The sequence below is a fragment of the Cydia strobilella genome, chromosome 7 (assembly GCF_947568885.1).
Source record: "Cydia strobilella chromosome 7, ilCydStro3.1, whole genome shotgun sequence".
NCBI lineage: Eukaryota > Metazoa > Arthropoda > Insecta > Lepidoptera > Tortricidae > Cydia > Cydia strobilella.
In genome coordinates, this window is record NC_086047.1 from 14,521,052 (window position 1) to 14,593,140 (window position 72,089).

General features: G+C 37.1%; 1 pseudogene; it reads right to left on the reverse strand.

Annotated features, from left to right (window-relative positions):
• Positions 1–15,194: 15,194 nt before the first annotated feature.
• LOC134743201 (uncharacterized) lies at positions 15,195–19,743 on the reverse strand (annotated as a pseudogene).
• Between the last annotated feature and the right edge of the window lie 52,346 nt (positions 19,744–72,089).

Consider the following 72,089-nt stretch of genomic DNA (forward strand, 5'->3'; position numbering starts at 1 on the left):
TGTATGTCCGGATGTTCCCCTCTACAGGTCGCAATTCTCAACCGATTCTCGTGAAATTTTGTGACCAAATTCTATGATTAAATATTTTTTTTGTCAATCCGGTTTTTGGAAATTTTTCAAAATGGCGGAGTTATGATAGCTAGCGCCTAAACAAATAGTCGTATCGATGTCATAACAGTATTTTTTTTGAGATATGTTTACAGATTAAATGTCGAAAAATGCAGAAACTTTGTATTGGTGGTTTTGGCGGTATTTAGATATTTAGTTTTTACTCGAGAATGATTAGCTGAATTTCGTCAGCTTAGGTAAACACTATCATAGTTTGTTTTGCAAACATTCGCTTCGCTTCGCTTTTTTTTCGGTGGTCCCTGGTTCGATCCCCAGTAATTGTATGCTGCTACATAACTTTTTGTATTTTTTACACTTAAAATTCGTATTGTTTTTTTTAATTTGTTTTTTATTTTTCTATTTTGAAATTGATTGATCAAGCGCGGGCTAAGCGTATTCGTTTCATTTTTAAACGGTTTTATTTAACTAGTCCTAAAAAATATGTTTTATTATTGTTATTTTAAATTTCAAAAGTGTTCTGAACGGCGGAGCCATACATTTAGTTAGCTTTAAGTGGTTCTCCTTATTCCGAATTTCATACAGTTTAATTTACAGTTTTTCTTTTAAAATACGTAGATTTCTTGCACCATTTGCAACTTGCAACTTTGAAGTTTAAGTAGTATAGGTTCGTATGTCTGAGCGGGTTTATGGAGCGAATTATTCAATAATATTATTGAAAACTTCAATAAAAAATTTAAAAAAAATTTACTCAACGCCTGTTTGTGTGAGTGACCTTTACACTATCCATGTCAAACAAGATGATAAAGTTGTTTAATAATAACTAACAAAGATGTCACTTTAACACAGGTGACCTAACTAAGTAGTGCCTAATTTGATTGATAGGTGGTGACATCGTGAGGTTGGCTGTAATGATGACGAACAACTATTGGAAATATATCCTGAAGAACGGTACGGTCGACATTTGTCGGGCATGCCGCCGTCGCGGAGAGTCACTCAAGCATATCATCGCTTTTTCTCATGTTGCTAACGGCGAGTAATGCACAGACATAATCTCGTAGCCAGGATTATTCTCCAGCAACTTGCTCTTAGACGAACTGCCGGTAGGCCTCCAACGAGGTGGAGCGACGACCTGGTGAAGGTCGCGGGAATTCGGTGGATGCGAGCGGCACAGGATCGGTCGGAGTGGCGAGCCCTGGGGGAGGCCTATGTCCAGCAGTGGACGTCTATCGGCTGACATGATGATGATGATGATGAACTTGCTCTTCTATACGGCTTTGTGGACCGCGAAGTACCGTACTACAAGTACTTACCTGCTCCAGTACTCGAGAATGGTCGTGCCACGCTCTATTTGGATTGATATATCATTACTGACAGAACTATTGTAGCCAATAAGCCTGACATAACATTGTGATAATAGACCGATCGCAACGCCGGACCGTGCTCGTTGACATCACCATTCCCCATGATGAGAATCTCGTGAAACCCGAGAAGGACAAGTCCAGTAAGTACATACTTGACTCACGAGATAACCGCCATGACGGATGTTGATCGACGATCATTGTCCCAATAGTTTTTTCAGCAAACGGTCTAATAGCGAAGAGTCTCGACTAACATCAGGATCAGGGGTCAGATGTAGAAGGCGGTGATCTTGGACAAGGCACGGATAGTCCGCCGTTTCCTCTCTCTGCGGCTCTGACCACCGACAGCTTGGGCCTTGTCCCGCTGCTGGCGGCACTCTAGGTTAGGGTTTTTATAATATGTGTATATGTATTTTGTATAAATTTTGTATTTTACTTTTATATCCATATTATAAAAACCTAGCCTAAGATGAAAGATAAATAAAGATTGTAAATATAAATAATAAATAAAACATATTTATTAAAAATCATGATTTACATAGGTAAGTACAATAGTGGGCAGGGTTATAAGCTTGTTTATATTTAAATTTTTAATTAATCAATTCTCTAAAGTCACAGATTTAATTTCTTTTACTTTGTTAGTTTGTTTAACGAATAGATATCTGAACTTCAATATAACAAAGCCGAGTTATAACAGTAATTTCAAAGGTTAGAAAGGTTTTATTATTCACTAAAACTGTCCAATAAGTATAAAATATCCAAACAATGACAATTTATACTGCTGGAACGTAAAGTGTAAAAAGCGGAATGAAAACGATTAGAAAAAAGTCAATTTAGAGCACGAGGGAGGGCTTGAATTGGGTACCGGGCCATTTGTTAAATTACTGAATGTAAAAATTAATGTTCATTGATGCATTGCTGGCCCGCGCCTCGTCAGCCCCGTGGCGTGGCCACTGAAATGGCTATGACGGCGTTCTAGCTTGGAATAGCTTTTATGTTTGGTGGTTCTGTTTCTGAAAGTAAAAGACCTTTTAACCTGTACAAAAAATATTCTGTAGATTCAAGTTGGTAAATTACCCACGCACCGCACATGTAATAGTTAATGTAATAGCAACAATACAATCTATCCTATACTAGTGGCTCTGTGAGCTGTAGACCTCGCGAGCATAGCTCAAGATGGATGGGTCTAGGGCTGTCCTGCCGACTAACCACAAAAAGTGATTGTGCACAATTTGTGAATTATCACTATCGTTTCCAAAACTCAAACATTTTCTAAGACGTGTTGATATTTACGCATGCATCAAAAATATGACGTCTAAATCGAAATATATTTACACTTAACAGTAGAGACAGTCACACTTCATCAAAAGTGTGTAAAGACTGCAAAATACGCCACAAAATGTTGGAATAACGTGCCGCCGCCAATGAGGAACCTGCAAAGTATTTATAGTTTTAAAACGAAGCTTAAACAGTACATGCTTAACCACCAACTTAGCCAAGAAACCTGCTTACACGATACGAGCTGCCTGTAGTTTTTTTGCTTTTACTTACCACGTAGATTACGTTCCCTCTGCATTGCCATGGCACATTACTTTAAAAAACTTTGTTCTCGCCCTCTTGCGACTGTCTGTAAGCACTTAAGCAGTCAAATTTAGATGTTCTGATAAAATCGACCTGTCTTGGCTGTCATTTTAGTTTAGTTTGCGTATCTGCCGCATGGCGCTAGTTATAATCTTAGGCATAATGTACGGCCAAGCTGAGTTCGGCCGGATATAACAGCTGTACGTAATAATAGTGTCTATTGTAATAAGTATTTTTAACTTGTCTCTGTCTTTTGTATGTTATATTATATATTAATTTTGTTGTTTTTCTTGTTACCTGTCGTGATTGTTTCACCGGATGGTCTCACCGGAAGATCAGCGCTGGAAGTCGCCAGCAACATGAAATGAAATGAAATGAAATTTATTATTCATAACACACAGTTATAGGTCAATACATAATTAGATTATTAGATTATTTCACATTTGGTATATTTGAGTACTTATTTTTAAGTATTAATTAATTAATTTATTACAATACATTATATATATTTAATTACAAAAAATTATATTATTTATACTGCAAGAGGCAGATTGAAAAAATCTTGATAATTATAAAAATTATTCTCCTCGAGCCACGTCTTCAGTCTACTTTTAAAGCTTTGGGCGGATGCTGCATTTCGTACTGTGCTTGGCAACCGATTATACACGGAAGGTCCTAGGTAGTATACTGATCTTTCCGTTTTGGCGAGTTTGTGCGAGATTGTACTTAGCCTATATTCATATTTATTGCTACGCAAGCTGTATCTCGGATTCATGCTGAGGTGAGACCATTTCGTGGCACTTTTTCTTTTATTTATGTTTCTCTGTTCTGTATAACTTTCTATTTGTGTGTGCTAACGAATAAATTATTTCTATTCTATTCTAAATATAGGAATAATTGTATCGAAATCGGTTAATGGACTTATGAGTAATTATTAAATAAACACTGCATGTAGGGGTCATTTTAGCTCCGAATGCGTCGTTTCTAGCGCAGAATCAGCGCCATCTATGTCAGCAGCACGTAATGGCTACTTTCGTTGATACACTAATATCGAAACCATTCATATATACCGCCACCGCGCCATAACACTTTTTCGTTAATATCGGTTTTCGATCCGAGCCCCTTTACGGATTTTTAAAGACGTGCACCTTACGTTTCACGTCAAAAAAAGTTTGTCAAAAATAACCTTTTTCTCGCATCCTGTAGGTACCTATGTATTTTCCAAAATCTGTAAGCCCCAATCTTCATAAATTTGAAATTGAGGGAAGGTTTTCTAAGACCAATATCGCGTAGCAGCACGGGATCTGGTAGCTGCCCTCACTGACCCAAACCAACCTGTATACCTGGCTGATTTTTGAATTTCTTAAAGTATTGAAATGCTTAGTAGTAAAGATATGTTGAAGGGAGCCACAAACGCTCGAAACTCTAAAAACCGCACAAGTGCGGGTTGGACTCGCCAACCAAGGGTTCCGTACATTTTAGTATTTGTTGTAATAGCGGCAACAGAAATACATCATTTGTGAAAATTTCAACTGTATAGCTATCACGGTTCATTAGATACAGCCTGGTGACAGACATACGGTCAGACGGACAGAGGAGTCTTAGTAATACGGTCCCGTTTTTACCCTTTGAGTACGGAACCCTAAAAATCGACCCGTTTTGACCTCACGATGTCACCACCTATCAATCAAATTAGGCACTACTTAGTTAGGTCACCTGTGTTAAAGTGACATCTTTGTTAGTTATTATTAAACATCTTCATCATCTTGTTTGACATGGATAGTGTAAAGGTCACTCACACAAACAGGCGTTGAGTAAAATTTTTTTCAATTTTTTATTGAAGTTTTCAATAATATTATTGAATAATTGGCTCCATAAACCCGCTCAGACATACGAATCTATACTACTTAAACTTCAAAGTTTATGGTGCAAGAAATCTACGTATTTTAAAAGAAAAACTGTAAATCAAACTGTATGAAATTCGGAATAAGGAGAACCACTTAAAGCTAACTAAACACTTTAGAAAATTAAAATAACAAAAATAAAACATATTTTTAGGGCTAGTTAAATAAAACCGTTTAAAAATGAAACGAATACGCTTAAGCCGCGCTTGATCAATCAATTTCAAAATAGAAAAATAAAAAACAAATAAAAAAAAACAATACGAATTTTAAGTGTAAAAAAATACAAAAAGTTATGTAGCAGCATACAATTACTGGGGATCGAACCAGGGACCACCGAAAAAAAAGCGAAGCGAAGCGAATGTTTGCAAAACACACTATGTTAGTGTTTACCTAAGCTGACGAAATTCAGCTAATCATTCTCGAGTAAAAACTAAATATCTAAATACCGCCAAAACCAGCAATACAAAGTTTCTGCATTTTTCGACATTTAATCTGTAGACATATCTCAAAAAGAAAATACTGTTGTGACATCGATACGACTATTTGTTTAGGCGCTAGCTATCACAACTCCGCCATTTTGAAAAATTTCCAAAAACCGGATTGACAAAAAAAATCAATTTAATCATAGAATTTGGTCACAAAATTTCACGAGAATCGGTTGAGAATTGCGACCTGTATACAAAAGCAAAATGCCCGAGTGAAACCGTACCTTCGCTACGCTTCGGTCAATTACCTCATATTCCACGGTTTTGTCTTCTAATATTGGTAGGTACCTTAATATCCCTTAATTAGGGTTCTGTACCCAAAGGGTAAAACCGGGACCCTATTACTAAGACTCCGCTGTCTATCTGTCTGTCTGTCCTTCTGTCACCAGGCTGTATCTCATGAACCGTGATAACTAGATAATTGGAATTTTCGCAGACGATGTATTTCTGTTGCCGCTATAACAACAAATACTAAAAACAGAATAAAATAAATATTTGAGTTGGGCTCCCAGCATACAACAAACGTATTTTTTTTGGCCGTTTTTTTGCGTAATGGTACGGAACCCTTCGTGCGCGAGTCCGACTCGCACTTGGCCGGTTTCTATATCAAAAAGTTGTCCTGTCCAGTCTTGTATCTACGACTAAGTACTAGGTACTATTATAAAAACGCACCCTCGGTTTATCACTAACATGTTATGATATAAGAGATTTCCAGCGTCGTAAACTCTGACGTAAAGTTAGCATTTTCTTCACCAGACCCGACAATGACAATACGCTACTTTGCGCCTTTGTTATAGTAAGTTTATGAACGCGGGATAACACTTTAGATTTCGGAAGGTCGACCGAGGCCATTTTAGAAACCTCGCCAATAGAGGTGAGTCATTATACCACATCGTCATACAATCTACTAATAATTACAAAAAAAATCTTTATTAAAGAAAAAAGTTAAATAGATATACTCATGGACAAATTTAGAGGAACGAAAAAAAACCGGCCAAGTGCGAGTCGGACTCGCGCACGAAGGGTTCCGTACCATTACGCAGAAAACAGCAAAAAAAATCACGTTTGTCGTATGGGAGGCCCACTGAAATACTTATATTCTGTTTTTATTATTTGTTGTTATAGCGGCAACAGAAATACATCATCTGTGAAAATTTCAACTGTCTAGCTATCACGGTTCATGAGATACAGCCTGGTGAGAGACGGACGGAAGGACAGCGGAGTCTTAGTAATAGGGTCCGGTTTTTACCCTTTAGGTACGGAAATCTAAAAAGGGGTTTAGTTACTGGATTACAGCACCGAAGTAATTTCAAAATTAGTAATTAAACTTTTTTTTGGCGTCCAGCACTAAATTTGTCGATGAGTGTATAAATGACTAAAATGATAAACTGTCAGTTTCAAAGTTCTGATACTATAACGGCTCCTCTACACCTTTGGCCATGATGGGAAATTGCAGGTGATCTTGATCGTGTGGAGGGCTGACAGTGGCCCATGAGCGTCATCGCCATTCTGTCGGTTTTTAGGCAAACTTCAAAGGAAGTGGCGGCCATGATTGTGCGCGTGCCCACACGATTGAATCGTCGCCAATTCTGTAATGGACTATCATTGCCGATGGTGTAGAGTAGCCATAAGATAGGAACTGATAATTATAAAATAAATAAAACTTTATTTCAGGCAACAAGACCCATATTAAGTAGGTAAGTAACCTTAACCCGGGTCAGCCGCATTCGAGGGAAGCTAGTGCTGTCAAACTGGTTTAACTTGGCAGATATTCTGAATCTTGTAAATTTAAGTACATATTAAACTACTAATTCTAGCTTTTATTCGCGCATAAGGATACAAAATTACATGTCTATATTTACATCTCTCTTACTAAAAATTCCCTTCCTTTCTCTATTTTTACCACAGACCTAAAATTTATGCTTGTGATTTTTACCCCTAAAACGGCTAGGTTTAAATGAAATATGGTGTCGACTTTCTCATTCCATATATTATATAGATAACCACTCTAAATACCAAAACATCACAAAGGTTAATATGGCGTGATATCCACAAAATATAACAGTAAAATATATTGGTATTGGTCCTAAGTCCTAAGCTATGTTTAAACATTATTTTTTCGGGACGAGGATCGTACAAAGGGTGCTGACGGTCAAGCCGTCAAGCACATGAGCGATGCGTGCCGATGACAGCACACTATCCCTAGTCGGTCAAGTGTGAGCTGAATCCCCGGGACGCTACCTGCTCTGTTATTACTAGTGCGTTGTCTATAAGCGAGCGTTCGATTCAGACAAACCAGTATAGGCTTGGTATGTCAATGAACACGAAAATATATCAGACGGAATCTTACGGGTTTCGTAGAACTCATGAAAAGATATCCGTCGGATAAGACTACATTTACAGAAACTGAGAAATAAATTAACTGCTACACAATGTAACAGGCATTTATGGTTAAAACTTTTGGTTTGGGGATGTCGAAGGTCACCGCAATTGAATATAAGTAATAATGATTTGAGGTCCAAGAGCTCTCCAAACTAATTAAAATCTCGTTGAATGAAAACATCCTAAGGAAATCGGAACTTAACGTATGCGGAGTGAAATCTGGACAAAGTTTTGAACATGTAAAAAGTAAACAAAAAATTAAACTGAAATTATATCAAACTGCCAGTTTAAAGTCTATATACATATTTGTCAATTAATCCGGTAAGTTTCTAGAAGAACACCATCGCGAAACTGTATGTAATTTCTCTAGTACTATTTCCCTATGGCCGAAAGCGAAGATAGTGGAACATTTTGTGGAAGCGAGTTAGAGGTAACGATATGTATATAATATTTTTACATCCTGATTCTTTAAAAAAACTACGGCTATTAAGTCTGGTTCAGGTAAACCTTCCAGCATTAGCCAGTTTCCTGGGAGAGATCGATTGAAGAAAATGACGGCCCATTGAGTCACAAAATCTTACAGAGAAGTCATGATATTATTCAAATGTGGCAGTAAAACTATTAAATCTTGAAGATATGGGCATCGGCAAACATCCAAGAAAAGTTAAGGTCACCGTATCCCAAAAATAAAAATAAATAACTGAAAATGTGGGTACGTCATACCGACCAAAATGTGTAAAATGTGTGTGTGTGTGTGTGTGTGTGTGTGTGTGTGTGTGTGTGTGTGTGTTTTTACGTAATGGAATTTTTGGGGGACTAATCATATGTCACTTAAAATGGAAATTTATGGCAAGGTAACTATTATTTTGAGAACATCAATGGTACAACGGACGAGAATGTGAAATATGTCGACCATACGAAGTTTCCTAAAAAAGTTTACCTAAAAAAAAATGCCAACATGTTTGTTTTCGACACCGATGACTTCTGACTTTATCTTGCATTTAACGTTTTTATTTAATACGTCATTGAATTTTGTCCAGATTTCACTCCGCATACGTTATATAAGAAAGCCCCAACAACGTATACCTATTTTTCTCGCTGGGAGATCATATGTCTATCGCTTTCATTTAAAATAATATTAACCTTGAAATAAAATAATACATATATAATATTATACTGATATTTGCTAAAAATCCTATGCTAAATACATTCTGGATTATTTGAGGTGAAGCGCCAAGTGATGAAAACAACACTTTTCCTACGCATCCGAGCGCAAGTTTCACGGAACTCCCTAATCATGAGTTTGAATAAGGTTCAGGATAAATAAAGGTGTAGAAATATGAAAGGATAAAATATGTATATCGTTATGGGTCGGATTTGTACCAGTAGACGGGTGACAGGATATTTTCTGGGCACATTTTTGTAAGGATTGTAGATTTGCATGCGGAAAAGGAACATGTTTGTGCACGGAGGTGATATGAACCTCATCGTAATCTGACAATGCCAATAAATGATTTGGCTTTATGATGTTAAAAGTATCCACTCAATGTTTTAAATATTTTCTTATAACTAAATTATGTTATTGATATCTGTTTATCTAGCTCGCATCTGATTCTGATGGGCTTGTTGATTCATTGGGAAAACGTAGACCATCTTTATCACATTTTGTTATTTCGGATCATGAATCGGAATAGTCCAGTATAAGCCCAAGCACTATAAACACAAATATCAATAATAAAAAGATGAGATTGTCAAAGTTGGAATTAACCTCCTAAAATTAAATCGATCTAAGTCTAATTTTGATAAAATGATTTCTATAAGTAGTGTCTAATTGAGCTGAACTAGGTCATCGAGGTAATATCTCTGAAATGATACAGTGGGAGTTAATTACGCTTTATGATTATTAGGTACGTTACGTTATAAATAACCTAAATTGTCATCTAGAGCTATTTAATGTAGGTATGGTTCAGTATATGAACGTAACTTTACAATTTAATAGTTATAAATTCAATGTCGTCGGGATGTATTATAAATTCAATATACGCGATATAATCCGTTTTCATAGTTTTATTTCATGAGTAACTATCGCGGTAACCGAAGACAATATTAATTTAATAGTTATTTTATTTATTTATTTATACTTTATTGCACATAAAATAAGTACAAATGGTGGACTTAATGCCTTAAGGCATTCTCTACCAGCCAACCACTGGGCCAAAAAGAGACGTTTGTTGGTGCAGGCTTTGTACTGTATTTGAAAATAATTAAACGATATCACTACCTACTATTTACAAATTAAATACTAATTATAGTTATGTGTACTACTTCCCTGGAAAATGGGTCGTGCGTTGGTATGGGACGCCACTTGCGCTGACACGCTAGCGGCGTCCTACGTCCCATCGACCAGCAGGCATGCTGGCGTGGCGGCGGACACTCGGGAGCGTCAAAAGGTAGCCAAATACACCTATCTCGGCGCTCAATACGAATTCGTCGATTTTCTATTTGTGTGTGCTAACGAATAATTTTTTTCTAGTAAAAAAAAAATAGTATGTACTTATTAAAAGTTCAAGTTCATGTTAAAATTTTGATCAAAAATACTTAGGTATTATAATTATATCTACTTATAAAATAATGGAAAATGTGTAAAACAACCATTGTATTTACGGTCAGACCTTCTTGTTGGCCGAACAGGACTACAAAATTCACCACTGATTTCATTGATTTTATAATGCAAAACTTCTCATTTATTACCTCCTAAATTCACAAATTTATTTACATACAAGATATATACAGTGGTACTACGTAAACGAAATTAATTACTAGCTTAAATCTAAAATAGGCCCTTGGGGCATTGTACCAAGGATGCTAGCGGCATTTCCCCGCTGTATCGCAATGCTGATACGTTGTGCGAGAAAGCCGCCAGCTCTTCGGTCACCAGTTACGTCAACCAGACGCTTCGCGATTTCTGCAAACAACTTATGCGCGCTGGGACCCCATGGACCTAGAGTTTCAACTCCAAATGGAACGAAATGATACTCTCTACCGAGGCTCTTATATTTATTACGTTTTAAAATTTCGGCGCTTTCCGCCGCTCCGCCCGCTTTTACATTAGTCCGTTGGAGGTGGGACGGTGCCAGTGTGTCTACGCAGGTAGCATCCCACACCAACATCCGTCCCAAGCTCCAAGGAACCAAGGACATCCCATCGGGCCTCTTGCCATCATCTCTGATAATGCCAGTCGGCTCAAGAAGAGCGGGTACATTGATGGTGGCAAGATTATTATATATACCTATATATATATATTAAGTCATTAAGCGACGCATGTCTTGAAAAACGGCCGGCACTTTTTTGACAAGATAATTCATGGTGTCCCAGTCAGTCCACGTCCGTGCCACAAGAGCATATGTGTGGCGTACACACCGAAACCCCGAGTCGCAAACCAGTCGCCAGTCTAAGGGAGGCCGGATCCAAGAAAATACCAGTATTAGGCGAAGGATGGGCATGTAGCCAGTAACCCGCTTCCCGGGCTCCGACCGCCAAAAGCCTCGCGCGGTCTGGACCTGTACAGTTGTTTAGGAGAATATTGTAAGTTAAATCACAGTAAAGATTATCCCAACTCCTTTGTGAATTTGGGTTGTCTGGAAATTGTTTTCCCGGGCAAGCAATTTTAAAAGCATTTTTGGCGTCCTCAAAGCCCGCAATCTCACAGTTTGTGGGCAAAGCCCTTTAAATATTTCCTATGAGACCAGACGTGCTATGAGTGGACGCCAAAAAGGCTGGGGAAGCCACACTGGAAATTTTGCGAATTCCTAAACCTCCAAACCGAATAGGGAGGGACGCTTGAGACCAGGAAGGCTCACTTAGCTGAATGTTTAGAATCGTCTCTAAACTAATTTTGATCAAATCATCTAAAGGCGACAATAAATTTTGATGTTTCCAAAAAAGACAGCAGCGGAGCACATATGTAAATTTAGGGACAAAAAGACAAAATTTAAGAATCACAAGAGCATAATGAGGGCTAATTTCGAGTAAGCGATTCGTGTGACTTTTGAATTTAGTTATAGAGTTAGAAATATAACCGGGAAAAGATTCTTCGAATATAGGAGATCCCAGGAGGCAAAGAGAATACTTGTCTACTGATTTGATATCAGGAGCCAGATCGTCAAATTTGGGTTGTAAGTCTGCCAAAGAACAAGAAGATTTTTGAATAAAGAGTTCACATTTGCTGAAATTCAGTTCTAAACCAATATTTTCGAAACTACTCTTAATAAAAGACAAATCAGAGAGCACAGTATTCACGTCGCCTCCTAGGGTTCCGTCATCTAAATACCAGACATTGAATTTTGATTTTAAATTTTTAATAATTGGATTTATAGCCAAACTAAAAATTGCTGGCCCGAGAGGGTCACCCTGCTGACAGCCAACCTCAGAAGATAATTCATGTGACTTGTACATTAATTTAGATGAGTTTGAATAGCAAAAGAAAAGGTAATTGTATAGCTCTGGAATTTTGTCCTTTACTTCTGTCAGCAAAGTGTCCCTACTAACCATATTAAAAGCATTTTTAACGTCAATTTTGACTACAATTTCGCAATCATTGAGTGAAAGGTAGGTCCTTAGGGCATGGACGGCTGCCTCGCACCCACCTTTTGTGCCGAAACCTAGCTGTATTGGTTCAAAAAGGGACTGCAATTTTGATCTAACGTGTCTAACCGCATTTTTTGATGCCAGACGTCGTAAAGTAGACCCCACGGCAATGGGTCTCACCCCTCCGTCCTTTTTGGTTAGGGCGATCAGGTTTGCACCGTATAGAATAGGGATAAAATAAATAAATAAATAAATTATGCAAAATAGGTATATTCCAATAAGCAATAATAACTCCCAGTACGAGTACATTTCCTTGTGATGTGTGTGTGTGTGTAATTTGTGATGATGAGTAGGAATGTAATGTTATATTGGTACACTATAGTCGTGTCCCGTTTATAATATATCATAAGGAACAAGTCACTGACACTTCTGTGCCGTCGAAACTTATCGTCTTACTGCATCGTCCTAAGGTCTACTTAATGTTCAGTAGATAAGGTGTTATTATGTACACAGGAAACAAGATTGTTTAGCGCCAGTCATTGTAAGGCGGTTGAATTCACGTTGAACTAGTGTACGACATTAGATATTTAGCTTATTTCCCCGCGGGCCGCGCTCATATTTTGCTTGCACATGCATATGCAAATACTTTGTTATAAAGCAAGCTTATATTAAATTAGACACGAATTCCTCGTGGACACTGACTGCTTGTGAGGGAGAGATTGGAAGCACTTTGAATGTGTATTGTGTACTTTCCATTTTCCAAAGAACAAAAAGTAGAATTCACAGACAATAAGTATGTAGATTGCAGGTAGGGTATCAGGACTTGAAACTACTATGAAGTACACTTTTGGATTTACATTTGCTTTTATCAACGGAGGCGGACAGGTAATTTAAGTGGCTATACTGACATAGTATATAAACAATTTCAGGCCTGGACATGAAGTAATTAGTATTTCATGTGTGTTCTTTTTGTAGCAAAAACGAGGGATTACCAAAATGAAATATGGACGTAACTGTCATCGATACGTAGGTAGACTCGTGCCTCAACTCTATAGAAATAGTTCAAGATGATAGCTGCCGCGAAATACACGACACGTAGCCTACATTCTCTATTACTTACATTGGTCTTTTTTATGACTTTAGGGTACCTACATACAATAGCTTTCGTCATCCTATAGTGAGGAAAGATATATGTAGAGTTGCATTTGATTTGTATTCTTATAACGTTTCTTTCAGTTACTGCACATTATAATTTTATTTTATATATTTTTCATTGACTGCTTATTGATACAGGGTTTTTGAGGTAAAATTTTGCCAATATGTTGTTTTTGCTTGTATAGTTTAGTTTATTTATTTCATAATGATAAATTACAAATATATATTAATCATACACTAATCTATATGAATTTATATTATGATCGTCAATTATTTGGCCTGCAAACATATAATTATAAAATGTCAACAATGATAATCAAAAACAAGACTAATTATGAAAAACCGGCCAAGTGCGAGTCGGACTCCCGTTCCAAGAGTTCCGTACATGACATAATTTAAACAATGTATTTTTAATGTGAAACGTGAGTGAAATGTCTTTAAAAAACCCGTAGGGGCCGGATCAAAAACTAAGTAATTAAATCCGACTTACGCTTGACTGCACATTTCTAATAGGTTTTCCTGTAATCTATAGGTAAAGGTCTATTTTGTGTATTATTTTCAAAATTTTAGACCCAGTATTTTCGGAGATAAAGGGGGGAATGGTCATTTTTTGCCTTTTTTCTTGAATAACTTTTTGAGATTCTCACAATGAGCTCTTTCATTTGATATGTAACACGATATAGTTTGAAAAACTCAATTCTTTAATTTTCTCATTTACCCCCCAAAAGTGGCCCCCGTATTTAAAATTCATTTGTTTACGTTACATGTCCGTCTTTGGGTCACAAACGTACATATGTATACCAAATTTCAACTTAATAGGTCCAGTAGTTTCGGAGCAAATAGGCTGTGACGGACGGACAGACAGACAGACAGACAGACGCACGAGTGATCCTATAAGGGTTCCGTTTTTTCCTTTTGAGGTACGGAACCCTAAAAACTAACAATTAAAGGTTAAAAAAGATATTGAAAATTACCGTAAAATTAAAAACTAAATAAATAACGGAATACATGTCAAACAAAAAAGGTATCTCGTAATGATCGTCATTAAAAACTAAGAGCAGTAATAATAACAGTTCAGAACTATTTAATGTCAAATAAAATCCATTAATTCCATATATTCGTCTACTGAATATAAAGGGTTATTCAATAAAAACTTCCTCAGTCGTCGTTCAAATGCTTCGTCAGATATTTCATATCTAAATTCAGCGGGTAGACGTTCACAATAAGTTGGGCCCATTACTTGCGGATTCTTACATGAAAGTGCCATGCGACGCGGCACTGTTCGCAGTCTTCCCGTCGATCTGATTTGTTTGCACATGACTTCGACACGTTTTTCTCACGAACATCAGAACTTGAAACATGTATACCGAGTAATGCGTCATTATACCATTATTTTTAAAAAGTTCCTTACAGTGATGCATTGGTTTAACTCCAGCCAGTAAACGGATCGCACGGATCGCACAATTAGTGGCTCTTTTGGCATCTGTGGAATTTCCCCAAATCAGTGTACCGTATGACATCAATGAGCGAAAGTTCGAAAAATATACGGCTTTAAGTGATTTCTTTGATATCAGAGGTTGTAGTTTATTTAAAGCATATATAGAACGGCTCAACCTGTTATAGCTGATGGCTATGTGAGGTGTTTACAAGTACTTAAGTGAAACAACCGGCTCTGATAGATGCTCGTTTATTACTAGTATTCGTACAGTACAAGTAGCCGCGCCTGTGAGCGTGCGGACGCACACATGCAAAACACCACATTTCTCCACCGTTAATTGTAAGACCTGCCAATAGAAATAACAATACATCAGTATTTAATACTACTTAATAAATATAATAACTAACAGAAACATAACAATAACTACATAATAACATTAACTCTTATAATTAATCTTTTTTATTCCTAGGCCTTAAGTTCGGTCTAGTAAATGTCGGAGACGGCGGCGGCAACCGCGCGTCGGCGGTGACCGCGGGCGCGGGCGCCTCCTCCGCGACAGGTGCGACCGCTGCCTCCGCGACCTCCGGAACCTCCGCGGCCGGCGCGGGCGACCCCTCACGCTCCTCTACTTCCCCCTCCTCCCCGGAGAGCCCTGTATCGTACTCATCGGCCTCATCGCTTACTACGTCACGCGGCTGTACATCCGCCTGTAAGGGACTGTCGGCCCGGGGTGAGAAAGGCGGAGGAAGCACGCACGCCGCCGGGGGCGCGGGGGCAGCCGGAGCTGGCGGCGGCTCGACCGGTGGTGACCACGAGTCCTCGTCAGCCCCGGCATCCTCGTTTACATTAATAACGTCAAATTCACCACCTGTATACCTAAGCATTTGATCTACGTGGCGTCTACATACAGTATTTTTAGTATGCACATAAATCAAAAACATTCGGTTACCAATTTTATTCTGAATAGTGCCTAGAACCCAAATCTCTTTTCTTTCAGTAAACCATTTAACCCATACTTGATCACCGACATTAAATTTTCTACAATTGTCTATAACACTTTTATCAATATTATCTCCTTTAGTTTCCTTAACATCTGGTATGACAAGATCTAACCGTGATCTTAAATTACGGCCCATCATCAAACTCGCTGGAGTTTGACCCGTAGAACAATGGGGAGTATTACGGTACTCGAATAATAAACCCATCAGTTTATCCTCAACTTGAGACTTATCTGTTGTATCTATACATTTAATCATCTTTTTACACGTTTTCACCGAATTCTCGGCCTGTCCATTGCTAGGGGCGTGATAAACTGGAGAAGTGACGTAACGAATGCCGTTCATTGCACAAAAAGAATTAAATTCGGCTGAATTAATTTTTATATCATTGTCGGATACAATGACATTCGGTACGCCATATCTGGAAAATATTTCTTTAAGTTTACATATCAGCGCTCGAGTAGTAGTGCCTTTGTCCATCAATAGACACTCTAACCATTTACTATATGCGTCTATGACAATTAAGTAAACTTTCTGATGAATAGACATGTAATCGATATGCACCCGGTACCAGGCAGAGGGAGGACGCGGCCAGGGAGCGGGAGCGGCGCGGGGCGGGGCGGCGCGCACGGCCACGCACGCGGCGCATGAGCCGATCCAGCGCTCGATATCGCCGTCAATGTTAGGCCACCACATCTTACCGCGCGCGACGCTTTTCGTCTTGACAATACCTAAATGTCCGGTGTGCAATTCGCGTAACAGCTGATCTCGAAATACTGTCGGAATAACCACCCGGTGACCGCGGAAAAGAATACCATCATCTATTTGTAAGTCGGCTTTGCATCTAAAATAAGGTAATATAGATGCACAGCTTATCTTTCGCGGCCAACCTAGACTCATATACTTAAAAACTTTTTTTAATGTGAGGTCATTTCCGGTAGCCTGTCTTATTTTATCAGCTGTTACGGGAGTCACACTTTCATCTAAAAAGTTTAAATAAGACACGTCATCGTTATCCTCGTTATGCTCATTATTGTCCATGTTAGGCAACGGCGCGCGCGAAAAATAATCTGCTACGAGATTATTCGCACTACTTATGTACTGGACCTTATAATTATACGCTGATAAAATTATTGCATATCGCTGTAGCCGGGAAGCGGTCATTACAGGGATACCGTTATTTTTGCCGAAAATAGACAACAAAGGCCTATGGTCGGTTTTTAAAACGAACGGATCTTGCCTTCCATACAGATACTGGTGGAACTTTTTAACACCAAAAATGATTGCCGCTGCTTCTTTCTGAAGTTGACTGTAGTTCCTTTCGCTAGCATTGAGCGAGCGCGATGCGAACGCGAGTGGGCGCTCGGCGCCGGTTGCCGGGTCGCGTTGTGCCAATAGGGCACCTAACCCCCCAGGTCCCGCATCCACACTGAGCACTGGCTGAGCCTCCGGGTCAAAATGAGCCAGTACGCGCTCGGAGCCTAGCTCCTTTTTTACTGCCTGAAACGCCCCTTCTTGTGAACGCCCCCACTCCCACTTTGCCTCCGCGCGCAGTAGTTCGTGTAAAGGACTTAACATGTTCGATGCGTTCGGTATGAAACTACGGTAATAATTTACGAGCCCTAAAAAACTCTTTACCTCCGTTACATTAGTCGGCCTTGGTGCTTTATGAATAGCTTCCACCTTTTTTTTTGACGTTTGTAAGCCATTCTTATTAATAACGTAGCCTAAATAAGTTACACTACTACCTAAGAAAACACATTTTTCTTTCTGTAACTTTAAACCTGCATCGTTAAACCTAGTCAAAACTTCTCGCAATCGCGCCAAATGGATTTCGTTCGTCGGTCCCGTTACACACACGTCGTCCAACCAACAGCTGACTCCGTCAATACCTACCAACAGCGACTCCATAGCGCGTTGAAAAATAGCAGGGCCGTTGGCGAGACCATAAACCAGCCTAGTATATTTATAAAGACCTTTCGTGGTGCTAATGGTCGTAAGCGCCTGAGAGCTATCAGACAAAACGAACTGATTGTACGCGTTACTAAGGTCTAATTTCGTGTAACTTTCACCACCGCCTATTTTAGCAAACACCTCCTCTATACGCGGCATCGGGTACTTATCGATAACCATGTCTTTATTTAACGTGACCGAGAAATCTCCTGCAATTTTGACCTTGCCATTTTCCTTCAAAACAGGCACGATAGGTGTTGCGTATTCAGAAAAATTTACCGGTACGAGTATACCTAAATCTACCAGCCGATCGATTTCTTCCTCTACCCGCTTTTTTAGGGCAAACGGAACTGACCGTGGCTTGAAAAACTTAGGTTTAACGTTCTCTTTCAATTGCAAATGGACTTTGAACTTATTAAATTTGCCCAACCCTTCTTCGAATAAACTCCTAAATTGATTTAACAACCTTGTTACCTCACTCGAGCTCTGATTAATGTTTACATCTGTAACAAATTTGTTATCTACAGTGAATGACAAATTAAACTTTGCCATAAAATCACGGCCCAATATTGGCGGACCGCCGTTTTTTATAATGTAAATTTTTTAAAAATCGTTCTTTTAACATAAATTTTACCTTTGCAACGAAAAACCCTATTGGCGTTATTTTATGATAATTGTATAAACACATTTTTAAATCACTTTTATATAATGAAACATTAGGGAACATTTCCTTGTATAATTTGTCATTAATAATAGTAGCACCGGAGCCCGAGTCCAGTTCCATGTTCACTTCAAGGTCATTAATAGATACATTAAGTAATATTGGCTTATAATTAACGTACCTTAAACTTAGAAGTTTACACTCCTTGCAATTATCGCAGTCTACATCTTCTGCCGAGAACTCTGTCGCTTCAACATTGTTCATACGACACTTGGACTGCTTTTTGGAAGTACACACTTTCTTGAGGTGTCCTTTTTCACCACACAGCTGGCACCGGTAGGACTTGTATCGGCACCTACTCTCGTCGTGGCTCCTCATACCGCACACCGAGCAGGTCCTCGCCTCGGGGTCCCGACGGCCGGCGGACGGCTGCGCGCCCGCTCGATACACCGGCTCCTGCTTCACGGCCACGGCCACCACGTCTGCGCGCGCCTTCTGCGCGCACTCCGTCTGCTGTGCCAGCTCCATCGCCTTCGCCAGCGTGAGCGTGGTGGCGTCCTGCTCGAAGAGTCGCTCGCGCTCCTTACCGGCACGTAGCCCCCAGCACGAACTTGTCCCGCAGCAGCATGTCCAGCGAGCTTCCAAACTCGCAGTGTACGGCGAGTCCTCGGATCCTAGCCGCCCACTTCTCGACACTTTCCCCCACGTCACGCGTTGCCTCGTAGAATTTGGTCTTATCAGCGAAGGTACACCTCTTCGGAGTAAAATGACCGTCGAGCACCTTCAACAAGTCGTCGTACCCGACCTCTTCTACCATTTTCGGGTTAACCAGGTTCTTCAATAGCCGGTATGTATCGTCATGCAGATGTGTAAGTAGCACTGCCCGTTTCATGTCATCTTTTATCTGGTTTAAAACGATGAACTGCTTCAAACGACTACTGAAAATTTCCCATTCTTGGGTATTGTGGTCAAAATGACTTAAATTTCCGATAAAGGTAGTAGTAGCCATTATAATTGTTTATTTTAATTGCACACGCGGGTAATACGCGGATCGTCGCCACTGAGGTGTTTACAAGTACTTAAGTGAAACAACCGGCTCTGATAGATGCTCGTTTATTACTAGTATTCGTACAGTACAAGTAGCCGCGCCTGTGAGCGTGCGGACGCACACATGCAAAACACCACACTATGACTTCAGACAAATTGTTTAAAAAAGTCGTCGACAAACTTAAGTGGTCTTCTGCCAGGGCGGTATTCCGATTTTACAATTTGTTAAAGTTTTTATATTGTTATGATGCGATTTTCACATGAAGGAGAGTGCACTAATCAGTACGAGGGATCATATCATGTTATATCAAAACCATAAAAGATATTAAAATCAAAATACCGCTCGTGAACTACCTATGCGAAACACACAGCTACTTTATCTCGCTTAGCTCTGATTGACATACACCCTAAATAAGCATCCCTTCAGCCAAGTAAAGGTTAATAACAATTAAAATTCTCATTTGCCTTGTATTTTCACAGGACAGTAAATACTACAATATTATGCAGCTAATTTTGTTCTTATTTAAAATATTTCGCAAACTTAATTGCTATTTAATTTTCTCTTTTAATGAGGTCCTCGCTAATTGATAAAGATTTCTGACGATTCTAATGTTGTTATAAATTAAACAACTCTATCTAATAAAGTAATTAACAGTGTTTCTTTTATTATAATTTAGTTTTAGTCAATCTATATAGCTAGTATAATTGGTGTAGGTAGGTATAGTTAGCTAGACTAGACCGTGTTGAAGACTTCAATGTAGACATTTAACATCTTAGGTTTTTTAACAACCTTTGAAAGTTAGTACTTATATAATAATACATACGTTTCTATTTCGGAACCTGCACGATTATTGCGGACATCTTTGAAGGAGACCATTGTCCAGCAGAGGTCGCGTGTAATGGCTGGTATTATGATGGCGTTAAAAGTTAGTTTTCAATTTATCAGTCACTGTTAATCAATGGAGGCCGATTCTCTTTTATCATTTGATTGGTGCGCGTGAGATTTTGTATCAAAACAAGATGTAAACTATATCAAATTGTTTTATCAGAATCGACCTCACGGTTAATGCACGCTCTTCTACATAATATTGCTACTTGAATTACGTACCACATTCTCGTGGTTACTTTATTGAGAACCCAGAACCGCCAATACGAAATTCATAAGAATTGAAAACAGCAAACATTATGGTGAACATGTACGTGCAAATGCCTGCATAGAGTTCCACGTTCCACAACGATTATTTAAATCAGGCAGCACATTATAGGGTTATTCTTACCGCTTACTGAGTACGTGCTTCAGGTGCAAAGCGATATAAGTGGGATTCTCGATGACGCATCTAGAGGACACACTTAAGTCCCTTCCAGACTACGTGATTGGTACCGATGAGGGAGTACGCCCACTCCCGCGAGTCAACATTCACCTATGCGAGATTATGAACGCTGTGCGAGAATGCTTATTAGCGAAGCTTTGAAACTGTGGATGAATGGTGCGTGGATCTGTAGAGAAATGCGGTGTGTGTGTGTGGAGATGGCGCTCATCTTTCGCTCGCTTTACGAGTACACGCATTCCTCGCTCACATTTCTTGCACACTTATTTGTTTGATATACGAAACTGCACAAGGTCATATCTAAACTGGAATTTTAAACACACACACACATTTTTAAACAAAAGTCTAGCCGGTGACAAAAAACTTTTGCAGCATTCAAGGTACTTAAACTGTCCATATTACCCATATTTATTAGAAATCTTTTTTATATACTACTACAGAAATATATATAGACTTTGTTAAAAGGAAACTAAATTTTAATATAAAACATTTTGGTATTAATATACCAAAATGTTTTATATTAAAATTTAGTTTCCTTTTGGAAAATAAAAAAGCTGCTTTTGTCGGGTAGTTTATTTATTGCACTAATACTAGTATCACTATGGAGATTCACCCGCGCGACCAAGTTGAGGGCCGCTAAACATTATTTTTCACTAACTTTCGAGATTGAGTGCTCCCATAATCGCTAATGGCTTTAATTTAAACCGACTTTTAAAAAAGGTAGAGGTTATCAATTTCATCGTTTGTTTTGTAAGTATGTAGGTATGCTGCCGCAAAACTCCGTCATTTCTGAATCGATTTAGAAAAGTATGTTTTTTTTATATGAAATCATATAGTTTCATTCGAATCCATCCACCTAGGAAATTTTACATTTTCCTCAACAAATAAAGTATTTGAAATAAAAAAGTGCCATTTGATGAAATGAGTCTGCTGATGGAGACCAGAACGAACGGTACTCTTCAGTGACCATATTTGTCTTTAAGGTAAGTTTTGCTAAGCAAGTAAGGTACAACGATACATTTTTGTCGAGCTCCAGTTGTGATGATAAGTTCCATGAGGAATTGAGGGAAATTCTCTAATCTTGATGGGCTCATGGATAATAATGATGATGATAAAACATATTCTCTGTCCTATCTCATGCTTCAAACTCTCTCCATAATAGAATTTCATCTAAATAGTTTCAGCTGTTTAATCGTGAAGAGGTAACAGACAAACAGAGTTACTTTAGAATTTATAATATTAGTAGGGAAATCCCTTCCCTATAAGATTTAAGGTTTTTATAGCTACATGTAAATTTTTTATATTGTACCTACCCAGGTTACTAATGTCAATGCTTTTAGTTGTTGTGTTTTTTTTTCTATTTCCCCATTTAGTTCATCGTGAATATTACAAATATGTGATAGTGTGTCATTAATAAATAGTTTTACAGTTAATACATTTCTTTCCTACATTTATTTTTAAGTTTTTCTGCGAGCCCTTACTTTGAGAACCCCTGACTTGGCTGCAAGTTTCACTTTGACAGTGACAGTAGTTTTACATTAATTCCGTATGTTAAAAAAAAATCCAGCCAGTTCACCTCCTCAGGTGCGCTGAGCGAAGCTAGAAAAATGAAGTATTCCTATAGAAAAATGAAGTAGGTACTTCTCGCATACCGTTTTGCTACTTATCAGAGGTTGGATATGGATGTTCACCTTTAAACTACTTTACATATACCTATTTGAACGAAGTGTTCGTTAAGCAGTGGAAATAACACTGCTAAATTGAAGTACACAAGTTACATGTTACATTGCTCGCTTTGCCACTCTTTGTATTATATATTCTACGATAAAATTCGCTATTATTTCAATAGATTAAGTATAAAGTTAATATTTTTTTAATTAGAACAAAAGATAAATATAATTAGTAATTAGAGTGGAGGAAACGAGGGGAGGCCTTTGCCCAGCCGTGGGACACTAAATTAGGCTAGTAAAAAAAAAAAAGTATAATGCTATTGAATTGTGCTGAACGTACTGCTTCGGTATTCTAAATTCAACAGCGTTACATCGATCATATAAAACCCAGAGAGCCTAGCCAAGATGCCAATCGTTTGCACCGTAGCGAACGAAACGCTAATGTCTCTCTATCACTCTTCGATAGGTACAGTCGCCATCAGATATATCGGAGCGCCCAAGGTGCTCACAAATATCTGAACACGCCTCTATTGTCAAGGTGTTAGAGTGCGTGTTCAGATATTTTGAGCACCTCGAGCGCTCTGATATATCTGATGGCGACTGTACATACATAAGTGTGACATAGAGACATTAGCGTTTCGATTGCTATGGCGCCCAGCTGTTATCTTTTGTCAAAATGTATAGGCAGTGGACACGCGTCAATTGGTTGTTTTGTTTTAGGACAATGGATAAAATTCTATAACCAAAAATAGCTTAAAACGTTTTTTTCGCAACAAAACTTTTATATATTTTTTTTATTTTGTGGCTGCAGATAAGTTTGACATGTCTCTATTTCTAACTTAACACAAACAGCATAACATCGATGTTTAAAACATACCGCCCAATTAAGGATGACTCACGTTAGACCGGGCCGTGTCCGGGCCGGAGCTTCCGGCGCTTCGTTTTCTATGGAAAGCATCACGTGATCACCTGTCATGTCATAGAAAAGTAAAGGCCGAAAGCTCAGGTCCGGACACGGCCCGGTCTAACGTGAGTCATCCTTTAGTTGTTTAATAGATTATTAAGAATGTATTCAAACCCGCCAATCACAAACTAAATGAAACAAAGGCATCTTAGGTACCTACAGTCCTACATATCATACTTTGGTAAAAGTTGAAATACTTACCTAAGTTTTCCTATACTCACGTTGCAATCTATTGTGCTGTCTATGCAATGGCTGCATGTTTAACATACAAGTAGTTCTCTTCATGCTTGGTTTATAACTTGTTGAGAAATTACATGGAAGTTCTGGCGGCTAACGGAACAAGCAGGGAAGGAAATTTCTAATAATATTAAACGAGTTCCTGTAAATACTTATTATTCGATCGAAATGAGAATGGGGTTTGAAAGTAAGTTTAGCACAACTGTAAGTACTTACAATTATTATTATATTCATACTTAGGTAAATGAATGCTATCTTGTCTAATTAATGTGTACATACTGCAACGAACTTAGTCTAATAATCCACAGCAGTAACGCTTTTCAATAAACGCAAACACAATAAGTTTATGGCAAAAAAAACATTCATTTTTGGTATAAGCTTTTATCGCTGACTGTACTTTTCTTTCCACAGGCAACTAACTCATCGAAACAATTCTAACAACTCCAAACACAATTAAGTTGCGTTGTTTCATCACGGAATTTATACAGGTTGACCTTAGCCATTGGACAAACACTGAAATCCCACGTAGGGTTACTTCTCAGGAATGCCCAAACGTTAATATTTTTTTAATTAGAACAAAAGATAAAATAATAAATTTTCAAACAAAAATTAATTCCAGTGATCGACAACAAAAAAAAAACATGCTGTATTAATCAGTCAGGCAGTGTTTTTGACAACTTGTTCAAAAATGTGCGGCAATGATGACATTTGTCGAAAGTCAGTATCTTATTAATGTCATAATAAAAAAGATAATCAATAAGGTCGAAGAAGGTTTCATACTACTACTACACTACACTATTACTATACTATTTATTACCCCAGGAGCTATTAACACATACAGGCTGCTCGAAAGTAAAAAATCGTAATTTGTTAATTTCTTCGTAACCGCTACACCGGTTGTTATGATACTTGGTATACTGATTCTAAATACCCTAATGCATATGTACATTACGGCTTTGTCCAATGTCTAAGGACAACCTGTATAGCCACCTCCTATCTCCATCATCAAAACAGCTCCATGGTACCATAATATTGCATTGTCACCAGACTTACATATGTATTACCTATTATGTATGCCAATTTTCAGCTTCATCGGAAACCAGAAAGTGGGTCAAATTTAACTTGCAAGATTTTATTAGTGACAGTCACACAGACAGACAACGGTGAAACTAAATAAAAGATTGTAAAAAGGCATTCACACGTCACCAAGTGAAGTTTTAGTATTAGGTAATCAATTAGGAGAAATTATAGAATACAATAACAAAATCACAAAAATTTAATACTTAAGTCAAAATTTTTAAGGGCAACTACGAGTAGGATACAATCATTCCGGCATTCCGGGCAGACAGGTTACACTACTTTACATTTTCATTTGACTATTGAGCATTGATTAGTCCTAGCCTAGCAGAGATCACCGAACGTCAAGTATTTAAATGAAGCCTTTCCATCCCTTTAATACCTACGCCGACCAAAGGCTACTTCGTTAGGCGGTCGCGCCTCGCGCCTGACATCCCTTATTCCTCTTGCGTACCAAACGCAAGCGAGTCGTACGCTCAAGCGTCGTCGGTCACAAAGAAAACGCTAGGCATCGAACGTGTAAGTTTTTGATGAAAATTACAGGTTCGTGGCCTTCATTGTGTGGACTTCATGACGTACATTTCTTTTTCACGCTCGACGCTGCATGCGCCAGCGTCAAGTGAAGTCACTGGGTCCGATTTTTTGTGGCCTTCGGGCTAGTTTATCAAAGTCTAGCATATTCAAAGGCAGCTCAGGATTTGGTCGGCTACCTTTGGGATTAATGAGGTAACCGAGGTGATTTGGAATAATACAATTAGTATATAGTTTATCAAGGTCCGTAACCCCTTTCTCCTTAACTTAGCATGTCCAAGGGCAGCCGAGATTCGCTCGGCTACCTTTGGGGTTAGTTAGGTAACCGAGGTGATTTGGCAGCATACAATAAAATGATTTATAAAGAACTAGCTTCTGCCGCGACTTCGTCTGCGTGGGATGATGACGATGATTGATAAAAACTTCCTCGGGCTTAAAACTACCTCCATACCAAATTTCATCTAAATGGGTGCAACAGACAAAGTTACTTTCGCATTTATAATATTTACTAGCTGTTGCCCGCGACTTCGTACTCGTGGATTTGTATGTTGGTGGTTATATATTCTACATGAGCATAATATAGAACATTATGCAGCAAAAGATATCAGTAGGGACGGTTAATCATTTGTTAATAATTATACAACGCATGAAATTTGTCTTTCACAAACTACGAAGTTTCAAGACCCTAACTGAAAAAAATTGTTCCCGATATAATCCCTCTCGACCCACTTAAAAGATTTACAAGTCCACTATTTAAAAAAAATAGCTCCCGAAACTATTAATACAAACTTTTCAAAAACGGTGTAAGTAATCAATCAATTTTCGTCTATTCTAATATAATGCCCTTTTTACCAAGTTTCAAGTTTCTAGCTTAAAAGACAATTTGTACCACATATAAACTTACATCCCCTTTTTAACCCCTTTAGGGGTTGAATTTTTAAGAACGTTGGAATAACTTTTTTGGAATCTTATACAATGCCTTTCTAAGAAGTTTCAAAGCATTTGTAATAGATACACTTTGAACCTTTGATTTTTAGGGTATGAATATTTAAAAGCGCTTAAATTACTTTTCTTGTAGTCTAATAATATATGCCTTTATACAAAGATTCAATTCCCGCACTCAAAAAAATATTTGATCTATATACAAACTTTCAACCCCATTTTTACCACCTTGGGGGATGAATTTTCAATAATGCTGAAACAAGTTTTTTTCTCTTTTAATTGTATATCTTTATATGAAGTTTCAAGTACGTAGCTTAAAATAAAATTGGGACCACGACAAACTTTCAACCCCTTTTTAACCCCTTTAGGGGATGAGTTTTATGCAAAGATTCAAGTCGCGCACTTAAAAAAATGCTTGACCTCCATACAAACTTTCTACCCCTTTTTCACCACCTTAAGGGATGAATTTTCAAAAACGCTGAAATTACTTTTCTAGTATTTTAATAATATGCCTTTATACAAAGTTTCAAGTCCCGCACTCAAAAAAATTTATGATCTCCATACAAACTTTCAACCCCTTTTTCACCACCTTAGGGGATGAATTTTGGAAAACCCCTTCTTAGTGGATATTAACGTCATAAAAGCTATCTATTGTGAAAAATTCAGCTCTCTAAGTCCAACGGTTTGGGCTGGGCGTTGATTTAAGTGAGTCAGTCAGTCAGTCAGTTAGTCAGGACTATTACGTTTATATATATAGATTAAGATGATTGAAATGGGGGCAGAATTTTGTATGGGATACCATAAACGAGTTTTACGCAGATGACGTTGCGGACAGATCCTAGTACTGACAAATTTTTACGAAAGCTCATGCCATCTAACCTTGAATCCCTTTTCATGTGACTTTGTAACCCATGGGGAAATTAGGCCGGTTTAGGTAATAGGTACACATGACTGGGCACAGGTCGAAAGGCTCATCGGAGAGTTAATTGGCGAGAGGCTTATTAGGCTGTAGTCTCAACGCTGGTGAAGGCAAAAACATAACTAAAGCCCTTCTTGCATGTGTATATAGTTCACAAAAAAACATTGAAAACTATTTATGGATAATCTTCAAGACAACAAAATGAATGAAATGAAATTACAAGTGGGCGGGATCAATCAAATTTATTACTTAAGTAGGTACATAATGTGACTGCAAACCTTACGTTATATTACAAAATTCAAATCTATCCCAATATTTAGTTCACTATTAATGTATACAAGAAGGGCTTTAGTTAACTTGGGTCTCGCACCAGGCTTGAAAATTTAAATTTTTCTTAACTAAAACTTAACTACTACTGACCCACACACTTGCTTTTGGTAGCCGTTGAGTGATTGTTTCGCCTGCGCTTGTTAAGCGATTGCAACAATATCTCAGATCGCACCTTTAAATTCAAGCCATGATCTCGGGAGTGTCGGACGAAAACGGATCTCGTATGGGAGCGGAAGCGAGCGCTAGTTTCCGTTCTTGAGGCATTTACTCACCTGAATATTTCACTCACACCGTACCCTTTGTTTTGTTATCTGACGTCGCTTCTACAAAATTATGCGTTTTACCTTAAGCCTTTGATATTTTGGTCTCTCGATGGGAGCCGTAAAGCCTAAGCTTTGACGTTTAAGGCTTGGTCATACTAATGCGCTTTCATGTTTAATTTGCGTCTTCCTCAAAAGATCGAATCCGGAGAGCGGCCCAAATAGGAAAGTGCCTCCTTAGAGCCTTGATAACCCACTGTGAAAAAACTACAATGTGCAAAACTACCCACATACCAATGAACCATCATGAACTATAAACTAAGACTGGTTATACATGAAAATCAACTCATAAGGCTAGTTATACATTACAACTATTTTGAAGTAAAGATATAGGTAATCCGTTTTTATAGTTTTATTTTATGTATTTACCTATTATACTTACACACCATAAAAACGTTTCATATTTTGTATTTTCGTATGTTGTAAATAGGTAGCGTCATCTTCATTATATTATTACAGCATATATAATTATATTTTAAAATAAGTGCCAGTTTGATCATCTTTTGAAGGTATCTATTGAGTAAATGCGTAAAAATATATATTTCCAATTAATTTGATTTTATTATTACCCTGTTATCGTATTTCCGGTTGCCTCCTGTTAATGGAAACAGAAACTCAAAAATAACGATAATGTTATTACTTAAATTATAGGGAAACAGATATAAGGAAATATAAAAAACCGGCTAAGTGCGAGTCGGACTCGCGCACGATGGGTTCCGTACCATTGCGCAAAAAAACGGCAAAAAAATCCCGTTTGTTGTATGGGAGCCCAACTTAAATATTTATTATATTCTGTTTTTAGTATTTGTTTTTAAAGCGGCATTTGTTTTAACAGAAATTCATCATCTGTGAAAATTTCAACTGTCTAGCTATCACGGTTCATGAGATACAGCCTAGTGACAGACAGACGGACAGACAGATAGTGGTGTCTTAGTAATAGGGTCCCGATTTTACCCGAAAAACGAACGAACGTTACTACGTTAGCCCCCTCTTAATAATTAGTTGTATGTATGTAGTAATAATATAAATTACAAAAAAAGTTATTTAAACGTTCTTGATAATTCAACTCCTAAGGTGGTTAAAATGGGGATAGAAGTTGAAACTTGGTAAAAGGGCATTATATTAAAATAGACGAAAACTGATATCGCCGTTTTTGAAAATTCATTTCCTAAGTTGGTGAAAAATGTCGATTGTTGGTGTAAATAATAAGTAAATAAATATTATAGGGATATTCTTACACAAATTTACCAAGTCCCACGGTAAGCTCAAGAAGGCTTATATTTGACCACGGAACCCTAAATAATTAAGGAAGCACGAGACAATTTTGTGTAGGTAGTCCGTTTATGTTTATTTAACTGCAAATATGCTTCACTGTATTGAGACCACTGAATATCTGGCATTTAAAAGTCTTCGATTGAAATGTGCCAAAAAACCTATCGCATTTTAAGTCTTTCAAACGATGATTTTATTTTGGTAGCTGTATTTTTATACGCAAAATAAGAATATGTTTGTGTAGGTATATCTTGACATTATTTTTCCGTCTTTTATCAAACGAGCGAGCGGAACGAAGCCCTACCTATGCTCTAAATATCTACAATTATTATAACAAGTTTTAGAATAAAAAAAATACTTTAGAGCCATAACACATTATATAATGGGTAAGTGTAAATAGTTTAAAGATACATACATTTACCTCATTCTTACCGACACTTTAATCTTCAACAGTGCTTATTCAAACTCTCGTTTTATTCCTTTTGGTTGCACTCAAAACAAAGCAAATACGAACTAAAACTTACCGGCAGCGCTTTATGCTGCAATCGCAGTTGATTTCCCATTGTTAAAATATGGATGAGACAGGAAGGGGCTAAGAATATCTGAACAAAGCGTAGAATGAATTATGTGGAGAACTGTTTACAAGGTATACCGAGTGATTGGCAGATCTGATCAATTATAGTTAAATTTGATACATTTTGTTTCTAATATGTTTAACTTGCTTATTTTTTTTGTAACATAAGTTTGCAAGCTGCCATTAGCGTAGTTACCTTTAATTATTTTTATTGCTATAGTTATTTGTGATTGGTATCTGTGATTGCTATTACTTATTCCAAGAGCTAGAATCACTAGTCCCATTTGTGAAATAGTTGTGTTTTCGATGGCGAATGTATGAGACTTGTAAGGGGGAAATTCAAGGGGATAGCAGTACCGCTTTTCTTGAAGCCCAGGGATACCACTACGAGGATCAGAACAAACTGCGGTTTAATAACTACCTATGCATATAGTTTGTCAAAGGATTGTCTCATTTCAAACATAGACGAGAGAATCATATTATCTTTGTCTTACACTAGTACTAGGACCCAAAAGAAAAGAATGAGTATAGTTTTTTTTGTTCTTATTTACTGACAATTTGGTTTGACCAACTATAGTTATGACCCAGTTCTAGTTAAGAGTCCCCGGCAAGCTCGGCCGAATTTCACCTTCCCATACTATACAAACGAATTTTCGTTGGATTGTAATGAAACTGCACATACAATGACATGAGGTATATCTAGGTCTGTAATTAGTTTAGATAGCTCCAGTTTATAAAAGAAACGAAATAGAGCAAAAACAAGTTTTGTATGAAAAACTTAAATTCGCTGTATGTTTTTAACTATGGTATCTGAAGCTACATAAACTAATTACAGACATAGATATACCTTATCCTATTGTACGTTGCCAGGGACCCTTAAGATCCTGGTCTAGACAGCAAACAAGACAACAAAAAGTCTAGGTAACTTTTAAATATGTGACACGTGTCAAACTAAATATCCGTAGGTATTCTAAGTAATTTTAATGTTTTAGGGTATTATAACTTGTACACGTATTCCACATTCCATTATCTATCTAAACCACTCACATACATTTGAAATTACATTTGAAATACATTATAGATATGAAATGCTGTAAGACGCGGGCTTTAGTTATTGTTGATCACGGTGAGACGGCCCTCGCCGAATAGGATTATGGTTTGTCGACACGGACGCTTCCCCATTGTTCGCCGGCGGCTTAGACCTGAACAATCTGTGCGCTACGTGCACTGTTTGCTAATTATAAACTAGCAGAGTATTGCAAGCTGCGCGTGACGTTCTGTTGCAGTATTCTGCACGTATTTTAGGGGAAATGGGGGCGCGGCGGTGGATATTTTTTAATAATGACAACAGATTTTTTTATAAACGTCCTAATATTATGAAGGTTATGCCATCGCAATTACCATAGGCTACGGTGACTGCTTACCATCAGGCGGGCCGTATGCCTGTTTGCCACCGACGTAGTATAAAAAAATTAGTGTTAAAACTCGAGTCCTTGCATTCCCTAAATATACTAATACCTACTCAGGTTTTTAGACTAGTCATTAAGTTGAAGTTACTGTTATTTGGTGGTGGAGCATCCAAAAGTTACACGTTTGGCCCGATGCTCGACTGATAAAGATAGTACGTACCTTAAAAGTAAAAACATATTTTTATATATTTTTGCGCTGTTTTAAGACACGATTGATTGAAATTCACATCTCAAGAGTCTTAAATAACTTAAGGGGCCCACTATCAGTCCGCCGGACGATATCGGCGTGTCAGTTAGAACAAAAATTTGAAGGTTCCGAAAATCTTAGCATTAGCATTAAAATTTGTTCAATAAGTTTTTTAAATAAAGCTTATGGTTCATCTAGTTGCCAATATTTTCATGTACACCAGGCGCAAAATTGCATGGCCAAGTTATGAATGACTTTATTCCATATAATTTAGCAGCCCACTGTACCTACGCCAATGCTACTACTATATACTATATCGTAATAGGAATTCGAATGTAACAGATAGGAACTTTCCACCTGCATGATACTCGGCCATGTGAGCAAGCTTTGATTTGGTAAATTCATTAGGCATGCAAACTAATACAATTAACAAGATGTGCAATGTACGCGGCCTAACACCGCCGCAGTTCAACGCTCGGATAACATGTCTCATTGCGAAATGCTCCTGCATCTTGTGATAGTTGATCGACAGCTTAATTATCAGTAGTAGGTATTAAGAGATGGATATACCTACCTTTGACAAATCAAAAAGTCAACTTTGAAAATACTAACGTTTACTTTTAGCATGTCCTTTCTTTTATTAGGTATTTACCTACCCTAAAAATCAAAGAGGTTAAAAAGTAGCCGAAAAAGAAAACCTCGCGTGATTTGTGCACAAGCCCATATCAGTAATGGAATTAACTTATGCTTGTTTTACAGATTACAGGTTCGACATCTGGATTTTTATATGTACTAATACTTATATTAATACTAATACAAGATTGTAGTAGAATTGATGTATATAAATATAATGTACGTCTATAGAATTTAGTTATTTAAGTAAAATTAACGTTTACAATTCCTGCCTATTAGATAGTTGTCTATCTAATAGGCAGGAAAGCCGTATTTGCTTCTGGGTAAGGATATTATTCAATCGCGCTATTCAGAATGGTAACTGGGTCGTGCTATAATTACTCTTAATCTTACGTACAAAGTACTAATTCAGCTAGCGAATTGTAAATAAAATCTTTGAGAAAACTGAAGAATGTTTAGGAGCCATTCGCTTGAAAAGTGTTTAGCAGAACTATTTTGGACGCGTCGTAGACTTAATTTAATTTTTGTTTCGACGAAATTTTATTTGATTACACTTTCCTTGTTATGGAAATGCTGATTTTTATTATTCCGTCATATTAAAGATTGTTTGTTGACATTCTTGTGTTGTGAGTAGATACGGTGATTTCTAAGTGCAGAAAGATTGCTAATATTATACTTAAAAAAACCGGCCAAGTGCGAGTCGGACTCGCGCACGAAGGGTTCCGTACCATTACGGAAAAAAACAGCAAAAAAAAAACACGTTTGTTGTATGGGAGCCCCATTTAAATATTTATATTATTCTGTTTTTAGTATTTGTTGTTATAGCGGCAACAGAAATACATCATCTGTGAAAATTTCAGCTGTCTAGCTATCACGGTTCATGAGATACAGCCTGGTGAGAGACAGACAGACGGACAGACGGACAGACGGACGGACAGACGAACGGCGGAGTCTTAGTAATAGGGTCCCGTTTTTACCCTTTGGGTACGGAACCCTAAAAATGCTTCGAAAGTTGTGTAACAACCTATTTTTTTAACTGACTTCAAGATTTCAAAAGGAGGAGGTTCCCAATTCGATTGTATGGTTTTTTTAATGTTTGTTACTTCATAACTTCGTCATTTCTGGACCGATTTTGAAAATTCTTTTTTGTTTGTAAGTATATACATACAGATTGGTCCCGTTTTTGTTAAAACGCAGTTCTGATGATGGGATCCATGAGGAATCGAGGGAGCTTCCAAATGTTTAAGGCATACATATAGTGATTTTAGTATTTTCATCAAGAAATCAAGCATTTACATTAAAAAAGTGACATTTGATGAAGTGGAACTGCTGATGATGATCAGAACGGAACTCTCCAATAACGCATAGTTGACGTTTGGCGATTTGTCCTCTTCGTTATGTTTAGAAAGTTAGGTTTTCAAGACACATTTTTGTCAAGCTCGAGTTCTGATGATGGGATCCATGAGGAACCGAGGGAACTCCTCAAATGTCAAAGGCATACATATAGTGATTTTTGTATTTTCAGCTACAAATCCAGCATTTACATCTAAGTGTGTGACGTTGTGACAAAAGTGACATTTGATGAAGTGGACTGCTGATGATGATCAAAATGGAACTCTTTAACGATACATAGTTCACGTTTGGCGATTTATTCTCTTCGTTATGGACCCAGATCTAAACTTGGACCCGGTCTCGGACCTGGGTCTGGACATGGACCCCAACTCGGACCGGACATGGACCCGGATTCGTATCTGGTCATGGTCTTGAACCTAAACCTGAACCTGGACCCGAACTTTTTTTTCTTCCATAAAGATTTTTGTCGAATTTGACCAAAACTCATATAACTCACATAAAATTGACCTCAAGAATGCATGGTTCAAATTTGTCGGGTTTTACCAGCCCACGGCGTATATTAATGTCTAAAATAAATGCAAAATATGTTCAATCTATCAGTTTCGCTATAGTTTACTTTCAATGCAAAAGTGTCAATTCAGTTGCTCGCTCGGTATTTCACTAATTCGAGTGAAATGGTTTGTTGAATCCAGTAACCAGTAATAAATTGCAAATAGTTTGAGCATTTTGTTTCGGTTTGTATGGCACGGGGGAGCCAGAGGGCGGGCGGTGGGGTGGGAGCCGCCATATATCGCGAGCTTTCTGTTATGGACCATTACCGGCGCATTACTGCGCTTATATGAAAATTACCTACTATACAATTTCAACAAAGGGATGTGAAATTACCATCTAATACGTACTGTCTTCGTACCAGTATTCGAAAACAAAATATGCGGCTACACAAGGAAAATACCAGGATTTGTAACGAATCCATTTAAGATTCAATTCATTTGTTACGGATATACTCACGAAAACGTCTTATGTTTCGAACAAATTACTTAATTTGCAGACCGAAAACATCACAACGTAGCTATAGTAAAACAATTTAGTAAGAGAGCTCGTACAAAGTTAGAGGCACATAGCATATACGATAAGGTAATCCTGCCGGGTAAATTTTAAATTAGGTGGGCACATGGTGCGTAAATAATGCGAGCACAAAACTTGTTGGGTTCTATTAGGGCTTTATTTATGGATACGTTTGATATGTACTAAAGCACGTAAATTGTTATGTTGAGTGAAAATACTCACTCTCCAAAGTTAATAAACTATATATAGTATGGAAGTAAAATTAATCGTAATACATATGTAAGAGTAAGGTACACATATACTGACGACATTCTATGTTTACTAATCAAATACTTCAAATTACATGCTTGATTATTTTAAGTATTGTACGAGTAAACTAAGTACACTACACTATACAATAAGTAATTGCCAAGACCATTCTTCATCAGTTGTTAGAAACACTAAGTGGTGTTGACGCGCGTCACGAAACAATATTATATGATTGTTGTTAAGTTATTATTTCAGTTTGCGCGTAGCTCTCGAGGCGGCTCGTATAATTAATACTAAATTTTGTACAATCCTTTCCAGTGGTGCTTAATTGCAGACAACAATGAACTAATTTGTGCACGAGACGGGGAAGTACTTTATTACTTTTCTTACCCACCTTTCGTTGTTGCAGATATTTGTAAAGTTTTATTCGTCATTTTTCTGCGCACGAAGTAGAAAACAAGGCAATCACAACTTTGTGACGGGACTGGGAAACTTGGAGCGGGTCTGTAGCAAATTGACTACATTGTGTTACGTCGGAAAGGAATTCATGTCATTGCAAAGTGGAAATACTCACACTGACACTGTTGACGCAGAAAGCCGCATTACCATAAGATTGCGGCATGAATAGATAGACAAAATGACCGTAGAAAAGTTCCCCCGAGGCAATCACTAGTTAGATTGCTCAAAGGTGACTCGAAATATATATTTTGCTTTTTCATTTGAATTGAATTTAGAATATTGAAAAGGGAGCTAACGTGATGGAATGCGTAATAAGTGTTCTTAATCAAACTGAATGAAATAAAAATGGTGAATTGATATTAAGGCAAGATATTCTGGCTTCAGGCGTAAAACGCGATGTTACAGAATCTACGGTTCTACAAAGGACAGAGAGCCTTTTTGAGCAGTCTAAGTACCAGTTGTTAATATGTACTTAGCAATTCAGCCAAATACGCCATTTCGATTTTTTTCCACGCATAGAAATTGGGGCGTATTAATAATGAATTAAAATAAGATTTATAAAGTACGAGCTCATATTCCATATCTTCACGTCTTAGAATATTTTAATTTTTATTAGCTTTTTATGAACTTGTAATGTACCTATGTAAGTAAGTATGTATGTAATATGTAACTATGATTGTACGGGTCAAATTTTGCAAGTTAAATTTGAACCACTTCCCGGTTTCCGATGAAGCTCAAAATTTGTATACATGTGTAAGTCGGGTGACAATGCAATATTATGGTACCAACGAGCTGATCTGATGATGGAGACAGGAGGTGGTCATAGGAACTCTGCGATAAAACAACGCAACCTAATTGTGTTTGGGGTTTTTAGAATTGTCTCGATTAGTATTAGTTGCCTGTGGGAATAAAAGTACAGTCAGCGATAAAAGCTTGTACCACAAATGAAATTTTTGCCAAAAACTTATTTAGCAGCCACTAGCCACGTTGCACGTGTCTTTTTGACGACTTGAACTTATTTTAAGGTGACAGCTAGATAAGGTCGGATAAAGTCACGCCGCGTCTCGGTTGTGTTCAACAGAAAGATCCAAGGGTCAATGTAAAAATATTGAGCACGTCAACTCCATTGCGCTACATTGATTACTCAAAACAATTGCGCGCGATATGCCCAAGTCAGATCGCTTTCTGGGCCTAGGCCTATCCTAATGGGCTACAGTGGGTATAACTGGATAAATTTACACCAGTAAGTGTAGACACGTACATATACCGTTACGAGCCAAGGGCCACAGTAATGACTGTCACAAATCCGTCCGTCTTTAATCGCCAGACGATTATTATCTCTCATTTATATAATATTAGTTGTAGAATGTAGGTCGGTAATTTTGTTTTATATTTTTAGGCTTCACTACATACAGCATGTTACATGAGTTAAGTACTAACCCATAAAATATCCATTAATACCTACCTACCAAGCAAAATGCGGGCTTACTCAGATAGTAATTTATTGTTACCAATTTGTTACATGTTTATGTGTGTTGTTGAAGAAATGTCACAAGCTGACAGATCCAGATATCCTTAACAAATTGATTTAATATCTGACTAAGCATCACGATACTTAATAACCTACTTAAATCGAAATGAATATTTCAAAGCCCACATGTAGCTACACTTACAGTATGATTAAGTAGATTTGTAGTTTAATCGCAAAGATTGCAAAAGTTGCGAGTATTAGCAATCTCTTATTAGAGAAATTGATTTCTAATAAGTGTACTTACTCACCTGACGTAATTAGTTATTTATGCCTTAATGTGGGTTCTAAAACTTTCGATGCACCAAAGGCTTTCTAACCTTCGAAGCGCTGACATAGGAGCCGCACGACTGCATCCATAAATTCCTTGCCTGAGATGTAATTTTCGGAATGGCTCTTTGATTAAGTTCTGCAAGACGTAAGGTCAACGAAATCCGACAGAGCCAGGGTTTAGCCGAGAGATATATATGGCCGTCTTTAGCTCGAGGGTTTCGGCCCTCAGCCGAACTACCGTGACAGACACCCATCGATAAACTTGAGTGTCCCTATCCCATCTAATTGAATAACTATGTTTAGGATTGTCGTGTTTGTGATGTTAAAGATTCAGAACTGAGGTTCGAAGTGATTGCTTTTTGGAGTGTGTAATCGGGTAAGTACTTGTAGCTTTATTCATATGCGCAAATGTAGTATCGAAATTAATTGCAAACAGGCGTCGTATTCAGTTTTTATGATATGACATTAATATTGGTGCATCTCGGTCGCATTCATAAATTGGTGCGAGACACACATTTTATTAACATCTTGTTACTCTATGCGATTAGAATTAGATTTCAAATCGTATCAAATTAAGTGTGTAATCCAAGTCTTGGTCAGCAAACTTCACTATATTATTGCCCGTTTCAGACTTAACTGGGGCGTAAATAGGTAAGTAACAGAATAAAAAGCTTTTATTAATAACGGAATACTTCAACAAGTTTTCTTGAATTTTAATACTTGATTCAACGTTTTTCAGGAAACTTTAATCACTTTCAGTGCTTTAATTGGATACTAGAAAAAAAAGTATGATGTTAGAGCATTTATTTACGTTTCAAATTGGGTGGGTATTTTATAAAAAGGTCAGGTCGAAATGAACATGCAGCGAGGGTAATGCATGAGGCTGCCTGGAATTCATCAATTTGGCGAGCTCATCAGTGACCCCAACCTAAAGGTTTCTCGATTCAGATTAAAATCTGTATTAGACGACCTCTATACACACTTATGTTGGCAATGGCACTGATTGCCGAAAGGGTCTAGCCGTTTACGTGTAGTAAAAAAATATTTAGTTCGTTCCTTACCTATGTACTTACCTACATAGAAATTGAAATATATTGTCAATAATCAATCAATTAGTGTTTTTTACATACCCCGCACCAACTTTGCTTCTCTGTTTGGCCTAAAGGTTGACTGGTAGAGAATGCCGTGTGGCATTAAGTCCACCTTTTGTAACTGTATTTTTTTTACCGTGCAATAGTTTAATTAAATAAATAATGTAATATACTAAAGAAAAACCGGTCAAGTACGAGTCGGACTCGCTCACTGAGGGTTCCGTGTAAACTTAAGGTAAATAGATAGTTCGATTCCCTATCCTCTAACGAAAAAATAAAACTGTACTGTGGGACAATCATAACTTTGCTGTTTGACAATTTCAACATAAGTGGCGATTAGTTTACCAACTGCAAAAAGTTTATAATCGCAAAAAGTATATTTTTTTTCTGATCACAAATTTCCGGATTTCGGCCTTTTTCCTTTACCTGTACTGTAAAATGCTTCTTGCCGAATTTCATGAGTCTAGGTCAACAGGAAGTCCCCTAGAGGTTTTGATATCCTTAATTGTGAGCGTCAAAATATGCGCCATAAACGAAACATAAACGGCCTTATCTTTAGTTTGCGTTGATTTTTTTTGACAATCACAAGACAAAAATCAGACCAGTTCACGATAGACAACCGAACAAGACAGACGAGGACAGACCGTTCAATTAACTATTATTATTTGCAGTTTTTTCAGGTAGGCTGAAGCGGCTTGAGACTTTACTAACTGGACCTCTAAGACAGGATTAATTTTTCGCAAGTGGATCACCCGAGTGCTTTTTAAACAGCCCAGGTAAAGAAGTCTTTAAGTACAATCCGTCGTCGGGTAATAACAATCGAGTATCTGACACTAAAAATTTATTTTCTGTTCCTGATCAAAATTGTAATGATTGATTGGTTCAGTTTTGGCGGAAGAAACAATCGAAAACACTGTAATCTGACCCTATTCATGCAAATAAATAATTTATGATTATGATTTATGATTATGATCTGATCTAAACATATCTCTTAACTTCTCTCGAACATAACAAATGCTAATAAAAAAAAGAATGAACACATGATAAAATTAAAATATTTTTTTTTTGTTTCAAATTGTTCATACAATTTAAATTTTAAGCCATAAAGATAACTATTTTGGCCTAGTGAAGGAATTAGGTGCTTAAAATAATTAGGCCGATGGTAGTAAAGGGTGTAATTATTATCATTTTACAGGCGGGCAGGTCTCGAGAGTCTCGCTAAGGCCTTAACGAGTATGGCTCGCTGAAGTGCTCTCATAAAGATTTGGTAACTATTATATAGGAAACATTGAGAGGAAATTAAAATGAAGTAGGTATTATGATTTTTATAGCGCGCCTTTTGTCCTGAGGTTGTTGAAACCGCTTTTGTGGATCTCTTTTTAGTTTAACGAAAGATAGATCTGGTTGACGCTGTGCTGCGCTGCAAAATTAGACAAAAGAACGCTTGCAAATCCTGCCGTAAAATGGAAGGCATCATCATGCAGCGCCATCTAGTTCATGTGTCAAAACCATTCCACGAAATATTGTTGTATGCATGTTACACATTTAGTATTTAGTATTAATTATTACCTTATTTTTAAAATTCATATAGATTTAGATTTCAAAATAGCCAAATTGTTAAAGATTTAAATTCTGTTTTTCTTGCTCTCAACTCTTAGATATGTTAATTGTAGATAACTTGTGTACATCATATTGCATGTTGTGAGAGATTTTAGATTTAGGTGTATATTTTGCATGCTGCAATTCAGCTAAATGTGTGATACTTTTTTGATTTATAATGTTTAAGACCTTTTGTTAACCGCATTTAACGCAAATAAAGAGCTTACTTACTTACTTACTTACTTACTAAAACCGGATCTGTTAGCACGAACTATTGAATACTACTTTCATATTTTCTGGAAATTTCGACTTTATATAGTATGGAAACTGATAGGAAACTGTTATGCAGTAATTATTCCATTGTAACGATTTTTTTACATTAGTTACTGAAATAAAAAATAAGTACTTAATGAGTTAGAAATAAAATGCTTTATTGTGTAATAAATTAACGTTCCGATTTTATTAAATTTAACTGAAATCTGTTGTTTCCGCACGTCTCCAATTTATTTAAAATTAGGTATGACGGTATGACAATGTCAAATTAGAAATCATCGAATTTATTCGTGATAAACTATAACATACAAATAATTTAGTAATGTTTTGTCTGTCTGTCTTATGTCTCAAGTGTCAATACGAGTATATGTCTATTGTCTACTCAAACAAAAGAAGTTGATTAGATAGTAGCAATGATTAATCCTATTTTTCATATTAGTTATTACGGTAACGATAAATGAACGTTAAACCTGAAACATGCTGCAAATAGCTTGACGTCATTTGTCTGTCATCGGCATGAATTGTACGCTCCCTGTTATTGACAATGTTGTGATTACAATGAAATTATATAAAGTTGGAGCGGAACAAAGGATTGACTATTATTTTTGGCATTTTCACTGATGGTGTTTTGATTATGATTAATATATATAATCATAATTTTATTAGCTAAATATTTTTTTGTTAAATCCGCTAATTAAGACAATCTTCCTCTGAGGCCTCTTTCACTTAGATGGTAGATACCCTGTATAGAAAGCAGCAGGCCGGGGGTTCGAATTCAGGTTAGGGTAGGGTATGTTTGATGTACGGATATTTGTTCCTGAGTTATGAATAGAATAGAATAGAATAGAATACTTTATTCGTAAACACACACACAGACAATAGACATACATTAAAAGAACATGAAAATAAAGTGTCACGAAATGGCCCCATCTCAGCATGCTGCTGGCGACTTCCAGCGCTGATCTTCCGATGAGACCATCAGGTGAGAATCACGGAAGGTAACAGACAAAAAGAAAGCAACATAAAAGAAAGAGACATAAAATATGGCGAAAAATAAAATTACACATCGTTTACACAAACTAATACAAAAAGAGATACAATATGACGACATAAGAACATAACATAAGTACATAACATTAAGTTACACGGATCAACCGACCGAACATGTGCCGGTCCGGACGGACCATATCGTGGCGCGACATTAAGCGTGCATAACTAGCGCCAGTGGTGGCTACATGACATTAAATTCAATGACAATGACAGAATTGACAAACAAGCATAAATATAGAAGTGAAGTGAGTGAATCTAATATTTTATTAATTGTAATCCGTTATTGATCATGAAAACCATAAAACAATGTTATAAAGTTGACTAACATAAACAAAACAAACAAGAAAACATATAATGACACACAGACAAAAGGATGGCATGTCTGGAATGATTCTACAACCCATCTCGGGCAGTCTTTTCGTCGTTCGATTGGTGTCAACTCCAAAGTGGAAGGAACAAAAACATTGTGGTAAGTAACAATAGCAATAGCAAAAGTCTAGACTACAGACAACTTGTTTCTAATCTGCAGGTTTCCTGGCTAAGCTGGTGACTAAGCAGATACTGTTTAAGTTTTGTCCTGAAACTATGTATACTTTGCAGGTTCCTAACTGGGGGCGGCACGTTGTTCCAGCAGCGGGACGCAGAATATTTAAAGCTTCCTCGGAAAGCGGCTGAGGCATGACGCGGCGTCAACAGATGAATCCCACAATCCCGGCGTTCGCGGAGCTTCGTGCAAGATAATTTCTTGAAGAGATATGCAGGAGTTTTATAGTTCAGTACGCCAAAGAGCAAACAAGCCAAGTGTAGTTTACGGCGGTGTTGCATTTTAAGGATCCCATGGCTATTCAGATATGGGGTCACATGAGCTCTCAACGGAATATTGAAACAGAAGCGAGCACAGGCATTTTGAACACGCTGTATGAGTCGCTTAGTTTTTGCAAGAAGTCTTGGCCCAAACACAACATCCACATAGTTTAGTTTTGATAGGACGAGTGATTCAACTAATTGAATGCGCAGGTTTTCACTTAAATATGGCCGAATTTTATATAATACCTTAAGTTTATAAAAGCAACTCCTAATGGACTCAGCGGTATGTTTCTCATATCGTAATCCGCAGTCCATTATGAGACCTAAGTTACGCGCCTCATACACCCTTTCAACCGGTTCGTTCATTAGCATAACATCCACTGAGATGCTGGCATGAATGTTATATATGTATTTAAGTATTTATTTATGTCGTCGTCTCTTACCCAAAACACAAGTCCTATATTACTGTTGGACTAGGTCGAATTGTGTAAGAATCTCTATTAATATTAATTAATTTTTTTTTTCTTGGAATTTTCTTTCGAATGAATTTGTCAATTAAATAATTTTATTTTACGCTGTGATTTTTTTTAAATCTGTTAGCATTCTGTTTGTAAGTAGGTACCTACTTTCAATCACCACGTCGAGTATTGCGCTATATTTCACCCACTCGCCCAATAACAATGAATATTAGCCGATCGCTAATTGTACTTTATGGCATTCATTCGGCACCAATACAACTAAAACTATCCCAAAGTCATATCTACCTCAAAATCTACGTCCAAAATACGCTCTTAGGGCTACATTACAAGGTTTAAATTGAATTAATTAAGATATCTGAATAGGTGGGTCTTAATATGATATATTCAATGTGCCTTTTCACATTTGTACAGATTCTACCTGTCGAACGCATTGGATGTAATTGAAAAATACTTGTATTAAGAGGCAAACTTGATTTAAAAATAAAGGTTGTATTTTGTTTTATAGAATATAATTGAACATACGGTATAAATTTAAAGCTGATAGAGTAAAGCTTAAAATTTTAATTGACATAAAATGGTTTCAACGGAAAATTATTACCAAACCTGTATGTAAAATGTATTTATATTTTGTTACTTTTCATATTTGACTGCAGCTAATTAGTAGGTATTCGCAATATTTTGCGAACGTTTCGTATCTTAGACAGTACTTTTTTAAAGTTATCGATTGAACTGTCAATTGATGTTCGTTATTACCATATTTTTTCTAAAATCGTTCATTTTATTTTTGTATTTTATTGCGATAGTTAAGTATTGTACAAATACATATTACGGTCCATATTGTAATTGGTAACAAAATATATGTATTTCTTTCCTAAGCCGATAGTGCTTATGAATGTCTTAATTATTTCTTCACAATTCAGGTTATACAACCAAAATTTATGCTAAGTAGCTGTTTTGATACATTTGCTTAGGTAGCCACATAAAATAAAATAAACAAATCTTTCTAAGATCTGGCTAGGTTTTGATAAATATGTTGTTCATTTCCTTACACTCGCTATAACGACCAAGCCATGGTATTTAAATCAAGGTGTACGTTTAGTAAAATCAGGGCTTAAGGTTTTGGCTTTTGCTGAGATCTCAGAACAGCAAAATATAAAAAACAAAATTAAAAATACTAAGATACGAACTTTTGCTTGTACTTATGGGTTTTTTGTATGGAGGTGCAGAACCCTCAATTTTGCGTGCTCCGACACGAAATAAAGCGAAATGGCAGTTATTTAAGGGGGTGTCGGCTTTCTTTTCCTCTAGGAACATTGCTACGCCGTAGACTGTAGCGCGTAGCACTTTGTAGCGCAGGCTTTGGCATACGTGCCACTGCACTGCAGAAAATCTTAACGCGATTTGATATTACTGCGAGATGCACTGTGTCTCGCGTCCACCAATGTCAGGACTGTCACTGGTCTATTTGAAATTGAAACGTATATAATATTGTTATTCATATATTGCGAATATGATCGCACTTCTATGGTATTAATTGGATTGGATTGGATGAAATTCCATTCATAATTTTTCCATGCAATTTCGAACTTCACTGTACAACTTATTAAATAATAAGTAAGGCCTACATATGGAATACGTAATGAAGTGAGCACTCTAAGCTTAGGTACTCAATTTTCTATGGTCCTGTTAAGACAGGCCGCTCGCCGACGCGCGACGGTCTCTTTTCGACATTCTCGACTGGCTGCGCCGAAATCATTCCTCTAGGCTGCACGACATTGCAGATCTGTAAACTTACTTGTGATTACGTCATATATCTTTACCTAAGCTCTTTCTTACTGTCTTATCCTACTTATATGTATTATTGTTATCGTTGTTTAGTTGATGTGATGACAATTACGAAGAAAATATTATCGTAAAGTAATAAATTAGTCTACAAAAAAAAAAAAATGGTGCGTGCATGCGAGGATAGCACTATTATAAATAAGTGTCATATACGAAGGAAAAAATGATCAAAGCCTGGAGGCTTTAATCACAGGAGTGTCTAGAGCTGGAATCGAACCAGCGTCCCCCAGCGTCAGCGTTTATTTTCCTTCGTATATGACATTTAATTCAGTTTAAATAGTAGTGTGTCTACTTGAGAAAACACCAATTAAAATATTTTCATAGAAAATAATTTAATTTGTTCTTAGAATATTAATTAGCATGTTTAACAGTAAAATTTAAAGTGGAAGGTTATCGTACGAAATTATTATTATCGTAACTAAATTATAAAACGTATTTTTTTTGGCATTCGAGTGCGGTGCAGGCGCTTTAGCCTGTTTTCTCAGCTCGGTAAAATAAGTAAAACATAACGTAATACAAATATTTGGAATAGTTAACGACGCACTCAATTTTATGCGAAATTTACGTTACTTTACAAGCGCACACTTTCTAAAATAAACAAACTTCTTTGTTTTAAAATAAACAAACTAAGCAAACTTTCTAAAATAAATTAAAGACAACTCAACTATAAATAAGACGGATGATATGATTCAATAATATGTCTAGATTATATAATATCTACCACCAACCAAACGGAGACGTCTGTAATTTTCTGTACAAAAAAATCTGCCGATTTTTGCGGGGGAGGGAACGTTAAATGTATACGTAGCGTAAAAATAGCCATAGTTCATATATTGTGTATGACCATTGGCCGACTATTTTCGACAGAGGGGAACGCCTGTTATAGACCGCGGGCCAGGAACAGATTTCCATGACCAATCGCCTCCCGGGCGAAAACTCGTATAGTGGTTAACGGCTATGTATGATGAACCCTCGTGAACGTCAGCTGCCGCTCCGTTGGTGGGTTGATTAATGGCAGCAAATAAAGTCTATAAAAACATTTTAGTCATCGCCTCCCGCTTGATATTTTGTCAGATGATAGTTTAGATGCTATTGTGAATAAATGATTGTATCGCTGTAGAAAGACCGTCAGCTTGTCACATGAACACGTAAAAAAGAAAATACTTTTCAGTCATCGGCGTCATCGCCTCCCGTTTGATACTTTGTCAGATGATAGTTTAGATGCTATTGTTAATAAAACAAATCGTCAGCCGGTTGTATCGCGGTGGAAAGACCGTGTTACGCGTTTCGGTGGCTGCCATTCCTCAACCCACCAACGGAGCGGTAGCTGACGTTCACGAGGGTTCATCATACATAGCCGTTAACCACTATACGAGTTTTCACCCGGGAGGTGATGACTGACGAAATTTCCGCCTGGCTCGCTACTCCGTTTTGGTTATATCCTCCTAGTATAATATAGTTCATATGCGTAAAGTAATTTAGAATAGGTATTTTAATCAAAGTAGGCATAAGTTAGTCTGAAGCTTATAATATCGAGTTTACGCCGCTACAGGCGAATGTTTTGAGTGTTATCTTCAATACCTAATGCCTAAGTTTGGCCGTTCGTTACGGTATGAAAACAATCGCAACGCTGCTGTGGTGCGGAATTTTGCTTTGTGTCGGTTTAGGTTAACCAAATGTTCGGCATTCAAGAAGGAAGTTTCGTTATCTATCACAGTAGTTTGCCGATATATTGGAAATTACGGAATACGGAGTTTATATGTCGGGACCTTTATGCGACAGTTAATGCTAAAGTTGCCATACTACAATTTATTGTAGTTGTTAGGTGTTCAAGGCCTTTTGGTACACAAATTATAGTGAAAAAGTGCCACAATGTATCCAATACGATGTATCGCTGCTTCGCGTCGTCGCAGTTTTTGTTCGGTTTGGATTAAACACATTTTCTAGAAGGCTTTTTGCTTTGTATATGTATAAATTGCTAACAAATTAGTTGCCAATATTTTTACAGCTCCAGGAGCCGAGTACTTACTCGGCTCCTGGAGTTTAAGTATAAAACTTATAAGATGTTCTTTTTTGGAGAAAATTTGAAAACAAATTTGCTTACTAAAAACCCCCTGTTAATGAGGTAATTAAATGCGACCTCATTAAACAGATTCTAGAACATCTTTTACCTAACACTTAACTGGCCAACTCACGTTGATAATGACACACAACAACTGTTGACATGACAACAAGTGTAAACATCTTATCAGTTAAATGCACATGATGATTATTTTTAGTTTTGGTAAATGAAAACAAAAAAATGATACCTATTAAAAGTTCTCTTAAATTCTATAATGTAAAGGATCATCTATTAAAATATCGGTAACTAATTTGTTAGCACCTTATACAGTGTGGAAAGAATGAATGGGCCCTGGAGGGAAAGTTCCTTAAAACCTTAAGTAAGCTCTTTTTGCTTAAAGCAAACATTCTTTTATTTCTAAAAAGAAACAAAACTGCATTAAAAGAGTTTCTGAAATTCGCTTGTTTCATCCGGGAATCGAACCGACTTAAAATTAATAAAAATAAACACTCGCTATTTTATTCTATTATTTAATACAGTTAATGTTAATGATATAACATTTCTCCAAGAAACATTAGGCCTTACAATCGTCTGTCGTACAAAATATCCATAAAATCGAATATTTAGTATTTAATAATATTTTTAGAAAAGCAAAATTAAAAAAAAAAATGATTTCTTTGAAAACAGTTTTGTTTATTTTCAAAAATAAAAGAATGTTTCCTTTAAGCAAAATGAGCTAACTTAAGGTTTTGAGGTACTTTCCCTACAGGGACCATTCATTCTTTCCACCCTGTATATTATTACATTTTCAAAATTTACTAATTTAAAAAGTAGCTAGGTAATGTACATATTTAGTAGTAATTCACCCGCATCAGAATGCTTGGATGAGAGTCAGAATATCCCGGACTTTATCAATAAGTACCTATTTTTTTGGTTAACTAAATAAAACATTAGACACAAATAATTGGTATCTCTCACGAAAAACCTTAAGGATAACGTTTGAATAGAAAAGCGGGAAAATAAGACTATCTTGTTGAATTCCCTGTAATTCTTCAATCGACTGTCAAACGCTCGTGAAAGTTATTGGAAACAATTTGAGCGGTATCTCTATCTCGCCTCCACGGACGTGTTGCTATTGCTAAGACGCAGCCGTACAAAGAAATACGAGTATGAATAGCGATCTCTTATTCGATCCTCCGGCTCCCTAATGTACTTCGACAATCTCATATTGTTACTGAAACTTCCATTTTATTCTTTTTATACGCGATGCGATTCCCATTGACTTTTTTATTTAAGCTTTCAGGGTTCAGTGGGGAGGGGTCGAGGAATTGTTCTCTTTTATCCATGGTCCTAAATTTAAGGGAAATAAAGCTGCAAATGTAATTTAAATAAACGTTAAATTAACTTTCGAGAAAACTCTAACAATAACACTAGGGACGCTCAACTTTGCGAACACGGACAATTTGGAACAGTCGCCAAATGTGGAATAATAATTCTGTGGAAAGGCGCTGGCGAGATTTCATTTTGGAACTGTAAACCTACAGTAGCTGCGTCTATTTAATGCACAAGACAAACTGGCTGGGCTTGACACTTTGTACACAAATAACATTTAATATACTATCTTTTTGGGTAAACTGCTAAATATTTAATTACTAAATCTACTAAATAAGAACATTCTTGTGCTACAATATTCCATAGGTATGTGGCCTCCGGTATTTTTGTCCTTTGTTGTTATATTTTTTTCAGCTTGCGTCCTAAACAAATGTTTACTTACAGAGCTTTTGCTGGAAATCATTGACTTTAGGCAGTACTCGTACTGTAGGCAGCGAGATGTTTGCGCGTCTGATTGCGGTACAGTCCTCCCGGCAGCTGGCAACCAAATAACTTCATCGGTACAGGTATTTGTATAACTGCTTGTACTGCTTATACTTACCTTTTTAACACATGGATTGTTTATTTATTTTGAAATAAATAGTTTATTAGGTATTGAAGTTAAGAATGTTATTATTGCAATCAATCTTATATGCAAGAAGTTTCCACTTAAATTAATGGCACATGGAAAGTTATCAAGCTGGTGAATATGATGTCATTGTATTTTATTTTCCACCTCAGCAGCTCGAACAAGCCTACTTGGAAAGTCGCACTTTCCTCACTCCAGGGAGTGATCTTGAGCGTAGCGAGCAAAATCAACACTCGCAAGAAAAATCAACTTTCCTCTCTTGTTGCACAAATAACTATTTTTCTAGCTTATTTAAGTGTCACTGCTGGGAAAGGTCTCCCTCCTGATCTCCACGACTGCCGATGTTGTGCCAGCCAGCCAGTTGTTAAGGGTTATGCCCTAGTTAGCTAGGTACTAGTTAGCTATGCTATGCTAGCCCACATATTCGGGTCCAGTCCCATTCGAGCCTAGTAGTTTTCTCGCCTGCGTCAGTAAGGCGGGTGCGTTATGTTTCATTATAACTATTATTGTAACTAATGAATTGCTAAGCGAAGCACTTAAAGTTCTCATGAATTCATTTACGTTTCTATTCAATTACAAAATTATTACGTTATATTATCCTTGAGAACCTATTTATAATTGAAAATTTACATTTCATTTCTAAATCAAGTTGTGAGATAATTAAGCCAACATAAGCCAACTACAGCGGCTTCAATTGTAGTAACGTACAAATCCTTCAAGCATTTTTAACTGACGCCATCTTGAATTGCAAGCGTGAACAGTTGGCTTACTCTGGAGCTAGTTACTGGTTAGGTCGGGGGCCGGCAGTGGCTGACGCCGCCTCATTAATTTCCAACGGCCAGCGGCCGCGTGAGAGTGGCAGAGTCGTTTATCTCGCGCTGTGTTGCTGTCAGCGCGACACTGTCTGTTATCGAACCTTTCGGACAATATTGGACTAGGATTGAAACAAAGCACCCTTAGAATTAATACATATTTTCAAGATCCAGACTCGACTTATTGAAATACGTACACACTATATGGGTTAAATAGCTTTTCGACAGATTAAAATGATTAATACTGGTACTGTCGCGTTCATTTTTGCATGCGTTTGTAGTTCGTAGATTTAATGACATTTCAACTCTGTATTGATATTGTTCTACAGTTTAATAACAAATGTTGCTGACATGTGAGTAACGACAGTGTCACTGTCACGCGGCCGGTGGTCGTCGGAAATTAATGAGGTGGAGTCAGCCACTGTCGGGCCTCGACTCGACCTCGTCTGCTCCCAGAATAAACTTAATAAACACTTAGCTTTATAAACACATTAAAATTAGCATTACGCAAATAGGCTAAAAGGGTATTTTAACGGGCATGGTTGGATGGGCTTTTTGGGTGCTCGGACAACGGCTGTCATTCATTCTATTGTTTGTTAGGAGTCGCGCTGCATTGAGCATAGTATAGCGATGTGTAGTGTAGCTGAACCAAGTTTATTTTCCTTGTTTTATATATTAAGTTAGTATAAATACATTCTTAGAATTAGACTCATGCTTTTATGACATCAAGGGCGTAATGAAACTGAGCATAAAGTAAACGTACCCAACCCAGATAGGCGATTACGGTCTAACTGGCGAGTGTTATGTGGATCGTCTGTAGGTAGACAATTGAACGATGTCTTATACAATTGCTGATTACAGCATTACGTCTTACATTTCTAAGTTAATCAAGATATACAAAAAAACCTATATTCTGACACTCTCCAGGGAATCAAAATTCATAGGGTACTTCCCGTTGACCTAGAACTATGAAATTTGGCAAGTAATATCTTCTTATACTACAAGTACAGGGAAAAATCTCAAAACTATAAATTAGTAAAAAATAAAAATAAAACTAAAGTTAAATTTGTACGGAACCCTCGGTGGGCGAGTCCGACTCGCATTTGTCCGGTTTTTTTTAACTTTATGGTGCACAATAAATAATATTTACTTAGAAAGTAAGATAAGTGCAATAAACCCCTTGCATGTATTCTGTATTTCATTGCATTTCTAGTTAGTTACAAGCAAGGATCTTTTAAATAATAATATTCAATCTTCCATATACGTAGTCCCTCTTATGGCAACACGGGTGTAATAAAACTAAGCATAAACTAAACGTAACTGGGTGCTCATGTAGGCGTTAATGCTTACGGTCTATCCAGGGAGTTTTATGTGGAATGTGACCGTCTAAAAGACAATGTCTGACTATACTCAGTCTTAAGAGTCCTCGGAAAGCTCGGCCGAATTGCACCTTCCCATACAAACGTAGTTCCGCTCTCATTTTAAAACTACGTATTGGATTGTAATGAAACTTTGCACATACAATGACATGAGGTATATCTAGCTTTGAAATTAGTTTATATAGCTCCAGTTTATAAAACAAACTAAATAGAGCAAAAACAAGTTTTGTATGAAAAACTTAAATTCGCTGTATTTTTTAACAATGGTATCTGAGGCTATATAAACTAATTACAGACTTAGATATACCTTATCCTATTGTAAGTAGGTACAAAGTTTCCGAGCAATCTAGCTAGTCGTTTAAAAATGAGTGGAACTACGTTTGTATGGAGAACCGAGCTTGCCGGGGACCCTTAAGATATTTCTGAACAAAAAAAACGTATTTTTTTGGGTGAATCAACTTTTTCTTGCCACTCGTTGCCTCGGGTACATTCCCCTGGGCCACTTTTAAAATCCTGATAACGTATATACTTACATTAGAAACATAATATACCACTAATATACCCTTTAATTATTATTGACTCTGTATACAATCCTGTATGTATACAATCAATGTATTTAAAATCCTGATAACGTATATACATTAGAAACATAATATACCCTTTAATTATTATGGATTCTGTATACAGGGTGTGGCCTGTAACACGAGCAAATAATAATAAAAAATAATAAACACGAACACATAATAATATTGTAGGCTAAAACAAAAAAAAAATCAATAACTTTTAAAAATAATGAATCTTTTAGACTTCCTATTTTTCATACAGAATAAATATTGTCTTCAATGTACGCTAACATCATTGTAATTGACGTTACTTGTCACGCGTCAAACATTCAAACACAAAATTCGCAATACGTCTTAGAATAAATTTTAAGGCGAAGTAAAAATGAAAACACAAGTTATTTTTAAGTTGCTGAGCAAATGTTGGTCAGTTTCAGGAGAACAACCTACTGTTGCTCTTGTTACAGACCAGACCCGGTAGAAGTAGGTACCTATGTACAATGCATTAAGTTTGGCTTTGACATAAAGTTTGGACTAAACTACGTTTAAAGGCAGTTCTATCGATGCATTTTCGAATACGCATAACTGTTTAACTTAATTGAGCTTCGATGACATACAGACGAAATTAGGATGCAATTAAAATCTCCCCGAGCATGCATTTAGCGACAACAGTAAGGCCGATTCTATTTTTCATCTCATTCTGATACGATCTTCAGTCGTGCCCGTGCCATTAGGCATCTTCCCTCTGGCCACGTGGTCCTACTGCCTTTGTCCTACCAATCGGACCACATGAACTTTTTTTCCGCTTGGTCCGATTACCTAATCGGACTATTGAAACGGACGTTCTCTTAGACCACGTAGTCCCACTAACCGGATCACGCATTCTAGACATGAGTAACGCGACCTGCATACTGCATAGAGCCTAGATAGGTGCGACGACGAGCGAAGCGAGGAGGAGTGTGTTAGGTAAACTATCACCAAAACAGTGTACCCGACATATTTTATTGTACGATATTGATTTACATTACATTAAAATAAGAAAAATAAAAGATATACACTAGGGTAATTTATACTCCCTGTGACCAAATGTGTTCATTTGGTCCGATCGGTAGGATGAAGCGGAATTATAATTCCTGGCAGTCCGATTAATCGGACCAAGCGGAAAAAACTGTTTATGTGTTCCGATTGGTAGGACAAAGGCAGTAAGTAAGAGTGGGACTACTTGGCCAGAGCGGGCATCACGCGCACCAATAAGTGCGCGCGAAATGCTTTATGAAACGACTCCTGATTGCATTTCGTCAGTGCCAATCATCGTGAGCCAGGCTGATTGGTGCTCACGGTCAAGGTCGTGTCAAAATAAGATGAAAACCATATTAAATTGTTATAACAGAATCGGCATCCAGTTTCATTGAAATGCCATTCAGTCTGATTATTAGTGCACTACTAGATAGGAGGACATTTTGTGAGCGACGGGCGATCAACTTGCAGCAAACAGTTTATACAGTACAATCTCACTAATTTGGTACTAATGCTGACACAAGAGAGCCGGATTACTGGAAAATTCGGATTACTGGAATTTAGAGCAAATCTGCATATTATTGATGTGTTTTTTAGTATGTCGTAGTCGTCCTTTTACTAAAATACTAAATTAAAAAAAAAAACTACTCTCATCTGAAACTATAGCTATATTATAAAGAGATTAAAGGGCGATAATGTAAGCGCATTTAGTAAATTAGGACATAAAATAATCATTTGTATACCAATTTTAGTGCCGGATTACTGGGTATACCATGGTATACCGGACCATCGAAGTGCCGGATTATCGAGATTTCACTGTATTTGTTTTCAAATTCATACGGTCACTATAGATACTTAATATTGTGACTCTAAAACCTTACCCGTTTTATATCAAATTTATAAGCCTTTTAACAATCAATATAAAATGACGGAGTAGGTATTATTCTAAAATAATTGTAATTTAAGAAAACTAGAATGATTATCTGCTGTATCAAACATTTTTTGAAATCAGAAATTTCCTTAAATGTTCATTGACTGGTGCAGTTACTATGTAACAAGCTGTCAATGATGAAGTCTGACATATTTACAAGCACATTATGCAAAGACATATCCTATTGTAGTCTAGCCGTTCGCGCCGAAATATTATACAGTAATACAACGAATTTCCATGAAAAGTCGGTGTTGGGGCAAGTTAGGATTGTTATAATGTTGTTGGGGGTCATGTCTGCTGAGTTAGCCCTGGTTTACCGGCCCGTTTGTTTGCTGTTTATTAAGAAACGTAAATACATGTACGCCGTGTTAATAGTCACAGACTTTAATTGTTGTGCCTAACTGGAATGGTGTCAATGTTGATGCCATAAATGAATTCAGCACCCCCGATTTATACGAAAACGATACCAAACCCGGCCTAGCAGCTTCACCGATGTTGATAATCAAGATAAAAATGAGAGCCCTAAATAAACCTTCAAGAGCGGATATCTCAAAAACTATACAAGATATCGAAAAACTTGACTTAATAAAACTTGTAACAAATTAAATCACTTTTCATTTTGTATAAGTGGCCAAGTCGCTCAGACGCATAGTTTCTGAGATAGAATCGAAAAACCGAAAAATAAAACCTTCAAACCCCCGTCTCCCCCCAGCACCAGGGTTACGGCCGGGGACTTTTGATATGTTCATCTCCTAACTAGTCCAAATAAAGCTACTAAGTCAAAAATTGTGTTCCAAGCATTTCCCTCTATAACTTTTCTTGGGCATTCATTTCCAGGCCTATAGTTCTATAGAACAAATTATAATTGTAATGTTAATCTTATATGTTCTATGGAGCAATTGAAAATTAAAATATCACTTAGTTCTATGACGTCGCTGTTCTATGGAACAAATGGGAATCTCTCGGGAATTTTACCCAAACCAGATTTAAGTTCATACATGCTAAAAAAAAGTTAATTTATGCTACCTTTGTTGACAATGTCGCCTTTAATAAACTTAGGGCTGATTTTTTTAATGAACCGGGGGCATAGAAATAAAAATAGAAAACGAAAAGGTTAAAAATCAGGTGGGACTGGTAGCCGGCCGTTGAATTTTTTACTTTCTGCGTTCTAAATATTAAATCAACAGCTTTCATGAGCCACCAAGCTATTACGTGTGAGTCGTAAAAGTAGGTACACTTAATCGAAAACCATTTTCGATTTAATGCAGTGCCCGGTCCCCGCCGCTCCGCCCGGTCTCGACACACATTAAAGTCCATTACGCTGCGTCTTACGTAAGCGAACAACTCACGGACGCGAAGCGAAGCGGCGCGGCGCGGCGCGGCGGGCCCACGGCGTTCACGTTCGCAACGAGATCGCCCACGTAGGACACTTCTTTAGGTATCAAAGGATTGATTCACCCCTCGCCGCATAGCTTCGCTTCGCGTTCGCGTGTTGTTCGCCTACGTAATGCGTAGGAGTCAGTTGATTTCTCGTTCTCTTCTTAGCGTTTTCTTTCTTGCTTCTAAAAGATTCTATGGGCCGGTCTTGGAACCTAATCCCAGGAATGACAATTGGGAAGAGGTACTGGGATCCAAAACGGAAACGGCCGTATTGGAACTAATTTGAATCCTCAAAATTTTTTGCTTCACCCTCTGGGAAAATATTAAATGAAGTTTCGTACTCGACTTCTAAAAAATTCATCCGTATGGGTTTCGAACCCACAACTTCCGGTGTGGAAGCCGCAAGTCATACCGCTGAGCGAACTGATTAAGAATGTTTGAAATTATTACACTTCGATTAATGTTTTTAAAACAAATGAGTAGCGTTGTAGTGTGGTGTTAATACAGTCGAGTGTACATTTATAGTAACGAAATCCCGTATCCGTCATAAGTTTTTGGACATTTCACGGAAAAAACGAAAGTTGAAAGCGGATCAGCCAACTTTATGAGAAAATACTGAAAAAGAAATATATTGCTCACTAAAGATGTCACTTAGCCGATTGGATATTAATCCTCGTACCCTTGCCGAACGAAATGAAAATCTAATGTTTTATTTAATATGAATTTACGGTTTCGGTTTTATTAGTATTATAAAATTAAAGAGGTTAGCAATAATACCGGGCTATAAAGTAAAATAATGTAATTTGCCCAACACTTAACAGTTCGGTTCGGGTTTAGTGTTGAGAACAGCAAAGTGTACAAGCAATTACAACGGTTCTCGCGGCCGGGATATATTGTAGGAAATAATTAACGAACACCGTCAGTATTAGGACACGGCCTGTTCTCATACGCCCGAATATTGAGTTACACGGGTGCTCCGTGTTTAAAGTGACAAATTTGGAAGCTTTGGAGTATTATTATTATCTACGGTCGTATAGCTAGGCCCGAGTAAGCACTTAAGCTACTCGAGGTTCAAACGAAATTCTTGTGTTTAAAAATTCCCGGCATGTCTAAAACACGCATTATTAGAACTAAACAGGATATTTTGTTCGCCGTAAGCATATTTGTTTTGGAGAGCAATTTCCCTAATAACTTCTGAACGCTCACCGAGGAAATTGGCGACCCGCCGCGCCGACGACACTTCGATTTTTCCTTCATGTTGTCTCAGGGAAACTTATTTTTATTAATGTAACCAGCTTATAATGTAAATACTAAATTATTTTTAGATCCTTTTCTTCAATAATCTAAGTGAGTGTGTAGAATTTCCTTCATTTATATTTAAACTTATAAATTATGCAGCAGATGGTATTTGCTCAACGTAAGTAATAAAGCGCAAAGGAAATAACATTAAAGTGGCCCCAGTAACCAGGAAATAGATGGACGTGCCGATAATATAACATTACAGCCTTATTTGAAGCAATGTGAGGTTATATTTTAGATTCCACACAGTAGATAAACGTGCGAAAGATGAAAGGAATGAGAAGCTTACCTTTAAAGACGATCGCGGCAAAGAAAAAGAATCGATGCTTTTTATTACATCAGTTCGAACCAAATTAGTTTCCTGATTGTTTATACAACAGGCAGATAATGTCTTCGGAATGATTAATTTCATTCGCCTCGGGGTAAATTACAGACAGCGGGAATGTAATCCGTTTTGGAAATTGAAGAGGAAAATACAGATCTTCGACACAATAGAACAGATCTTGAGTAATGTGTAATCTGCGTAGTAAAATCTAAATCGGGTCCGTTCAAACAACGTCATCCTTTGTTCTCGTAATAAACTGTCAGGGCACAAAAGAATTCACAGACATTGGATCCTTCACGGAAATTTAACGCTTTTGTCACACACTAAAGGGATATCCTATTCCTTTGATTGTTGTGCACCAGATTGTATGTTCTAGACGTGCAATTGTTAGGGAATTCTTACATTTACCACAATTTACATTGGGTTACAATAATATTATATTTCTGACGGTATATGTAGTAGGTGCACACGCTACACCATGCAAAAGTTTCTGTTTCACGGGTACCTACCTAACAATCTTGAACGCATTAAGTGCTTACACGTGGAATAAATTATAGATCGGCTCGCGTATCCCACAGGCAAATTAAAACATTCCGACCAAATATTCGAAGAATATTCGGTCTTGAAAATATTTTTTCTTCTTTTGAGTCTAGTTATTTTTAAGGTTGAACCATGAACATAAAATAGGTCCTAATACAGATGAGCCGAGCCGACCGTTGAATGGTTGACTTGCCCTTTTCAGAAAATAAAATGGACATTGAACGGCTAGAAAAATTCTCGAATATTTCAAAGACAAATACAAAAGGGAATTGTTTATAGAAGCTCAATGGCGCGGTGAGCCGGAGGTGGCAAATCACTGCCCGTTTCCGGAGGGACTCTACGGAAATTGAGAAAGTCTCCGCCCTTGACGTCTCTAAGTCATGATCAGGGAAAAGTTGGCTGATCTGTCGGAATTCCTTGCGACTAAAACCGGCCTGAAACACGGCTCAGAAGTGATTGATTCTTAATTGCGCTGATTGTGGCCGATATTCTGGATTAAATTATTAAAGATTTGCCCAGTGTCATGAGTTTAAATTTATGTAAATGGTTCTGAGGGTTTTGTAAAACAATTTAGCGTTAAAATAATTACAGGCGGCCGAGGCGCGTACGAGTATGAAGGTATCGCGGGCTGCGGTAGCTCGCGTATCTTAGCTGTATACTTTTGGCTTTTTTCCCTATATAAGTCTACTAGTTGAAAGTATTATTTTTTTGTCTCGTAGAAAAAGTATTGTATACAATAGTGATATAAATACTATAAATTACGAATGTATCTAATGTCACGAGTCCCCGGAAAGCTCGGCCGAATTGCACTTTCCCATACAAACGTAGTTCCGCTCATATTTTAAAACTACGTGTTGGATTGTAATGAAACTTTGCACATACAAGGACAAGAGGTATATCTAGGTCTGTAATTAGTTTATATAGCGCACGTTTATAAAACAAACGAAATAGAGCAAAAACAAGTTTTGTATGAAAAACTTAAATTCACTGTATTTTTTTAACTAAATATGGTATCTGAAGCTACATAAACTAATTAGAGACATAGAAATCAGATATACCTTATCCTATTGTAAGTACAAAGTTTCAGAGCAATCTAGCTAGTCGTTTTAAAATGAGAGCGGAACTATGTTTGTATGGGGTACCAAGCTTGCCGGAGACCCTTATCGCTTTTTAGCCTGTAAATGGATTTCACGCTAATTAAATGCTATAATTAGATTTTGCAATATACCAGGTAAAAGTTCATTCTACGGCGGAAGTCTTATATTTTGATCAAAAACTTTAAAATTGCACTTATAAGAATAAGAAATAAATGATCAGTACTTATTAATTGATACATATACACCGTGACCGTTAATAACCCGAAAGATTTAAACCACATATTTTTGACGACTGTACGAGTAAATAATGTTATATCAACATGGGTCTAATTATGTGTCTTAATTAAATTACTATTTCAGTACGAATTAAATCTTATTAATTGCCCGCTTCTTTGTGAACAAGCCTTTAGGTGGGAATCTCAAGTTGAAGAACAGAAAGCGAGCATGACACTTCACGAATCGCTCCGAAATTATGCGACGAAAGGCGAATGGCGTGACTTGTATTGACCATGAATGACAAGAAGTGTCAAGTTATGTCTAGCACGATGTTTGTGTTGAAATTATTTTTATTTATTGGCACCACAAAATACCACAAATACTTATGTATCCAAACTTTATTAGGTGCTACGACATTAAAGTGCTCTTACATTATTATTGAAACTTTGTGTCTTAGGTATCTTTTTTTTGACTAACAATCACAACCATAAATTGTTAGGCATGATAATATTCGAAGGAAATCATACTACTTATTTTTTTACATCATACTTACCTCGTACCTCATACAGGAAAGGGACTTTGTTGTAACAGCGATCATGCTAACCTGTACCTACAGTAAAATAAACAACAACATGAAACAGTTACGCATTTTTATTACGAGTAATTTAATGAATTAGATTTTCAAAATTTGTACCGCCGTTTTCAGCACAAATATTCAATCTTGAACGGATTTCATGATTCAAGTTAACATAAGTGTTCTTGATTTCTTCTGAAACCGTTTCAATTCTTATTAACAACTCTTCTCTGGAGTTCACAGGTGTTGAGTAAACCTTATCTTTCAGAGTTCCCCATAGAAAAAAATCTAGCGGAGTTAAATCCGGTGACCGGGCAGGCCATGCTAAAACTTCGCTCCCACGGCCGATCCATCTCACGGGGTATTGTTGGTTCAGCCAATTACGAACATCCAAGCCGAAGTGGGCCGGGCATCCGTCGTGCTGGAACCACATAGTTCGTCGGGTTTCCAAATCGACATCTTCTAGCAGGTCGTTTAATTCATTATTTAGAAATAATAAATAGTTGTGAGAATTCAGTCTATTTGGAAATATGACGGGACCTATTATTTTATTCCCAATAATGCCAGCCCACAAGTTTACGGAAAATTTGTGCTGGTATGAATTTTCCCTTTTCGCATGGGGATTTTCTTCTAACCACATATGCTGATTATGGGAATTAAAAACTCCCTCTCTCGTGAACAACGATTCATCTGTCCATAATATCTTATTTAGACATCCAGGATCTTCCACTAATTTCTGATTCATCCTTTGGCAAAAGGCAACTCTAGCTAGCCCGTCATTGTTAATGATTCCGTGTACTTTCCTGTAGTGAAAAGGATGCAGGCCGTACCTTTTCCATAGCCTTCATACGAGCTGATAGTTAACATTGACCATTCTTGCTACAGCTCTTGATGACAAAGTTGGGTCTTCTGTTATGATGTTCATTATTCTGTTCTCTGCTTGTTCATCTAGATTTATAGCCCTTTCTCTGTGAACTTTTCGAAGCCCTTTTTCGCGAAACTGTCGATGGACATCCGCAAAAGTCGAATGGTGAGGTATACGACGGTTTGGGTATCGTCTTCGGTATTCGGCGACTGCCTGGAGCGAGTTCCCATCACAAAATCCGTACACAAAGTGGATATCTGCTAAATGAGCCGAAGGATAATGCGGCATAGCGAATATTATTTATTACAGTCAATAAAATGTTCAATGTTATTTTATCTTGCGTGACAATTAGTTATCATTTGTAATGTGTCATTTTAGTGACAATCAATTTCAAACTAGCCAGTTATAAGAAGAACCACTCTCGCGACTTAGAACAGAACAAACCTAATTATCTCTATTCTCAGTGATAACAAAAAAGCTACTTGAGATTGAAGTGTGTAAGATAAGATATTATAATTATTCGGCTTAATACACTACACTGTATTTTAGTTGCATGTTATATCCTTTTATCTCGTGATGAAAATATTTTCGGTAGTAAAAACTTTTTGTAGATAGATACCAAACTTCTTTATGAAACTGGCTAACAACCATACAGTTAGTGCATCTACGTGTAAAAGAAGTAGGTGGCTACGTCATGCTCACGCCCTTAAGGTGTGTTACACTGGAGATTTTTTAACTTTTGATTTGTTGTAAATAATTAATATCTCCTTAATTATGAGTTTTTGGACTATATGTTACATAACTTTATATACTCTAATTAGGCTCTAGTATCGTTAGCTTAAATCTTTCGGGTTATTAACGGTTACGGTGTATACCTACTTATATATTCAGATTGAATATATATTGAATTATAGATCAGTTTCTTACATACAAAAAATGCGTCGGTTAAAAAATAATTCATTTTCATAAATTTTGCTCTTTTTAAAATTATTTTAAGTGCTGTGAAAATAAGAAAATAAGTCGTTATTTGCTTTACAATTTTTTTAACCAGATTCCAAAATTGAACCATGAGCGTAGCAAGAAATGGAATATCGAGCACTGCGAGGGTTTCAAGGCACGAGGGTTAAACAAATTTTGCCACCGAGTGAAACACAAATTTTTTCACCACACCAACACAAGGAAAATACTAACTGTAAAATATCAAACAAAATCAAAGCAAATTGATTCAATGATTGTTATTAAATATTTATCCATTAAATACGCCGTATCTTGTGTACGCCGTACTTACATCTAAATAAAATTTCACTAGCATTTTCTAAGTTTTATCTACCTGTATGCCGGCCCACAATACTTTCGTTAATTACCTGTAAGATAATAAATAAATAAATAATAAATAAAATAAAAATCGTTTATTTCAGATCTGCATTGATCCATAACGGTGTAAGTATAAAAAAAAACCTAAAAACTATGTTAAGTACTAAATTAATTAATAGTATTACATGAAATAAAACTATGAAAACGGATTATATCGCGTATATTGAATTTATAATACATCCCGACCATTCGAACTCTTTACAGCGTTCGTACAACATCATATCGTCGCATATTACAACTAAAAAATATTTATCTCTAAGTAAAAACTAAAAGCTAGGTATTTGGTTAGACGTGGCCACTCGGAGACCAGGAGCGCAGGTTGCCAAGCTTTATTTCGCTCTCCCAATGGCCACCTCCACCCAAAACTTGGTAACAGGGCAGTCGAGGCGCTCGGCCAACACCCTGAGAAGACTGTTGCTGCTGCCGCGCACCCGTCTCAGCATGGAGGCGATTCATTTCCGCCTAATGGCGAAAAAGTCATCTACTCGCGCCTCAGCGAACATGCCGGACGCGCTGCAGTGCTTCGGCAGCCGCAACAGCATCCTCAAGATGTTATTATATTGAACGCGCAATGCGTTATAGGCCAGTTGTGTAAACCTCACCCACAGGCTGCTCCTGCTGCATAATGTGTAGCTAAACGATGTGTACGTATTCATGTAACAAAGGCGCCAAACGTGTTGTTTTGTGGGCGGTACGGACTAATGAATCGTAAAATGGATAATGTAAGCTAATTTATGCAAAATATACAAAACATTTATAGCAAAATGTCCTCTCCACGCAACATTAATAATTCCAAAGGTACGAGTATATGTTTGTACACTGACTAAAATGATTACACTTATTTATTTAACTTCGTAGTCCGTTTACTATTAAACTGTCTGTATAACCTAATTATAATTATTATATTTCAAAATTATATGTTTTTGTAATTTACCTCACTGTACTGATACCAACAATTAATACTTGATACCGAGTAGAGAAACCATAGGTCCCTAGTTAATAAAATTGTAAAAGTACGAAGATGTTTCGTCTTCTAGTCCTTTAGCATCTGAAGTAAATATTTACACCCAACGGAAATCATCACCAGCATTACTGGGGTAAACTTGCAACGTTAGACATAATATCTATCTGATACAGGTGTTGCCCAAAGTTTTGATTGATTGGTGTTGCCCGTTATTCAAAGATGATGGACTGTAAGTATACGCTCTGCATTTAAAAATCAGTAGACGCTAAAATACCGTGCTTTGTGACGCCGTCTGCTTGGGTGGGCTTTTAGTTATATATCTATGTAATCCGACATTGACGCGTGCGGCGTGCTATTGGCGTGATCAAATACGTTTCCAATTTGTTTGTAATTCTGTCGTTCCGTCCGTATCTACGCGCCGCCGCGAGGCCGAGCCAGTGATAAATGATCACGATCGTTTCTCGATTTGTTATGGAAATGTGTAGGCAACTGTGTGCCAATACCTGGTACAATATTTATTGCGGATGCGTTGCTATGCTAGATTGACAATCACCAAGAGATGTCTGTATACGGGCCTGCTCGGTTTACGATTTATATTGTCCCTGTGTGTGTAATGTTCCACATATCTCAATAATTTATTACACTAAACGGGATGGTGGTTATGCTCAGTCGGCTCGTATATAACTAGAACTATGACGAATTGTACGGTCAACCTCTGTGTACACTGCCACGGTTGAACCGCAGAGAAGATTTTGTAAAACGCCCATTGTTCGGGAATGGTTGGCCACGACAAATTATGTTAAATTATTCCCACATAGGTACATTACCCATATTTGAATCATAATGTAGCTCCGTCTCCGTCCTTAAATGTTCACGATAATTACTTAGGATTGTATTTCACGTATTTCCTGCGGGCAATATACCTACATTTGGAGTTGTGTTATACACTAACGCGCAAAATAGATGTTTCGGATTCTTAATATAAGTTAATACTTTTTATTTACATACAAGATATATACAGTGGTACTACGTAAACGAAATTAATAACTAGCTTAAATCTAAAATAGGCCCTTGAGACCAAGGATGCTGGCGGCATTTCCTCGCTGTATCGCAATGCTGATACGCTGTGCAAGGAAGCCGCCAGCTCTTCGGTCACCAGTTACGTCAACCAGACGCTTCGCGATTTCTGCAAACAACTTGTGCGCGCTGGGACCCCAAGTTATTAATATAAGTTATATGTGTAATATGTAGGTACTATTTGTATTCTAGAAGATGTAAAGAATTACTCCTGTTTCCTCCCTGCAATTACTACTAAGATTTTTTTTGAGTGTAATATTATTTGGGTAATTCTTCGTTGTTACTGCTATAAAATGAATGTAATTTTTTTTCTTTTACTTATTCATTTCAAAGTAGGTTGCTGGGTATTTCGCTTTTGAAATTGTGTGCCATTGAAATCATTAATAGTCGTAGATACACGTTTGCACATATTGTATACTATTATAAAGATCGATTGCTTTGTATAGAATTTTGCCTAAGTGTACGTTTCAACAGTGGTTACTCATAGAGTACCTACGTCTTAATGTCTGCCAAGTTAAACCAAAGAAAGTAAAAAGTAGAAAGATGTTAAAGTAGAAAGGGTTTCCCGAACATCTTCCACGCTTGAAATTTGCAAGTGCTAAGGTATTTGCAACGTTAGTAACCAAAGCCATATTTAAGGAACTACATGTGTAACCTTTACTTTATAGCTAGTCAACTTGTGCCAAATAAGCTACTTTTAATCTCTTTGTCCTAGTGTTAAGCTGGACGCAAGGTGGCAAAGAAATATCGCCGACCACCATACTGTTTAGTAAGAAATTGGAAAACGGATGAACGAGCAAATATTAAATAAAATTTCCTATACCCAATTCAATTACATTACTGTGCCATCTTGATTCGCCGGTCGTTCTGATTGGGATTTGGACCCGCACAAACTGTTATACTCGGTGTGACTTCTCAACATATGAAGAAAATATTGTGTGAACAAATAAAATTTAATTAAAATGGAGCTTAGAATTACTTATCGTCAACTACATGGACACAAATACCTTCGATTACTTTATTTTGATTTGAGCTATAATATTAACTTTGGCAAAGGCACCAGTTAATCCCTAACGAAATCAGAATTTGCTTTCGTGAAAGCGGGAACAATGACATGTCCGTTTTTCCACTCAAAATAAAAGGTAGTCATACATTGTATAAAATCGAGCCTCAGTTCCTCGCAGGTAAATATCTCAAAGAACTCGTTAGCTTTGTCACGGGACATAATACAGTGCTTCGGAGTTTAAAAATATAAATGCAATATGAAATGTTACTTCATCAAGTTATCATTGCTTATATTCATGATCATTACATAGTTTGACATCTCATATCGTCACCTACTTATTCAGTGGATCCATTTTCCGCAATCACGTGTGGAATTACATATTTAGTATCACTATTAAGGGCCCAACCATTACCAGTCCGCCGGACGATATCGGCCTGTCAGTTGTTCGGAACTGTAAAATTTTTGTTCTAACATGGTTCTAACTAAGAATTACAGTTGACAAGAAATCGTAGCAAATTATTGGGGGCGCCACTGACATTCAACAGGCAAACATATATGATACAATAATCCATGCACTCTTCTGCCGCATAAGTGCGTCCTTTACGTTTGTTGTTATTGGATATTTTTAAGTATCTTAAATATTTTACAATATATAAATTAGGCCAAACTACTACGTATTTCATCAATAATTGGACCTCCACTGTCAATAAATTGCCGCTATAACAACAAATACTAAAAAGTACGGAATCCTCGGTGGGCGAGTCCGACTCGCACTTGTCCGTTTTTAGGGTTCCGTACCTCAAAAGGAAAAAACGAAACCCTTATAGGCTCACTCGTGCGTCTGTATGTCTGTCTGTCCGTCTGTCACAGCTCATTTTCTCCAAAACTACTGGATCAATAAAGTTGAAATTTTGTACACATATGTAAGTTTGTAACCCAAAGACGGACATGTAACGTAAACAAATGAATTTTCAACATGGGGGCCAGTTTTGGGGGGTAAATGGGAAAATTAAATATTAAAGTTTATCAAACTATATCGTGTTACATATTACATAGCAAATAAAAAAGCTCATTTTGAGAATCTCAAATATGTTATTTTTGTAATTTTAAAATAAATAGTTTAGAAGTTATTTAAGAAACTAGCTAAAAAATGACCATTCCCCCCTTTATCTCCGAAACTGCTGGGTCTATAATTTTGAAAAAAAAAAAAATACACAAAATAGTTCTTTACCTATAGATGACAGGAAAACCTATTAGAAATGTGCAGTCAAGCGTGAGTCGGACTTAATTACTTAGTTTTTGATCCGAACTTACGGGTTTGTAAAAACTCACGGTTTACATAAAAAAATACATTGTTAAAAATTGTGTAATGTACGGAACCCTTGGAACGCGAGTCCGACTTGCACTTGGCCGGGTTTTTTAATTACTACATAGGCACACCTACGAAACTCACGTCAGACAACAAACACCATTAGTTATAAATCTAAAGCGTTAAATAAGCTAAGTCATGCCTTGTCGTACGGTAGACCATCGCTTTTGTGCCAATAGCTGCCTTTGGCCTTTCGGTCGTTAATGCCCCTTATTTATGACCTAACCACTTATAACCGTTATTTTCCATGGGCCGCATCTCGCAATAAATCTGAATTAGTGCGTGCGAGTGCGTCTGACGGGTGCTTAATGATAGAAAGCAATTAATAAACACGCTGATTGGATTGAGTTCTTTCCCTATACATTACAGTAGCTTCCGATTGATCAGGTTTCAATGAAATGTCTGCAGTCGTGAAACAGACTAATATTCCGACTTGTCGGTTAATTATAACCGTATCTAATACTAAAAGCAGAAGCCTACACGGGTTTAGAGTAAAATTTAAATCAGAAATATTTTGATAGTACCTAATCTGTTGTAACATTTGAAGCCATTATGTATTTTTACTTAGCTTAATCCAAAACATTGTTAACGCATTCAATGGAAATGCCCGAAACTTTAACTAGTTATGAATTTATTTGAGTTTTGCATAATATGAGTTCACAGAGCGCTCGAACCTCCATCAATTTTAACCTAAACTAACCTAATCTACCTGGAGTGCGAAAATTACAAATTTATAGGACAGGTATTAACAGTCGTAGGAAAATTACTAATGAAATAGCTTGTAGGTAATATGAAAGACTTACATTTATTTAAAATCAAATAAATGCAAATACGTTTGATTGAAATGAAACTATTGTTAATTTACGAGTATTTACTATTTTTACGAAAGTAACTGCCATCACACTCAAACCCAGAGGGAAAACTAGTAAGTATATTGAGATTAAAGGATGACTCGCGTTAGACCGGGCCGTGACCGGGCCGGAGCTTCCGGCGCTTCGTTTTCTATGGAAAGCATCACGTGATCAACTGTCATGTCATATAGAAAAGTAAGCGCCGGAAGCTCCGGCCCGGTCACGGTCCGGTCTAACGTGAGTCATTCTTAATCCGGTTTTCACGATGTTTCTTTGCATCGATAAGAGCCTGGTCCAAATATTTCCGATCCAATCACCTACCAAAAATATTCATAATATAAAAATAAAGGTTTTAATTTTAACTTAATTGATGCACCGGCAAAACTTTTTTACAGTACATACGGTGCTACTTTTCTGCACTAGTGCGTAAATAAGCACATTTCGTAACTATGTCAAAAATTTAAACTGCCATATGTACTGTAAAACGTTGTACGATACACGTGCGAATAGGTAATTCGCAACTCGTGTCGATTTAAAACACTCCCTTCGGTCGTGTTTTAATTTATCGTCACTCGTTTCGAATTTCCTCTTTTTCGCACTTGTATCGTAAATAACTATTATACGTTTTTCCCCCTTATACCGAAAACATATTATTGATAGTGATAAAGTGATATTTCGTCTGTCTCAAACTCTCGTGCCGCCAAATGATTGTAGACTGATATTCTTGCAAGGTAATATCAATAGGTATGTTAAAGTGCCGGCTACTCGGCTCTTGCCAGTCATTAGATTAGTTACGCAATATTGCTACAAACACAGCTTCCTCGCCACTGAAAGCTACCATTCAATTTCCAGCACCCTTCAATTATTTGAGATACGCACATCGCATTGTGTCTCCTTGGGAACTATGTCTGTCCCTTTGTTCTGACAACAAAAAGACGCATTCCGACGCCATCGCCACTACATTACCTACTAATAACTTCCGAGCCGAGTGATGGAATAATGGACTGTGACGCTGCCGCTGTTTCCCAGTTACCTGGGATTTTCTGTGCCCGCAACATTCGTCTTGTCCGTCTCGTCGTCCCCTAAATTGCTGGGTGAGATTATTACGTTACGGGTAATTTTAGATCACACAAATATTTTGGCAATAAAACTAACTCGTTGTTTTTCTCTGCCTGAAATACAAATGGTGCTCCGTTTTACGACGGCTTATAAAGTTTTAATTTTAGAATGTTCGTAAGCTTAGAGAATATTAGTTTATCCATTCTAATCCATATTATGCCCACTCCTGTATACACTGTTCATTAACGATATTAAACAGTGCTTCACGAATAGCCATTTCCTTATGTTCGCCGACGATCTAAAAATATTTAAAACCGTGGAGTCTATTGACGACAATAATTTGCTTCAAAATGATGTAAATGCTTTTCTTGAATACTGTTCTAAAAATAAGTTGCAATTGGCAAGTGATAAATGCTTGCAGATGACCTTTACAAAAAATAAAAAAAGAGATCAACTCGAAATATAAAATAGCTAATGATTATATCAAAAAAGTGTCAAAGGCACGAGATCTAGGAATCCTATTCGACGTTAAACTAGACTTCCAATTGCACATAGAGCGTATCATTTCAAAAGCGTATCAAATGCTAGGTTTCGTTCTGAGAACTGCAAAGGTTTTTAAAAAATCTTCAAGTTATCTTCTGCTGTATAAATCACTGGTTAGACCCCACTTAGAATATGGTTCTGTAATTTGGAATCCACTATATAAGAAATATGCAAATGCTATAGAAATGGTTCAAAAAAAGTTCTTACGGGCATTACATAGACGATTGACAGGAAAACGTCTTCCGTACGTTGATCTGTTGCGCTATTATAAATTGCAGTCATTAGATACCAGACGCAAATGCTGTGACGCAATTACTCTCTTTAATATCTGCAAAGGTCACTTTAACAGTATAGACCTGCTGGAGCTCATACGGTTCAGAGTCCCAGCTCGATGCGGCTCGCGCTCTAAAGGTGACTGTCCGTTTGTAACTGCCGCTGCACTGCAGTTGCGACGTTACGCGGTGCCGCATTACTGTAGCAGCACGACTGCGGCTGTTGCGGCGTGCAGTCGCGACAGCGTTCGTTGATGGCTTGTCAATGTCAAGTCATATAATGTCAGACGTACAAATAAAATACTAATTTACTTTTGTATTTTTACGTGAAGAAGCGAGTGACGATAATGCTACATGCTACATGAAAAAGAAGACCAGTTTGCCTTTCTACAATAGTCAGAGTCCGACGAAGGCAGCTACGCAATATTAATAAAAAATCTGATATTTAATGGTGATCCTTTATTCAGATAATTCAACATTGAATGAGACTTAATAATTGACGAAATACAATCAAATTACTCAAATAAAATTAATGCAGAGGAAAAATTATTCTTAACATTAAGGTAAGTTCACAATGTGAAATTTTCTTCCCCATCCTCTTGCCTAAATGCGTGACCACCGCACACAGCAATCCGACGGAAACGGGACTCATGGAGTTCGTGATATATACGGGGGGAGTGCGCACTTGATCCACCTGCATCACGTATAGGTACTCGGCCGTCAGAAAAGTGCGGCTGGATTTAGAAGTCTGTAATAAACGTCCCCTCAAAACCATTCCAGGTAGGCTCTTTTAGCAGGCCTTTTATTGATTTCTGCAAAGTGATTCGTGGGTTCTGGAGATGACGATGCGACACGTAAGAATAAAATTATCCAATGGTGGGCAGGCAGTCGTTCGGTGTTAGCAAAATATTACAGATTTATCTTTCTAAGTACCATATTAAGCCAATTTTACTTTCCTTAGGTACCAAACAGTGAAGTATGATGAATAAAATAATTTATAATTTACACTTCATATTGTCCAGTTGCAGGTGTGAATGGGCGACGGCACTCTATGATATGACCGCACCATCCATATAAAACTTGACGGGCGAGACAAGAAATCCTTTATGAAGAAAGATATTTCCCTCGCCTTGGCCGATAGAAAGAACTTTTAATAAATTAATTTGAATGATAAATGGTTTCCTCGTGTTGGTGTGAAGAATTACGTGTTGCACTGTAACACAGTTTGTTTAACCCTCATGCCTTGAGACCTCCGCAACTGTCAATATTCTAAATTTTAAACCATTCGCTTCTCTCGTGGTTCAATTTTGTATCGTTTCGTATGTTTGGATATCAATATGTTACCATGAGGTATTAAATAACATCTTTGCCCCTTGTAATAAAAATAAATGATTGCTTCTTTTATTTAGCTCAGGAATGGCTTTGCAATGACAAAATGAGAAATTGTCACCATAAACGACATTATATAATATGATATATTACAATACAATTACAGTTGCCAGGAATATTCGGCAACTATTCGGTATTTGGCCACTTTGCCGGATATTCGGTATTCTATTTGCCTCTCTATCGCTCGTGCCCTGTCGAGCTTATAGCTATCCTCGCAAAACTACGAAAAAATAAAAGAACAGTTTATTTAATGAATCTATAAATAATATCGTCGTATTATTTGAATCCCTAAATCAATAATCTCAAAATACGCTAAATTTGTGAAAGCTGATTCCACAAATCTGCCTTAAGTTATATACCTTAGTTTTATTGGATGTATATAATGTACAAATTTCTAGAGAAGGCGGAGAATGTAAAGTTATAGCAAGAATAGTGCCTGGGCGTGGGCATAGATTTAATAATAAACTATACAATTATTTTCTGGATCAACAAGAGTAGAACCTAAATCAACTTCAACTGAATGCTACTAAACAAAGCCCTCAATGTCAACCTTACGTGCAGAACATGTTGAACATATAATGTATACACTTTTTTGGGAAACAGGTTTTTCGTAAATTAATAAAAAAGTAAAAAATAAGACATGTTTTATTTTTCACAACTCTTTATTAACTTTAGTTTTGTCCGCCATGATCGTGATATCAGCAGCTTGAGCCTTGAACTGCAACTTGTAGGTACCTGGAAATTAGAAATTATCTTTTCAGTTTCATGTTGTATTTTGAATATAACTATGTATTTTTGTATGTATATGATTTATTGCTTGCAAGATGGTTATAAGTTACATATATGTATGTCTGTTTGTTGAATTTAACTTCAAATCAGTAAAACGGAGCTAGTAGCGGACAAGCTGTGTTAAACGGTTTGTCTTTAGATATTCTGGCCACATCATCACAGAAAATAAATAGGTAATAGTGACCCGACCACCAAAATGGACTTTTAAATATTCGTAGTAAAATAATATTAATTTTATACTTACATCGACGTGATCCTCACAGCAATATTGTGTGTAACACTTGAAGTATTCCATTCCACATTTTCATGACAACACTGTCTTTCACGTAGGTCTTCGCGGACTATAATTTTTGTAAATCATTCCCACAAGTGGAAACATGGTTTTTGATATATTAAGCAATCAAAATCTACTGTTTAGGTATTAAAAATTATAAATCAAATCGTAAGAAACTAGCGGTTTAACTGAATTTTTATATTATGACAATTGATGACAATGACATCTTTGACAATTACGTGAGTGACGGATTTATTTACTATGGTTCGATAACTTTTACTATACGATGACATTATTATATTCAGCCTCGCGAGAAGGTCAAACTAAGGTCATCAGTATATTTGTTGAAATATCTTCAATCCTCGATTATTATATCGCAGCAAATGTCGGAAACTGTTTAAAAACCTAATATCTCGAAATGGTTTTCGAAATAGAACATTAAAAAAAAATGAACAATCCTAATTAGAGATTGGATTTTGCAAGTAGTGAGTGAGAAGTGCGACTGTGTGCACGTTTCCCCCCGCAAAAAATGGCAGAACGATTTGTACGGTAAGATATCGCTTGGGCTCCTCCCTTCCGACGTGTCGGAAGCCGGTGTTGCTCGAAGGGTTTGCCAGACTATAGTTAACTTCCGAATTTGACACTCTCTTTTTCGGACCTATCATTCTAGTTTCCTAACTGGCTCTGTGATACTCGTATGGCTCAATATAGATTAGCAAAAAAGTTTACAGTAGTACTACAGTCGCCATCAGATATGTCGGAGCGACCGAGGTGCTAAATATATCTGAACATGCACTCTAGCGCCTTGACAATAAAGGCGTGTTCAGATATTTGTGAGCTCCTTGGCCGCCCCGATATATCTGCGATATATGGCGACGGTACCATCGGGGTTGTTTATCCGTGGGTGTAATAACTCCTTAGAACGTAGTGGTTATATCCTCTTTGCTTAAAACTACTAATATCTGTGATCAAAGACAATTCAGTGCAGGTGACAGATTTGACGTGCGGTCTGTAGCCGCAGTTGCAATAATACACCAAATACGCAAAAATGGCCATGCTACGTGCAGTCGGTCTTGTCATTCATTTTACTATGGAAATTGACAATAACACCGACGTGTCGGAGCAGTAGTGCAGCTGCGGTCGGGAAAACGTTAAAATCACCATATTACGTGCAGTCGATATCGTCATTCATTTTACTATGGAAATTGACAATAACACCGACGCGTTCAGGCCGCTGCAGTAGTGTCGGAGCAGTAACGCAGCTGCGGTTGAAAATGGACAGTCACCTTAATGCTTTGTTCTCGGTTTCCACCGCCTCTAGTAACGCCGGTTTGCGAGCCCTCTTACGTCGTATTTGTAACACTTACAATAAAGAATTTACTTCCATCGATATATTCAATGTCGCCAAGCCCAAATATCGTAATCAAATACTCAATATTCTCAACGGCCAACATAGTGTTCGTCAGTAATGTGTCGTCATAATTGCTATAGTATCGCTTATTTATTAGTATCGCTACTGTCATTGTACTTAATTGTACTTAATGTTACATATACTGAGAAAACTATCAAAAACTTGGACATACTGACAACCAATCAAGTTGTCAGTATGTCCAAGTTTTTGATAGTTTTCTTTTCTTTTCTCTTTCATTTTAATTGTAGTACCTAATTACAGTACACATACGCATGGTCTGGAACACTTGGTAAACTTGTATGTAAACATACCTTTTAGTTAGGTCCGTTTATTTTAAGTATGTTTTAGTGAGAGCGTTTAAGGAAGTAAGTGTCATCTCAATCATATATGTACCTAACAATGTAACCTATTATCCTGTCGCATACCTCTGTTGTTTCTCCAATAAATAAAATAAAATAAAATTAATAGTTATAGAACTAACTTAGGAGTTCTGACTATTAATTAAACTCCCCAATTTGTAAAGGAAGCAAAACAAGTCAATCTCTATTGGGAACT